This window comes from Martes martes (assembly GCF_963455335.1).
Source record: "Martes martes genome assembly, chromosome: 4".
NCBI classification, from domain to species: Eukaryota; Metazoa; Chordata; class Mammalia; order Carnivora; family Mustelidae; genus Martes; species Martes martes.
This window is the reverse complement of record NC_137891.1, coordinates 20,403,723-20,475,811: the sequence shown is the minus strand read 5'-3', so window position 1 is coordinate 20,475,811 and position 72,089 is coordinate 20,403,723. Positions and strand designations below refer to the sequence as shown.

The 72,089-nt window shown below is 41.6% G+C and overlaps 1 protein-coding gene across 1 annotated transcript; it reads right to left on the bottom strand.

Moving 5' to 3' along the window:
• Positions 1-33,602: 33,602 nt before the first annotated feature.
• On the bottom strand, positions 33,603-62,011 carry TNFRSF11B (TNF receptor superfamily member 11b). Its single transcript, XM_080799947.1, has 5 exons — positions 61,914-62,011; positions 42,305-42,674; positions 38,437-38,628; positions 36,607-36,831; positions 33,603-34,815 (listed from the first exon to the last, which is right to left on the bottom strand). The coding sequence occupies exons 1-5, from the start codon at positions 61,941-61,943 to the stop codon at positions 34,427-34,429; spliced, it is 1,206 nt and encodes a 401-aa protein (XP_080656073.1). The 5' UTR covers positions 61,944-62,011; the 3' UTR covers positions 33,603-34,426.
• Between the last annotated feature and the right edge of the window lie 10,078 nt (positions 62,012-72,089).

The window sequence follows — 72,089 nt, the reverse complement described above, 5'->3', positions numbered from 1 at the left end:
TTTTTTTAAGACTTTATTTATTTATTTGACAGAGAGAGAGAGATCACAAGTAGGAAGGTAGAGAGAGAGGGTGGAAGCAGGTTTCCCGCTGATCAGAGAGCCCGATGTGGGGCTCAGTCCCAGGACCCTGAGATCATGACCTGAGCCAAAAGCAGAGTCTTCACCCACTGAGCCACCCAAGCACGTATATTGAGACTTTAAGAAAGAAATAAGGTTGGATTTTAAGGAAGAAGGCCACTTACAACACAATGGTAAGAGCCTTTCTATCATAGTAAGCACGTGGTGGGTGATAGTGCTCTCTTTGGGAACTAGGAAGGAAGCTACCAGTATAAGTCAAGATTTGTTGAAAGATACGGCTATACTTTTAGTCATGGAGTTGGCTTGTCAAGTTAAATGATTGAGGTATGTTTTCATAAGACACTTTTCCAAAGGTAGTCTACAATATCCAGTGATATTTTCATTTAGTGATACCATTGTTTTATTTGATACATCTTGGAAGTAATGTTGGCTATAGGCTTGTAGAACCTCCAGGGAAAACAGGCCCAACCCAGAACTGGGAACATTTCTAAGTGGTTCCAGGTTTTCATTTCTTAGTGATGTACTTCTCCAGAATTGGTCATATTAAATAAAATGATGTTTCAGTGTAGTTATCTGATGCACTAGCCGTGCAAAAATCCGTGTTTTAAGAACACAAAGGAATGAGGTGAGATTTCTTTGTGTGGCTCAGTGTCAGTCTCTGCAGTCTTTTCATTCACTTCAAATCCTGGAATAGAACGCTTGGCTTGGAGGTTGACAAACTGGCAGGCTGTTTTTCTGTGTTCATTATTTATTACTTGAGCTTTTCATAGTTCATATCCTTTTTTTTTTAATTTTTATTTATTTATTTATTTGACAGACAGAGATCACACGTAGGCAGAGAGGCAGGCAGAGAGAGAGAGATGAGGAAGCAGGCTCCTCGCAGAGCAGAGGGCCCGATGTGGGGCTTGATCCCAGGACCCTGGGATCACGACCTGAGCGAAAGGCAGAGGCTTTAACCCGCTGAGCCACCCAGGCGCCCCCCCCAGTTCATATCCTTTTTTAATAGTCATCCCAATATTTTCCCAGAATTTTCTTTTAATGTGAAAATGTATGTTTCATTTAAAAACAAAAGGAGGAAAGAAACTTCTTGTGACCTCCATAATTACCTTCTACATGGGCTTATTTTTCTTTTCGTGTGAACATATTTTAAAAAATTGCTTGTATTTCCGATGTTCTACTCCAGAAAGACAGTTACATTGTTTAAGTATTGTGTTCCGTCCTCCATGTTTGATGGCTTGAGTGGTAGGTGAGCACCGAGAGGAGAAATTTCTTATGAGGAGAAATGTGAGGGAAGAGAGTAAGGGAAACACAAAAACAGGTACACTGGAACATACACACATTTATCACCACCATTGAAACACACACGCACACACACACACACACACACCCCATGCCACCACCACCCATGGGTAAATGACTCTAGGACAAAATGACCTGATTAAGTGCTATTTGGAACTTAGCATCTATATGACTTCTACTTTTACAAAAGCTTCTGGAAAAAGCTATATTAGGAAATATTGACAATTTGTGTCTGAATTTTCTTACTCTAACTGATTCCTTCCTGAGACAAGGGAATACAAGCGGTTGTATTAAACTATAACAAGGACAGATACACAGAGGAAAATCCATTCTTTTATTTGCACAATTCTGTCCTTTTATTTGCATACCTTCTGTAGGGGTAAGTGACTGGCTTGAATTTGGGAAGTTATGCCTTTCATTAGGAGAAAGCAGGCGTGTGAAGGTGCTTTCATTTCTCTTGGTTAGTAAGGTCATCCTACATCGGTTATCCCTAGTTGGTTTAGTCCTATAGAGATGCAGAGCAAGTCTTTCTGCTCTGATTTTCCTTTAACTATTGCCTCCTCTCCCACTCAGTCCATATCATTTGGGTAAGGTAGCACTCCCCTTCCCACCCCCTCATCCATCCCAGACCCCTGAGGAGGCCCCAGTACTCAGGTCAACAACCAAAGCAGTCACTCTCATTGCCAGGAAGGGCACAAGATCTAAAGCTGGGCCAAACCATTGATATTCCTGTCCTTGCAAGCAGACTTCTCAGTGCTTTTTTAGAAGGATAAAGGGGATTTCTCTTTTCTCCTGGTTTTAATTCGTAAGTACTTGTAAACCGGACAGTCAAATAAAAAGGCACTTTCTTACTTTCGTTCTATTATTAAAATAATAATGTGTTCGGAGCCATACTCACTGCATTTGGTTCATCATCTCATATAATTTCTACAGTAATCCTCTGGGGTAGGGACTTCTATTATCCCCATCTATGCATGAGAAGCTAAACTTTAGACACCCTGGGGGTTTTTGTTTTTGTTTTTGTTTGATATTTTAATAATAGATATTTTTTATTAACATATAATATATTATTTGCCCCAGGGGTACAGGTCTGTGAATCCTCAGGCTTACACATTTCACAGCACTTACCATAGCACATACCCTCCCCAATGTCCATAACCCAGCTATCCTATTCCTACCCCCCAGCAACCCTCAGTTCATTTCCTGAGATTCAGAGTCTCTTATGGTTTGTCTCCCTCCTGATCCCATCTTGTTTCATTTTTTCTTTCCCTACCCCCCACGACCCCTCACCCTGCCTCTAAAATTCCTCATATCAGAGAGCATATGATAATTTTCTTTCTCTGATTGACTTATTTCACTCAGCATAATACCCTCTAGTTCTATCCACATCATTGCAAATACCAAGATTTCCTTTCTTTTGATGGCTGCATAGTATTCCATTGTGTATATATACCACATCTTCTTTATCCATCATCTGTTGATGGACATCTAGGTTCTTTCTGTAGTTTGGCTGTTGTGGACATTGCTACTATAAACATTCCGGTGCACGTGCCCCTTCGGATCACTACATTTGTATCTTTAGGGTAAATACCCAGTAGTGTGATTGCTGGGTCATAGGGTAGCACTATTCTCAACTTTTTGAGGAACCTTCCAGAATGGCTTCACCAGCTTGCATTCCCACCAACAGTGTAGGAGGGTTCCCCTTTCTCCACATCCTTACCAACACCTGTTGTTTCCTGACTTGTTAACTTAAGCCATTCTGACTGGTGTGAGGTGGTATCTCATTGTGGTTTTGATATTGATTTGTATTTCCCTGATGCCAAGTGATGGTGAGCACTTTTTCATGTAGACATCCTGTTTTTCAAGGTCACATGTTAATAAATAAATGATAGTTAGGCTTGAACCTATTTAGTCTGACCTGAAACTTATGCTCTTACCCTCAGCATATAATCTATACACATTCTTCTGAGCAGAAGGAAAGCCTACATTTTACGTGTTTGCAAACATTAAAACAAAATGTATATTTGGAACAGAGGAATGAAGGAGAAGTGGGGAGAGTGTGTCCTAGTCTTTCAGTGACTAGAGATAAAGATTACAGCATCTTGAATGGTGGTGGGACAGAGGTGGGTACCACTCAAGTAAGCTGAGTCCTGGCTAAGTACTTGCCAAACTAAATCTATAACTCAAGGTGGCCTAGAGGCATGACATCGCCTTCAATGTGACCATCATATTCTAGACAATTCCATAGTTTCCTAGAGTTAGGCAATAAGTTTGGCTTCATACCCTGTTGTTCATGTTTGTTTATTAAAGAATTCATTTGTTTATTCAGTCATTCATTCCTTTTATTTTTATTGAGCATCTACTAAGTGCCCGGTATTAGATGCCTGGGATATATCAAGGTATCTGCCCCCAAGGAATGCCTAATCTGGAATAGGGGATGGATAAGTTAAAAAAACAAATTATAATGAAGCAACAAATGTTCAATAGTTTTAGTAGGAAGAAAAAAAGAAGGAAAAGAAATTATAATGGAGTAGATCTGGTGACCGGTGCTGGACCATACAGTTGAGCCAAGAAAGATGCCTCTAATTGTTTACTCTTATTAATATTATTTATTTAATTATGGATGGATTGAATTCTGGAAACGTTCCCAGAAGCCTTTCCCTGCTGGGGAAACAACAGTTTTATGAATGGCATCCTTCCCCTTGTGAGCTGGAAGCCATCTAAATTCTTTAGTGCCTCTGCAAGCAGCTACATTTAAAGAATTTTATCCTGAAGTAATTGGGAAAAATACAGTGAATCAGATCCACTCAGAATCTAGTTCAACTTAAGTGCTTACTAAGTGTATGATACCGTATAAATTATTTAACAACTCTGAGCCCAAGTTTGTTTAAAACTGTAACATGGGGATGCATATGGAAAGTGTACATGAATGTAGAAATATGCAGTGCCTCTCGTGTTAGTATTCACTTGCTCAACAAATTTTAGTTTCCTTCCCTGCCATGATTTCCTAGTTTCTGTTTTCTCATTTATTATACTGGAATAACAGTACTGATTTGTAGGACTGATCAGTCAATGAATGTATGTACATCCAAAATGGTCGGCACATAGTAGATGCTCAATAAATGTCAAATTCCCTTGTCTTTTCTCTTACTTTCTTGAAAAACGTAAATGGCTTCTTGTCTTAATTGGCAAAAGGAACTTCTCCGGTAAATTCTAAGAAGAAAAAAAATCCTACATATCTGAATAATTACATTCTTGACTCAGAGTCCATTACAGTTTCCACTTTGCCTGGAAAGACACAGTAAAAACAAAGACAAAGTAAGAAACACAGTAGGAAGCAGCTCACAAAGACATATAATGTATAAGGGAACTAGTTAAGACTTTCAGTAAGATTCTCTCTCTCTCTCTCTTTCTCTCTCTATGTATATATACATATATATATTCAATGACTTAATAATTAATGTTCCAGTGTTATAAAAATAAAAGCAATGCTTTCAAATCATAGTACATAGAAAAAGCAGTTGCCTTATTTGTACTATGGAAAAGGTGATTTAGAAATTACATTTTTATTCATTTGTCACATATGTTTTTGTAGTATTGGGCCCAAACCTTAAACCTTGTGGTTGGTAGTCTGGTTATATAGAAGCCCTCTCCCTGCTGAAAAGTAGTTTTCTACTCTAAATCCATTCTATTTTCATTTATGCTAGAACGATGAATAATGCAGTGTTAAATTGTTTTTTTTTTCTGATTTAATACTAGCATAGGAACTCTTCTCTAGAATAATATCAATTAAAATTCTCTGTGGCAGATGTGGGTTGTGGACCTGGTCAAAAGGCGTAAACTCCCAAGCCACCTTGTAATTGTTTTAGTAGAGGATTTCTAGGCATTACTTGGAATATTCTCATCCGTGCATTGCAGGTAATGAGGGAGACACAATTTCACACCCAGCTTCTTAACTCCTTGGCTGCTGTTGAAGGTAGTTTTATTTTTCATTTGGTGGACTGGAACATCCCCTCAGATTAGGCAGAAGGAAGCCCTTAGTATTTTATTAGCACAGCTCTGTCAGGAGTAAGTAATAATAGCATGGACTCTGATTTTTATAGTCAATTTTATTTCTACTTTAAGGAGCAAGTTCTTCTTCATCACACTTGTAAGCAGAAGCAGAATGGCTCTGGGTAAAAGTTAAAGCATGAACAGTATCAGCAAAGATAATTGAAATCTATACATTTAAATCTAATTCTATTTGATTTCTTTCCAAATAAGTATTAAATCCCTACTATATACAAAAGAATATGTTCAATGCATATATGTTGATTTAAGTTTGTCAATATCCATTATCCAGATTAGTCCACCCATATTGAATATACTGTTCCCATTTTCTGCAATTCAGCTAGTCATGAATAACTTCAATTTCCTTCCTGTCTTCTTATCGTGACCCATAAAGTTTTAGAGCCATCTTTCATTCTTAGAATATATTTGCTTAAGGAAAAGCTAATTCCATGAGGGAAAACTCCTTGAGATTCCAAGAGTACCTGAAACAAACCAAAAAGGACTTTTTTTCTGAAAGACCTAGGATCTTTCTTTCCTATCAGAATGATCCAAACTTGACTAGTGTAACAGGTATATTGCAATATGTCTTCCAATGGTTCCTGCCTCCTAGAAGTCACACCCTCATTGGATCCCTTCCCACTGAATGTGGGATCACCCTTTGACTTGCTTCTAACCATTAGAATAAGGAAAAGATGATGGGATATCACTTCTGTAAGTGGGTTACATAAAATTATAACTTCCATCTTGCTAGCAGATTCTTTCTTTTGCCTTCTCAATTTGCGTACTGCCATATTAGGAAGGTGCTTGTGGCAAGGAACTAAGAAGCATTTCTAGACAATAGCCCACTGGAAACAGGCCCTCAATCCAATAACTGCTGGAAAACTGAATTTTTCCAACAAGCCTGTGTGTATGGAAGGCCACCCCTTCCTAGTCAAGTCTTCAGATGAGACCACAGCCCTGACCAAGACCTTGATTAAAGTCATGTTCACTGCAGGACTAGTCACAATAGATAAGGCATGGAAACACCCAAATGTCCACGGATAGATGAGTGGATAAAAAATATGTAGTATATATACAATGGAATATTATTCAGCCTTAAAAAATAAGAAAATCTCGCAGTATAGAACAACACAGATAGACCTAGAGGATTTTATGCTAAGTGAAATAAGCCAGTAATAGAAGGACAAGTATTTTTTAATTCTGCTTATATGAGATATCTAAAATAGCCAAGCCAATGGAAGCAATGAGTAGAATGATGACTGCTGAGGATTTAGGGAAAGGGATGAATAAATTCTAGAAATCTGCTGTACAACATCATGCCTATAGTCAACGCTAGTGTGCTGTATCCTCAAAAATTCATTGAAAGAGTAGATCTCATGTTAAATGTTCATACTACAAAAAAAAGACAGATTATATTGTCAAGAGAATTACTCTGCGGATAAACAGAACTTAATACTCCTGGGGAACAATGGGAAATTGACTAGAACAAGCATCTCAGTCATTTTGCCCAGGGGCTGCGCTAGCTGTTGGAGGAAGGTGGGAGGCATTAATTCCTCCAGAACTTCCAGACTTTCCCAGGGGTTTTGTGGTCAAGGAAAACCTCAGGCAACAAGTCAAAGGTGCTGGCAGTTGGAAGTTGACTAAGCTGAGTATGGGTGTGATTAAGTGCAGGAGGAGATAGGCAGGGTATTAAAGGTATCTGGCTCGTTTTATGCACAACTCTTAATGACTCTCACTCCAATTTGCAATCCTTGCCAAGTCCCACTGTTTTTCTGGATCAGAGCTGGGATTAAAAACCAAGTGAGACTATGAAATGAAATTTATCGTATAGGATTGTTGTGAGTTTTAACTACACATAAATATACCTAGTAAGTAGTGAGCACACAGGGGTTAATAAGCATTCCATAATTGTCATACTCTCCTACATCTGGAGTTTTCCAGCAAAAGACAGGACAACATCATATATAAAGGACCTGGGGTTAGGGACCTGTGTCCTAATCTCAGCAATACCAACAAATGACAATGATCTACTCTTTTTGTATGTGTGCAGTGGTAAACAGAAAAAGGCTGAAAAAGTTACTGTTCTTCCTCTGTAAATACAATTTTAATGATAGAAGAAAATAGTAACCTGACTTAGAAATCTCAAAATTAACGAAAAATTAAGTCACCCAAGTTCTTTTATGTGACTAATAATGTTTTCATACCCTCTCTTTTATACTTTTTCACACACACACTCACACACAAACACACACACCTTCTTTTACCTGGTTGTTATCATAGTTTATGTATATTGCTATATGCAGTATTTTAATACAAGTTAGAATGATGTGGGAAAGCATCTGTCTCTATACACCTTTTCTAATCCAGTGTGTTAGCAAATTTTTAAAACCTTTTCTGTCTGACAGATGAAAAGGGTACTTCACTATAATTTCTCTTACTCCTAAGATTGAATATCTTTGCATATGTTTAAGAGTCGTTGCTGTTTTCTTTCTTTAATAATATGCATTTTTCCCCTTGAGGGAGGCAGAATTCTCAGACGGAGAATTCAGTTCACTTGACAATTCAATTTCAGCCTTGTGAAGTCTTGAGCAGAGAACCTAGTTTCACCATGTGAGACTTCTGTTCTACACAACAGTAAGAGAACAAATGATGTTTTATGTCGCTAAGTTTGTGTTAATTTATTGCACAGCGATAGAAAAGTAAGTTATCCATGTTTCTACATAACTTCCATACTTATTTTTCATATCATCACAAAATATGCCATCAGTGACACCTGCCATATTTAACCATTTCCTTACAGATGAACATTTGGATCAGTTTTAATTTTTTGCTGTTAGAAATACTGCAGCGACAAATAGGTTCATGCACATAGCTTTACCCATTTTTTTTAATCATTGAATGTTTATTTTATCTGCTTTTATGTCGAATGGATAATATATTACTGGTTTCAAAATACAGATGTACAAAATGATAAAAACTGAAGAATTTTCTTCTCTTTTCCATGCCTTGGCTATTCACTTTTCTAAGCCCCAAACAATCCAAGTGTTAAATTATTTTCAATACTTCTAGAGATAGTTTGTGCCTAAATGATAGCATTCAATGTCTACTCTTCCGTACCTTGCTTTTTCACTAAACAATATATTTTGAAGATTGGTATATGTCAGCACCTAAAAAATAGTGACTTTGTAGCCAAATAGTGTTCTATTATATAAGTGTACCATCATTTATTTAGTATTTTTGTTATTTAACCATAAATACATAATAGTTTATTCTGTTGTATAAATGACCATAATTCATTGATTGATGAACATGTAGATTTTTTTGGAATTTTGTTCATGGTTATCACACAAGATAATTTGGGATAATTCCCATGAGGACCACCAGAAAAGCTAGCTATATATAAATATATCTACCTGAAGGTAGTAAAGGGTTAAACAGAAGGAATTACTTGGTTAGGAACTGAGGGAAGTAGAAACCCAGGACTGTGAGTCCAACCTCTGAGGAAAGGTGTTTTAGACCTGGCTGAGAATGATGCTGAGGACTTTGTGACAACCTCATGGGACCCTAAGGAGTCATGGACATTCCAAGGTGACCCCTCAACTTTGGGCTGGGACTCCAAAGGGATAAACCCAAAGAATGAATGAATCCCAAGCGGCAAACCCTCCCTGGGATTGATCATCACCTCTTAATTCCCGAAATCGGATTGAGATGATTCAAGATTGCTAATAACCCTTGGTGGAAACAAAGGTACATCTCTGTGGAAAGTAACCACAATCGGCGTCACATTATTTTTAGAAAGAATTTTACAAATAGAACATCTCAGCCACCCAAACCAACCCACCAAACAACAGGCACTTTAAGGAGTCAACCTGAAGAAAAATTAGTAGAAACAAAAGGAAATAAACACAGATCCACAGGGTTCCCAGGAATTCAGAGACTGACTTGAAACTCAACATTGTTACTATGCCCAAGGCAATAAAGGAAGAGAAAACATTTTCAGTGGAAGGCTGGAAACAATAGTTTGCAATCTTTGCTCTTACAAATAAGGTAGCAGCGAATATACCTGTGCAAGTGTATTTGCAGAAGGAATATGTAGATGTGGTATTTCTGTGTCAAAAATATTTGCAATTGTAATTTTGATAGCTACTGATGAATTTTTCTTCCTAGAGGTGCTACCAATTTACATTCTTACCAGCAGTGTAGGAAAATGTCTGTTTCCCTATTTTCTTGACAACCTATGTATTAACAAATGTTTAAAGTATTTCCTAATAATGTTGGGGAAGGCGGGAATGGTATCTCACCATAATTTTTATTTGCATTTATCTTCTAAAAAGTTTGAACATAATTAATTATGTGTAAGTGCTATTATTTTTTCTCTAAATACCCCTTTAATTTTTCTATTGGATTGTTGATCTTTTTTAAAAAGTTTATGGGAGTTTTTTATATATCAGGGATATTGGTCCTTGTTTTCTATAAGTTGAAGATCTTTTCCTCATTTTGCCCTTGAGAATTCTGACTTTGGTTCCTGTAGATTTTGCTATGTCCGAATTTTTATGGTCAAATTTTCACATTTTTTTTGTTTGTTTCATTACTTCAGATTTTTTTTAAAGATTTTATTCATTTATTTATATATTTGACAGAGAGAGAGAGATCACAGAAAAGCAGGTAGAGAGAGGGTGAAGCAGGCTCCCTGCTGAGCAGAGAGCTTGATGCAGGGCTCGATCCCAGGACCCTGAGATCATGATGTGAGCAGAAGGCAGAGGCTTAACCCACTGAGCCACCCAGACACCCTTCATTACTTCTGGTTTTTATGTCATGTTTAGGAAGACCTTTGCCACTTAGAGATTATGTGTTAAAAATCACTATAATGTTTTCTTGCACTTTCATGGTTTCATTTTTAAATTATTGATTCAGCTAGACTTTTCTTTCAGTGCTCATCTAGTTATTTTGAACTATTTATTGAATAATCCTTCTGTTCCTTACTGATTTGAAATGCCACCTTTATCATATACTTAATCCCTGTGTACATCTGGGACCTATTTTTGAATTGTTTTCTGTTTCTATTCATCTTTCTGTTCATCTACCTATGATATACTCTGCAAATTACTTGGCTTTATACAATATGTTAACATCTATTATAGGTTGTCCCGTTTCAATATTTTTCCTTTTTAGAATTGCCCTGAATATCCTTATTTATTCTTTTGCATTGGCTTTGGAATTTGCTCTTTGTTTCCCAAATAAACCTGTTGGTATGTTTAGTAAAATGACACTACACTCCCAGAGTGATTTAGAAAGACTTGACATCAGTTCTTTCCATCCAAGATCATGGTGTGGCTTGTCATTTGCTCAAGCCTTCGTTTTGTCTCTCAGAAGAATCTTACAGTTTTCTGTAGTGCCTAAATGGGGTGTCTCTTGATTGAATGGGGCCCCCAAATGTGGGGTAACAATTGAGTAGAACTTGTGGTAAGGGTGGGGAAAGAATTCACCCAAGGCAGAACCAAGGAGATAAAAGTTTATTGAATACACCCCAAGAGGGCAGTGGGTAGGACAGCAGTGGAAAAGCTGTCTGCCCTGAGGAGGTAGGTGGGGCTGTTTTTAAAGGGGGAAGATGAAGAGGTGTGGTGACATATGGAATCTTGCCTTTACTGGGAGCTGTGCCTAGTTGTAAGTAGCCCATTGATTAGTTGGGGCCTATGGATATTTTGAGGTGGGTCTCCTGGGGGCAGGGGTGGGGGGTGGGGGACATACGTATTCATTCAGGGGGCCCTTTCCATTGCTCAAGGCTATTCACCTAAACGTAGCCTCTATATTTTCTTTCTCTAGATCTTAAACACTAATGGTAAGTTTCTTCTTGTTTCTGTCCCATTGTGGTTGGAGACTTTTTTCTTTATACCTACAAACTAGTTTTGATTCTACCTGAAGAGCTACTAATTGGAAGATTTGAAATGTGTGCCCTGTCTTCTTAGCAAATTTGCTTATTCTTTGTAATAGAAAAAATTACCAAAACAAAAAACACCCAAACCCTAAAAAAAAAATAAAAAAACCTTTTTTGGTTGATTCTCTTTGGTTTTTCAAATATAGAGTAAAAGAATAAATATTACTTTTTTAATTTTCATACCTTTAATTTTTTCTTTTGCTTAACTATATTGGATTATGCATACAGAATTAAAGTTAAATAGCAGTGCTGATCATTATTTATCCTGGGTAAATGACAAAAATGGGGCTACTGGTCTAAGTAAAATACATCTCTTATTAATTTCATAAGTGAGAAAGTTACCCTATAGTTTTAATTTACATTAATTCTATTTCTAACAAGTTTTAGCATTTTTTTCTTCTTTTCATTTAATTTTTTTTCTTTTGGATCTCCTGTGCTGGGCTGGAGTTAATCATATTGCTTAGTTCATGGAACATTTTCATATATGGGCCATGTAGGCTCCCTATTTTTATTTTTATTTTTATTATATATGTGTGTGTATATAAAATATATATAATAATATGTAAATTATTTTAAAATTATCTATTCCTCGTTATCACCATTATCATTATTCGTCCATATCCCAAACCCCTTCCCACTGTAGGTTACCATCATCATGTATTTAAAGTGAATCACTTTGTTTTGGGTTGTATGTGTTATTGCAAAACACCTTTTGCTTTGCGTGCATGTATTAGTCATTGACATAAATGGTCTTGTGTCACGTGTCTCAGTAAGCACTGTTGCTATGTGAAAATATGATTTGTAGCCTGTACTGCCTTACTAAATTCCCTGGGATGTGTGCATCGTATTTTATCTATTCGTGTTCCAATTGATGGATGCTCAGATTGCCTCTGACTCCCTGCCAAATTCTCTTAGTTGCTCTGATGTTATGTGAGAATTCCTTTGGGGTATTCACTGAGGATCTTGGGTTATATGCATATAAAGCCAGTAATACCAGAGCAGCAGCCCCATTCTGTATTCCTATGAGCAGAACACGAGAGCTCTTAGAACCACCCCCCATACTCCCTACCAGTATCTGTATGAAAGATTTGCTATATACTTATCCCTTGTGTTTTATAATTTCTCCTGTGTGTTGATTGTTCACACGTTTTCTCTAAGTATTCATTTTTAATATATCATACATATTCTTTATAAAATAGACATACCAATTTCACCGTATTGCTAGGTAGGTTTCTCAATATATTATTTATGTTTGAAGGATTTGTGATGTTTCTTCCAGCATTATGATTTTGTGATTTAGAAGACATTTAAAAATTGTTTCTATCAGGAGTTTCTACATTTTGTAAGAAAGATTTACTTTCCATTTTCCCACAAGCTGCTTGTCTAAATACAACAGAGAAGTAGCTGAGAATTCTTAAAAAAAAAAAAAAAACAACTAGGAGAGGGACGAGGAGGGGCCAGGAAGTCAATGTAGGCACAGCAATCATTTTAGAAATATATTTACTCACTCATTTAATAAACAACTACTAAACTTATTATGAGCTAAGCACTGTAATAAATGTTGATGATACAGAGATGAGTAAGACAGTCACCTCCCTTAGAAAACACATGTCCAGTGGAGGAGAGAGGCATGTAAAAACAGATGAATTACAAGTATAACTACAGAAACATTAGCAAAGCCCTGGGGACACAGGTTTCTTCCATTATGTGACTCAGGTTTTCCAGTATTAAATTAATGTGTTTATTATATTGATGACACATTTTCAGAGTCATATTAGGGGAGAGAAAAATAAAAGAAATCGAGATGAATTCATTGATTGTTGGATTGAGTCAACAAATATTTACCGAATGACTCGTTTTGTCCCTGTGCCATGTATCAGGGACACAAAAGTGAGCAAATGTTCAATGATAACCTTCAAAGGACAAAAAAAAATCATTGTCTGATTTTGAAGCTCCCAGGACCAATCATTCACTAGGATTCATATAGCACGGTGAGCCAGGATATTTAACATATCCCTTAGTCATCTGGGTTGCGTGTTGGAGACCGTAATACGTGCGGATACTCGGGAGTAAGCACTTCTGTTTTGTTGGTGGTGGCTACGTAATGCTAATTCCAGCTTGCTAATTCACTAAGGGTGAACAAAGGTATATTCAAAAGAAGAGATGTTTCCATCAGACAGGTGATCCTGCTTGCACGGAGAGTGACCTGACCTCTTCAGGATCCCTCAGGCAGAGATGTGACGCATAAAGTCAGTCCTCTTCAGTGATTTTCCACCGCTACCCCAAGCAGAGGGACGTCTTCCCTGTGACGGAGCTGGGTGTGTGCTGATTTAATGGTATGTGATGGCAGAGGTTGGTTGTGAAAAGTGTGTGAAGAATCGTGAAAGCTAGAGGTGATAGAGATTTTTTAGCTAGCAATAGTCACTTTATTTCTAAGGTGATAATGGGGTCCTTTAAAGCCCAGAGATTCTAGGGAAGAGCACTTTTGGACTCTTCTTTCTTTAAATCCCCTTGAGGAAGTGCCTTGGACCCTGAGGTTGCCTCCCATCATCCATTCCCTGATTATGGAGCAGCCCAAGGTTTAGATGTGACTGATGCCATTGATCGATCAATTGCAATAATCCCATCCTCCTTCCCATGTTGCCTGGTTCACTGGCAGCCAGAGAAGACTTCGTGGAAGAGGGGGATCAGCTTAGACTTTGAAGGGAGTAGAGCTTTTATAAGTGGAGAGCAATTACGGGCAAAAGCGAAGAAACAAGAATATGCACGATTTGTTCAGGGACGGTGAGCAAACCTTTTTTAACGGGTGCAAAATGTTATACTGTCTTTATCTCCCAGAGCCTCACAGGTGCTTCAACTCAATTCTTGCATTTAGTAAGCAATTATTGAATGGTGTGATATTAAGTAATAGGCAGGCTTCAAAGGAAGTTGCCTCAAGGTTGAGAAACCCCACAGCCAAGGTAAACCTATTGATTTTAGAACCAAAAAGACCTGCGATGTAATCTAACACAATCCATTCATTTTCAAGTTACAGAAACGGAGGCCCAGATGGCTTAAGTGAATGGAAGCAGCAAAGTATGCAGGGAAAGGAACAAGTTGTCAGAGTCATTTAAACTCTTTTATTTTCATTTCTATCAGGCGAAAGGTGACAGTAATAGCACAAGAAGCTGTCACTGCTGTCCAGCGAGACAGCATATGCAAAGCACCGGGCACAAAATAGATACTAAGTAAATATTCCTTTCATTTTCTTTCTTCCCTCTATTGATAGCAACATAGAAATTCTATGGGAGTTAGGAATAACTCTCCGTGACTCCCAGGACAGATCTCTCCTGCACATTACAGCAGTCCACTGTTAGAATCCCATGGGAAGGAACCACAAAGGCCTCCAACTTTCTCCAAAGAGGTGAAGCTACACTCAGAAACTCTTACCTAGCTGTCTTACGCATATACCAATCTCATTCTCCTCCCTAAGCCCATGAACTCCTTGATTCTGAATCCCCACTCCTGTAGGAATGCTCTTCCTCCTCCTTTCCATCTATCCAAATCCTCTCATTCACTCATTTATTCATTCAGACATTCAGTCTGCATGGAGTCAGGGATCATCAAACCTTTATTGAGCACTTACTATGTGGCAGGCCCTGGGATAGGAGTTGAGATGATAGCACCCGAGAAAATAGCCCTTCCTTCGGGGAGCCTAGCAGGGGCTGTCTAGTTTAAGCATAGATATGCTCACACCAGGTAGGTTGGGGATGATGTTGTAGAGGTATGGGCATGATATCTCGGGAACATCAGACAGGGAAGACGAGATGTGCCTGAAGGGTCTGCCATCATCCTACAGCAATTACACACCCACCATATTCTTCTCTGCCTCTTACTATACATAGAGAACCACACCCAACAACTGAGCACGTATGTACTTATCCTGCTTACTATCATTGCAGTGACGTCAGGAGGTAGAGGTACAAGGTGTGTATCTAGCTGCCAAGGATCAAGGCAGTGCAATCAAGGTACCTTAATTTTATCTAGAAAAACAGTGGGTCAGGCCCAGCAGCAGAGAATGGATAATTCCATCACTAACAAACCTTAGAAAGGGCCTCTTTGGTTGCAGTTTGGGATTATCTGGAGAGCATTTGAAAAGCAGAGATGACTGAACCCTATTTTAGACTTATAGAAGCAGGATGTTTTGGAACGAAGCACAGGCATAGGGATTTTTAAGTGACATGTGGTTGATTCTGATGATTAATTAGCAGGGGTTAAAGCACTTGTCTATTTTGTGCCAGACATTTGCAGAACACTGAGATACACAGCCAGTCTTATTCCTGCCTTAGAAGATAAGTCTGTGTCCCAGAAAGACTGAGTCAGGTGGGAGAGACAGGCAAGCAAAGATACACAATCGACCAGATAAGTTCTCAGATGCAAAGTGATATTGGAACTGAGATGAGAAGGACCAACATACTTCAGGGAAGTGGGGGAAGCTTCCTAAGTAATGGTGCATTTGAGACGAGATATAGAGGATGAGCAGGAGTCTCCTGAATGAAGGAGGTATGGAAGGATATCCCAGGTCTAGGACAGAGTCTCTAGCTCCCACAGGGCTTAGTCAGGTCAGATGATCTGCAAGGAAGTCTGAGGGAGAAGGATTAGGGCACTTCTGTCCTGGGGATGAGGCTCTAGGTGTGTTCGAGGTGGAAACGGTGATGTGATGGATTGCATCACGGATTTATGGCTGTTTCATAGACCATTTTTATTTCTCTCAACCAGACCTTATACCTAGAAGACAGTAAAAAAATCAGAACTTGCAATGGGAATGTGTGAGCAGGGCAGCAAGTCCCTCAAATCTGAAGCCAAAGGAAAGCATTCTGTGGGAAGCCTACAGAATTCAGGGGAGCCATCTTAGGAGGGGGGAAGGGCGGGAAGGGGCAAGGTCATGCTGCAAGGGCAAAAGGTGGAGATGGGAGCAAGGTCTGCACATTCTAGGACCTTCAGGGTCAGTGTGCCTGGGGCAAAGCAGTGAGGGAAAGGCAGTGGCCATGGATGAGATTGGGGAGAAAGCTGTGCTCCAGGTTTCCGAAAGGCTTCTGATGCTCCGCTGCAGTATGGACTTCGGCCTGTTGGCATGGGCAAATCCTGGTTATTTTATGCAGAGCAGTGACAGGGTCATGTTCCCTTTTCTGAAAGGTCATTCTGAGCATATATGTATTTTCTTTCTCCAACAGAATTGTAAGCTTGCTGTCAACAGGGATCATATCTTGACTTTTTTTTTTTTTTAATTCGCTATCACCAACAGTGCTTAGCAGAGCAAGAGAGAGGGACACATGTTGAGATGTCAATAATGAAAGGCTTCGTTAATTATTTGAGCGGCACAAACCCATCCTTGAGTTACATCCCACGTGGTACCTGGTATGTAGAAATCCCAGGCGATCTCATGCCGTGCTTCTTAACGCAGCGTACACGCCGATCGCCTGGGGATCTCATTAAACAAGGATTCTGGTTTCTTAGGTCTTTGGTGGGGCCTGAGGTCCTGCATTTCGAACAAGCTTCCAGATGCTGCTGCTGCTGATGATGATTTGGATTTCTGCATTTTGAGCGGTAGGAATCTTGAGATGCGGCTCCTTTATTTGGAAGAGTTCCAGTGGTAGGGCGGTCTGCGAACGGTGGAACATTCTACAGGGATTATGGAAGTGAAGAGCTAAGACTCCAGACAGCTCCCTGGGGACTGGTTTGGAAGGCAACCACACGTCTCTGAGGCCCCGTGGGTAGAGAGTGGTATTATTTGCCTTTAAAGAAGCTTCTGGTGCTGTGGCCAGTTTCTTCCTTGCACGGCTTGCGTTGAGTTCCAAAGAAAATCCATTAGTAACAGTGGAGTTGATAATAGAACAGCAGATGAAGTCAGAGGGCTCTAAAAACAGCACGCTATCAGCATGTCATTTGTTTAGGTCTATGTAGAATGGCGTTTTTCTCAGGAATTTTCAAGTCTGAAATTTGATTATGGCCCTCTTTGTAATTTCTTGGTATTTTCCTCTTTTCTGCTTGGTGAAAACAATACTCATGGCCACCCTAGGTAGGCTGAAGTCCAGTAGCTTGGTGCCACTCATCACTATGAGCAGGGTTTTAGTCTTCATTTTGAGTTTCCTTGACCTTTCTTCTGGCTCTCAGAGAAGCCCCAGGCCACATCTCCGACCGTCCTGATGTGGTGTGCGTTGCTGCCGGCTCTTGCATCTTTCAGCCATGGACCCACTACAGCTGCTCTGTCTCGGACGGCCCCCCATGACTCTCCCAGCCTCCTTGATTTCCACTCCGCTGCTCACTTGGACCAAAGCTGGGAGATGGTCCAGGGTAGGAGCAAGCAGAATTATCTTTGGAGACAGAATGCTGCATATCAGCTGTGCGATTTGGGCGCATTCTGTAACCACTCTAAACCTTAGATTTGTTACCTGTAAAATGAGGTTAACTGCAGTTCTCTCATCTCAAGATTGTTGAGATAATAAGGTAATCCGCCTAAGCTCCTAACTCTATTCCTGGCTCAATAAACATTGACCGTTCTCTTCACTCTTTTTCTCTATCACGGTGGTTGCAGCCTGGGCAAGCTTCGCTCTTCTTTCGACACAGCTGAGACCAATTAGTTTCATGACATGGCTGATGGCTCTGGGATAAGAGAAGAGTGTTAAATCAGCGGGAAATACAACGGCTATTTGGTATAGAGACACTTAGGCATAAGAGACCCAAGTGCATTCTCCTGGGGTGCCCCTCGGGGGCCTCCTGGCAGGCCTCCAGAGCTATATTTCTATGTCAGAAGACATTTGTGCTGCAAAAGAATGTCTTTGAACTTACCTAGACTCCATTGAGTCCAGGCTCAGAGAGAAGTTTTGTCATCCTGGGCTCCATTTTGTTTTTCAGCATCAACTCCTTCTTGAGGTTACTGACAGTAGGAATCTCCACTCCCTACAAAGAGAGCCTTTTTCCTACTCTGGGGTGTCACCTTACCCTGGAACAAAAGCCAATGCCTCTTCCCCCTTCTCAGTCTTCCTCCATGGTTCATTCTCTTTCCTTCATGCAGAGGATAATTGAACTCTTGACTCAACTCATACTTAATCTCTATTCAGGCTCACATCAGAGCTAATCTCTAACAACAACAACAACAACAATAATAATAGCAACAAAAAAAAAAACAATTTTTCTCTTGTTTTCCTCACCCTACTGCCTCTAAAATGATCTTTCTTAAACATTCTTCTTGTTATTCCACTTTCTACTTAAAGCCATTGAGCCTTCCCTGACACTTAGGTGACAAAATTTATGTTAGCATGAGCAGCTCTTTATATATGCTGGTCTTTTTCCCTGACATGCTCTTTGTTTCTTGGTTTTCTTGGCCATCATGGCTTGCCTCAAATCTGACTTCCTCTGTGAATTCCTCCTGGAACCTGGCTGTGTCCCCTATTCCAGACATCAGCCAGGATCCCTCCTCCAGGCCCTCTTGACACTCTGTACCTTACTCCATCACATGACAACATGTAGGATAATTCACTTCCAGTCCTGCCTCCCCTCTGTCAAACGGAGCTCTGTGACATAGTCTCCAGTCACAGGAGTGGCAGTGAATAAAATTAATGCTTCCCTCACATTTTACTGGGTTCTTTTTTGTCTCCTCTCTCTTCTGATCCTTACTATAGGTCTGTGAGACAAGTAGGACACCTATTACTGTGATCTCTGCTTTATGTATGAGAAAAGGAGTTTCCAACAGGTAGGTGACTAGGCCCTGGTTACGTCGTCAGTTGAGTGAGGGAAGAGGGAAGTAAACCCAGACTGAGTTCTTTGGACTTTCGTTCCAAAGCCTCTTTTCACTATTTTTTTATTGCTTCCATTTTGACAGAAACTCAACCCTGGTAGGAAAAGTGTCTCAAGGAAGACAAAGTACAGGGCCAAGGAAGACTGTGGGAGACAGCGACCTGCTGAGGAGCCAGAGCTGCAGAATCACTGGGACTCACAGGTGAGCCTGTTGGGTGCCATGAGAACTGTGGGGGGTACAGCTGGCTGACTTTAGGACTTGGGAGGAGATTCTCTTTGATGAAGACAAGGTAGATGGGAATGGAGATATAGAGAAACACCAGGAAAATGAGTTTTAGGCAAAACCAGATCAAACTCAAAATCCAGTCTCAGACACCACCTCACAGAGGGTCATTCCTTCCTGGCAGCCCTCTGGATGGCTCTAAGTGATGGCGGATTAATTTTATAAAAGTCTTGAACTGCTGCTAAGAGTTCTTTTTAAACCTGAAAGCAAAACAAACAAACATGAAGGCCTACAGAGCCGAGAATAAGCTCCAAGGGAGAGTGAGAGCATTGGAAATAGTTACTGGGATGAAGAAGGAGATCACGGTGTACCTTGTTTCCAACCCCACCAGCATTGTCAGCTCACCCACCTGCAAGTCCCGTGGGCAGTCTGAGCTTGGCTGGGGGGATTAGGGGGGCGTTGCAGGGAAGACGCCAGGATGGGAGGGCTCAGAGCTATTTCAGACTCAAGGCTAACATTCACGGAGACCTTGAGTTACGTCATGAAAACTGTCTGGACTTGAGGCCCCCTTATGCCAAATGCGGTTTCCAGAAAAAGGATCTGCTGCATATTTGGAAGCCCATCAACCAAAAGTCGTCTCGTCACTTTTGTACATGAGATCTTTTCATTTGTGAAGAGTATATTATTTTGCTTAATTATGGGCTTAAACGAGATGGCATAGAGCAGCGGAAAAAGCATGAGCTGGGAGTCAGAGCGACCTGGGTCTGAATCATGGCCCTGCCATCCGCCAGCTGTGGTGCCCTGGCCTGGTGGGCCTCAGTCTCCTTGTACACGAATGGAGAATAATCTTGTGCTAATGACCTATAATATAGGGCAGTTGTTTGGACTGGATTGTTAATGCATGTCAAGAATCTGGTCTTATTCTGCTATTTAGATATTTAATAATCAGTAGCTAGTATTAAGAAAATATCTGACCTATAACACGGTGACATTTGGTAAACTAGATTTCATGTTCACTCCAGAAAGATCTATGTCGTGGTGCATTTTATATAATCTTTTGCTGGTAAAATATACTGTTTATATTTAATTTCCATTTCCTGGTGGAATGTACTGCTATTTCATATCGAAACACCTCCCCAGGCTCACCTTTCCTTCTTAGATGGAGCCTCACTGGTGCCCCACCAGTGCTGATTTTCAGCACCTTGACAAGTGGTTGTTTTTAAATACTTATAGTTTATTTGTAATCATCTATGTCATGATTAATTATGCTTTTCTTAAGGCAGGGTGCATCCAGGAAGGAGAGAGGGTTATCTCTATCAGTCACTCACTGCCCAAGACTTGAGACTTCATCTCCAGTGTGGGGATAATTTTAACCCATGTATCTCACAAAGGTTTTTTTCTCTCCCCCACCCCCAACCCCGGGGGGGGGTGGGAATCAGGTAAGATCCTAAGTGGGGAAGAATTTTCTACATTATAACAGACATGTACATTCAAGCTATGATATGGTTTTTGCTATAGATCCTTTTGTAGATAGAAACCTTCTTTGTGCTCTGGCCACCTGCCTGGGAGTCACTTTGTGGTTACTAAGAGTCTCTCAGCACCACCGGATGTTAGGGGATTGGGCAACTTTCCTGAGTAATTATCTCCTCTGACTCACGTTCTTTGCAGTCCCCGTAGTGACCTGTGTACTACCGAGGATGAGCAAGGAATTTCTTCTCTGGAGTTGTTTAAGGAATAGCCTCAAACTTTCAGCTTAGTCTTTTTTTACACAACGTTCAGCACTACCTACCTAGTGGCCACAGAACAAATCTGTGCAGCTGTTGGATTCGGGTTTGCGGAAACACATTTTGAGTACGTACCGCGGGAAGGACATAGACTCTCCACTCCAGTGAGATTCTTTTCATGGGTACCCGTCTCTCCTTAAGACCTCGTTGGGGTGGAAGAGCACAGTTAACACATAGCCTGAGTACCAAGAAGTCATCAAGAGATAACTTTTAGGTGAACTTGACCATCTTTCTTTTTCCTTGCTTTCTCTGTTTCTGGTCTCTCTCTCTCCCTCTCTTCCTCACTGCCTCCCTTCCTCTTTCTCTTTTTAAATCACTTCCCTACTTCCCTTTTACTACCCTCTTTCCCAATCAGTAGACCCACCCTGGCATTCCAGGGGTAAGTCATTACCTTTGTTAGATGTATTCAGAGTGCAACAGTTGTAGATCTCCAGTCCAGGTCCAAGATTCGATCCCTTGCTCTGTATTATAATTACCCAAAGGGCTAAAAGATACTGATGCCTGGGCTCCAGTTGAGTTAATATCTTAGGGAGGAGTGGCGCTGAACCCCGGGCCTGATACTTCAAAAAGCTTTGAAAAGGTTCTGATGTGCATTCAGCTTACACTGGTTGAAGATATTTGGAGAGTAAAGATATGACAAAACTATTCTAAAAATAAACTTCAAGAAGATTTATGGCTCAAAGACCTGCAATCATGTGGTTTGGACACACTTGCTTGTTTTCTATCCGTCAAATAACAAGTATTTTTTGAGAACCACAGAAAGAGCAGTTGGTTATGCCCAGGCAGAGCTTCTAGGTGAGTTTCCAAGGTAAGGCATGTGCTACCCTAAACACTTTAATATACATTATGTCATTCAACCTTCTCGACAAAGTTAGGGGGCCTTCGTATTCCTCCCAGTTTACAAATGAAGAAACAGGGCATCAAAGGATGACTTACAGAGCTCAAGGTTTGACCACTCATTAGAAGTGGAGCCAAGAGGTATGAATACAGGCATTTTGCAGTCTTCCTTTTAATTATCATGGGATACCTCCTCTCTACATTGACAGATAAGATGAAAACAGACATTTGCTGGAGCACTGGTTCTCAACCTTGGCTGCATATTAGAAGCACTGGGAGAGCTTTGTGAAAACATCCTTCACTCAGGTCACACCTTGGACCAATTCAACCCACCAGTCTCAAGAATGGGACACAGACATCAGTATTTTTTAGTGTTACAGGTGACAAAATTGAAAACTACTGAATTAGAGAAAAGAAAGAGATACAAATGAGAGATCTCCAGATAAGCTTCCTAGGTAATACTTCACCTGAACTTGGCATGAGATGGAATAATGCCCTCCCCTTCTGAAAGATGCCCATTTCCTAATCTCAAGGACCTCTGAATATGTTACTTTATATGACAAAGGGGAAGTAAGGGTATGGATATGTTAAGGTTGTTAATTAGCTGATGTTAAAATGGGGAGTTGGCCTGCAATATTCAGGTGGACCCAGTATAATCACTTGGGTCCTTAACTGCAGAAGAAACAGGCAGAGGAAGGAGAACCAGAGAGATGGTGGCATGCGAAAGACTTGGCCCAATTTAGCTGGCTTTGAAGATGGAGAACAGACTTAAGGAATGCAGGTGCCCTCCAGCTGGAAAAGATAAGGAAACAAGTGCTACCCCAGAGCATCCAGGATGAAAACAGCCTTGCCAGTATTTTGCATTTAGTCTAGTGAAACTCATTCTGGGCTTCTGACCTCCAAAATTATAAGAAAATTAACTCATATTGTTTAACCCCCTGTTTGTGGTAATTTATTTCAGCAGCAATAAGAAATTAGCATAGTGCCTTAAAAAGGAAGGGTTTGGAGAAACGTGTGGTGAGTGTGAAAAATACCCACTTAGCCGCAGATTCGATTTTCCGTGTCTAGTTCTCTATGTACTGTACACCTCACATCTATAGCCTGCACTTGAGCCAGGATTCAAACCCAAACCTTTTGACTCTAGAATCAGTGCTCATTCCAGTTACCATACTGTGTACTTTTCCTTAAGACAATAGTGGTTTTTCTGATCTCTGCTTTGAGCAAAAGGCAAGGAAGCATAATGTCACAGGGGATCTTACACCACAGAGAAAACAGATTCTCATTCAAGCTACTTAGAGAAACAAATCATCTCTAATTACTTGGATGTCTAAGGAAGATTGATCTGATAGTTGTGTGAAGAAGGATTGAAGTAAATGAAGGTAGGGCAGACAGATGAGTCAAGAAGTTCCACAACAACTTAGGCTCCTGAGAGTTTGAATTCTGAATGGCGGTGGTATTGTGGTAGGAGAAGTTGAGAGGAGAGGAAGAATCCAGGAAACCTGGAGAGGAAAATCAACCCAAGGGAAATCACGCTACTTGAGAAGGGCAAAGGAAAGACAGAGTCAAAGACAGCTCCAGATTTTCAGCTGTGGCAGGCTGAAAGAGTGGTTGGCAGTGCCCCTGACAAAATTGAAGGTGCTCAAAAAACAGAACAAATTTGGGGAGTGGGATGGGATAGAACAATGGTGTATAATAAAGAATTTGATTGGCCTTTGTTCTTGGGAGGGAGACTCTAATCCTTGGACAATCCCAAGTGATAAAAAATATCATTTTTATGCTAATAAAATGGCTCAAGGCAGGCCCCTGGATACTTTTAGTGTCAGGGCTGGTCAAAGAAAGACCAACCAAGTTGATGAGAGAATTGAGACTTTAAGCTATCTTGGCATCTGTAGCATGGAGAATGGGTGGAAATTGAGTTTAATCAGTCATGGTTATGTAATGAAACCCCAATAAAAACTCCAAACAGTGGAGCGTTCTGGTTAGTAAACATCTCATTGCTTTGCTGGGAGAGTGATCTGTCTGATTCACCCAGGGAAGGGCCCAGAAGCTCCATATCTGGAACCCTCCCAGATCTTAACCCTAGGAGTATCCCTTATAAAAAAATGTAATCATAAATATGGTACTTTCCTGAGTTCTGAGAGTCATTCCAGCAAGTCATCAAATCTGGGGACATGGGGAACCCCTTTTTTGGTAGCCAGTCTTCCAGAAGCTTCCGTGGCCTGAATAGTCCTGAGATTTGTGGCTGGTGGCTAACCTCTGAAATGGAGGTAGTCTTGTGGAGGACTTTGCCCTTAACCTAGGAGTCTGTGTCAGAATTGGATTTCTGTTCACCCACCTGTGGTAGAAACAAAATATGTGGTTTCCCCTCAATACTAAGGCCAAAAGTGAATGCTGAGAACATTAAATACAACATTAAAGTACTCACACCGTGATTCTTCATTGACCATTCTGACCTCTCCAATAGCTTTGCGCCCACGGGATAGAATGAAATATCAGAGTCTAAAAGACAAAATGGAGTTTCTGCTACTTACTTGCAATGAAATGGTGGGCATGTAGCTCATTCTCTTTGGGCCATAGCCCTTTATCTTTAAAATGGAAATATTAAGACCTAATTTGTACAGCTGTTAAGAGAATGAACATAAAAATCTAAGATCTTGGCACGTGACAGGTGTTCAGTGACTGTAATTTCCAGCTGTCCTTTAAGATTATTTCCAATTGGAATGGTTCTTTCTGAGCAAGATTTTCTTTTATCCTGTTCATCAAGAAGAAGTCAAAGTGATTGATGTGGCTTCAGTGAACACGCAGTGAACTATGTGACCTTGGGGGGATATGCTGACTCAACCTCTCAACCGTCAGTGGCTGTTAGAGAGTTTCGTCTTAAAGGGGGTCTTTCTATAATTGAAAAATTCACAACGTCTGCTCTGGGGAAGGGAGGACACCCGTTCAATGCCTGCATCTGCTGTCACTACGATGCCAGAACAGCTTGCTGCCACATGTGTTAAAACCCATCTTGGTCGCAGGTGCCCTGTGTCTATGCTCTGACTGGCGCCATTACCAGGGGCACATTTAAGCTTCAGTCACTTGCCCAGGGAGACCCAGCATATCTGGGGCCCAGAATGAAAGCCAGGCCTGTGGATGCCTCCTTGTCCCCTCAACAGACTCCTCCTGACTTGCCTCTCTTCCATTTTGTGGCAAAGTGGTTACATTTCTGCACCAAATAACCAGCAGACTTTCCTAGAGGAACGCTGTTTTTCATTTCCCTCCGGTGATCCCACAAAGTGGTTGGGTGTCATCCCTCATGTGAATTCATGTCTTGCGAAGAATACATTTAAAAAAAAATAATAAACTTGTTTATTATGCCAGGTGCTGGGATAGAAACTTACGTGGGATGACCAGATAAGCTTCTGAGGTTTTATTCTATCAATTGTGCAGACAGGAAGGCTGAGCCCCAAAGCAATCACACTATTTAGGAGAAGAGATGGGATTTAAAATTAGGTGTGTGTCACCCCTAATCCTCTTTTCCTTTTGGGAAGGCTTATTAACCTGCGTGGGAAAGATGGCTCCTTATTTCTGAGGTAGAATCTGCTCTTATTTTTCTTTTATTCCCAGACCCCATCACATTTATTTTTTTCTAGAAACTTTGTTATGACATTCCCTATTCTTTAAATGTGGCTTAGTCAACAGAGCATATTTTCAAATAATTCGGAAAAGAGACCGTGCCAGCTACACCCAAGTGCCGGTCTGTTGGCTTTAAGTTTCTTTTTAATACCCAGTCTCAACTCCATGGTTTGGGTTTAAACAGAAATTTATTCTGGAGGCATTAGCAAAGCTTACTTCTTTTGCCATCCCCTCTTAGTAAGCAAATCCTGGATGTGTTCCTTGCCACGAGTGCTTAATGGCAGAGTACATCTTGTCACCATCCAAGGCAGGTCCTTTTGAGTGGCATGTTCTCGTGGCTGGAGGGAAAAATGTGATCCAGATCCCACAAAAAACAGATGGAGTTTTCCATGCAAAACCATTACTCTTGGATTCCTGGCTAGAGGATTCCTATTTTTCCAAAATTGTGGGTTTATCCCTCCCGCCCCGTCCCCCGCCTTCTTGACTCTTGCTGTCTTTCTTTCCCAGGAGTGATGTTGGGTATCTCCAGCTTAAGTCCAGAGGTCTAACTGGGATAGATCATTGGAAGGAAGTGTAAGACTCGAGACAGCTGTGACTAGATCAGGCAGATATTACATCTAGTCCAAGCACTGTATAATGTTAGAGGTCCAGATAAAAGAATGGTGGATGTCAGGGGAAAGAAGCTGAAGGCTGCTGGCTTTTAGGAAAATGTTGATGATTTGATAACTGGGTTGTTCGGGATTTAATGAGATGATGTCTATAATGGTCTTAAGGGTAGGGCTTTGTTCCATACAAGTTCTCAATAAATGGCCTTTACTGTGAGTACCAAGGTCGATGTCGAAACAATGGCAAATCAGAGGAATCAGTGATTTCCTAGGTTTTGCTTTCATACAACATTGTTTTCTAAGAACCTAAATGGACCCAGATCTAACAGGAAACCACTTAATAAATTATAATGATGATTATTATTGCTGTTGATATTATTAGCATAACATCAGCATCAAGGGAGACAGTTAAACTGTCAGGTGCTAAATGCAATGACTGATACATGCACAGTGGGATTAAACGCACTCCAAGAAAGAAAGCTGGGGGTTTCCCATCTTTGTTAAGAGAAGCACAAAGTTAAACAGGGCTCTTGATAGGACTGAGAAGCTCCGAGTCCTGATAGCAGCTGTGCAATTTAATGCAGCCTCATTTGGTCCTCAAGGATTAGATATAATATTTCCCAAAGTTGCCCAATAAGAATTCTAGCACCCAAGTCCTGACGTAGGGAGGATGCTAGGGAATGTACAGTTTGAACAAACAATCCCAAGTGATACTTGTGATTAGGTAAGTTTGGTAAACACTAGGTTGGTAAACACTAGGTTGGAACAATCTACAAAGGCCACCTGCTCAAAAATTCTAGGAAAGGAGGAGTTTCTATTAAAGAAACCATTTTTGCCCAGTCTCAGTGACAGAGTGAGAGCTATTAAGTCCTGAAATTGGGTTCCGTTGGCTGTGTGTGTGTACACAAGTATGCATGTGTGTCATACATGCGCATGTATGTGTTATGTGTTCATATGTGTGCTTTGCTTGTGTGTACATATATGCATGAATGTTCATGTGTGTTTGTGTGTGTGTGTGTGTGTGTTTGGGGCATCACTATAGCAATGAGACACTTTAAAAATGCTTGAATCCGAGGTCATCACTCTCCAGGTTAGTTTAGGAATGGCTGAACCAAGAAGGCAGGAGAGATGAACAGATGACCTCATGTTGTCTCTCAGGAACCTATGATTCCATGAGAACGACACAGGTTTTATGCATGATCTGTCCTGTTTACCTCCTCTTGCCTGAAGTCAGTGAGTCATGAAAAACCAAAATTGCTATTGAAATGTCAATTTGGAAGTTGTCTTTGTTTTAGTTAGAAGGATTTTTGTGGAAATATGACTTAAGCTTTTGTGTCTCAGAAGATGAGGTGGATTTCCCTGGGAAAAGGCTCAAGAAAACCCAAGGAAATGGGAGACTTATTTTGTATTAAATATTTGGAAAAAGACAGGAATCTCAATCCATTAGTCATAACCAAATGCCCAGTGATGGTGCTCCTTCTCTGATGACTCTCCTGGAAAGATTAACGGTTCTTTACTGTGACCTTTCCTTTCCACTCTGGGCCCACCTGCAGTCTGAGTTGCATATTTACCTCAGCCATTTACCTCATGGCTGAACTATTCTAGTAGTCAACTCTTCTGGTTTAATAATCTCTAACCTATTTCCGCTCCAATCCATTCTATACACTCCTGCCAGAATAATCTTGAAATTCTACTTTGCAGACATCAATACCTTTCTTAAAACTTCAATGGTTCCTGTTGTGTTCATAGATAAATATTATAAAATTAAAGATTCTCAGATGGCTAGAACCTCACAATCATCACCATTAGCTCCTCAAATCCAAACACCTTTGTCTGACATCCAAAGACCTCTTATTTACTCTCTCTTAGTTAGGACTCCAGTTTACAGAAATTGGCTTGGAGGAGAAGGGGAAGTCAATGGTTCGCAAAACCAAATGACAGGAAGAAAAGAACCAGGGTCTTGAACATCATCAGGATTCTTTGCTTGTCTCTTCCTCCTTATTCTCTCTGATACTTCCTTTTCTCTGCGGCCTTTGACAACTTTTTTTTTTAAGATTTTATTTATTTATTTGACAGACATCACAAGTAGTCAGAGAGGCAGGCAGAGATAGGAAGGGAAGCAGGCTCCCTGCTGAGCAGAGAGCCTGATTTAGGGCTCGATCCCAGGACCCTGGGACCATGACCTGAGCCAAAGGCAGAGGCTGAACCCACTGAACCACCCAGGTGCCCCAGGCTCAAACTTTTATAGATATTCATTGGATGTAAAAAAATTTTCTTTAAGTGATTCCAAATGCATACATCCTAAGGAAAATCTCTCACTGAATGCCTTGGGGGTAGCGAAAGGAAGAGCTGGGTGTACAGAAAGAGAGGCTGTTATTGCCAAGCCCCATTGGAACAAGGTGGTTGAGTTGGGGTGGGGTGGCAGAGCAGTTACCTAAAAGAAGGAGGTAATTACCAGACTAAACTGAAGAGTTCTAGGTAGATAAAGCGGTTAGTTTCACAACTCACAGAGTGTTACTAATAAACTTCATCGAGCTTATTTTATAGTACTCTAAATTTTTGTATAAACTACATCAGTCTAGGCAATGCTTCCTCAACATGTTATGTACATTTTTGCCTTCATGGCTTTTCCAATACAATTCCTTGTATCTACATCCCACCTCATTCTCTCGGCCTAGATGTGCCTATAAGACCTAGCCAAAGTTATTGCTTCTTGGCCTGCCCTGGGCTTCAGAGATGACAGTTGACGAATGTACCATGTTTATGCAGTTCAGTTGGTACTAAGTATAGACTGTCCGGTATTAGCGATTACTCTGCCGTGTGTACATCCTGTCTCTCCAAATGGATTCTAGCCATCTTCAGGACAGATGTATTTAAACTCAGTTGCAGAGGTAATTTCTGCTTGTTATTATTAGTGTGTTAAATCCCTGTTTTATAGTTTCCTAGATTTAAGGAGAGAGAAATTTAGAAAATAACAGCAAGAAAGTCAAAGAATTAGAGCATATAGTTATATCCAATATCAACAGTCATAATTACACTAATTGAACAGATAGAAGCCACTGTTTTGAACTTTGATCAAGAGAAGAGAATAATAAAAGTATGTCCCTCAAAGACTGAGTTTGGACAGCAGTTTAGGAAACATTTCCAAAGGTGTTAAGTGTTTTGAAAAGGAGCTACCCTAGAGCTGTCGGTCTCTGCATTGGCAAAGAAGAGCATAGAGTTTTCTGTTCTCAGAGCTCTCCCTTTCTCTCACACCTATTTCTATACCTGAGCATAAACACCTTTGTGTTTGACAGGGGTAGTTTCACAAATAGCAAACTAGAACAACCCAAGACTATGCTCCTGGGAGTAATGATAGTTTGCCACTATATCTCTTGTTTAGAACTGGGTATAAAGTGTACCATATTTAGTACTAAAATTTGGCACTCAAAATTATTATTTTCAATGGAACAAATTAGATTTTCAATATATGCATAAAATACTGAAAGTAGTCTATTGAATAAGATGCCTAACAAAATAGGTAGAATGGAATAATCATGGTTAATAAGTAAAAACTTCTTGGAATATTTCATATAACTGGTCTAGCATAAGGATTTCAAAATTATTTCTTGGTCTGTATTCTTCAGTCCATAAAATGAATCCATCAAAAATACTTCACACCTTGTGTAAGATTCTGGAGGAACAAGAGGACGCAGTGGGTCTGGATCATGAAGATAGTTTAAACTCCCATCCAGTCTTTCACATCAAGTTTTTAAACAACAGAGTTGACAGGTTCTAACTTCCTCCTGGGAATAATGCAGAGAATTGGAATTGGTGATGTTCTCAAACTTATGACAAAAGCAAACTAAATTCACCTTCATGACTTTAAAAAAGAAAAAAAAAAACCAAACCCGATTGGGTGTGTAGTACCAAGATTGAACCCTAATGTGACTGTAGACTTTGGGTGATATTGGTGTGTTCATGTAGGTTCATCAGATGTAACAAATGCACAGCTGTGGTGGGGGATGTTGAGAGTAAAGGAGGCTATGCATGTGCGGGGGCAGGAAGTATGTGGGAAATCTCTGTACCTTCCCCTCAATTCTTCTGTGAACCCAAAACTCTTTTAAAAAGTCTTAATTTAAAACAAACAAACAAGCAAACACTCATTACAGACCTGACACAGAACAAATAACTGGCCCAAAATCTAAAAAGAGATCATGATTCTAGCGAGAGAGGGAGGGCCTACAGGTATGTGCTGACTTGGGTGGATGCAACTGGACACAAATAAGAGCCCAGCCAGGGTAGCTGGCAAGCTGGTGAAGGCTGTGGGTGGGCCAGTAGAACAGTGTGGAACTGGGTGCTGCACACACTGGAGGAGTTTGCACCCTTTCTGATGCTTCACAACCTTGGCAGCTTCTCAGGTAAAATCTGTAATCAGTCCCCATAGACAGAGGGCAAGGGGAGACTGAAGAAAGACACAGACCACTCTAGGTAGTAGGTAGCAATCTTAATAAGCAAGGGAATTACATACAAGGCTTATCTTGGGCAGCTGTAAGATGAGTAGATCTCTGCACCTGCCTGCCAGATTCTTAAAGTTTAGGAGACCGTAGCAGGGTGTTGTCATATATTGAGTTCATAAGTTCCCAATAACACATTGTTGTCTTGGAGCTACATCCTAGGAATGGCTCCCACTGTGGGAATGGTGGGAAGAACTTAAGTTCCAAGGACAGGAGACTAGGTGAGGAGCCTCTGATCGTCTGTGTCAAGCTCTCAGGTCAACCAGTGATCATGTCCACTTGATGATCTCCTCCAATGCTTTTGCAGGTTCTTTCTCCATGAAGTCCATTGAGTACTCACAGAGCAGACCAGAAAGAACCGTAAGATCTTGGAGGGAGGGGCAGTAGTCCTGTAGTGGCAGTAAGACCCCTCACCCAGAAGAATAAAAACATTCATGTAGCAGGGGAAAAGGAAAACCCACTGGCTTTAGGACATTGGTGAGCACTCATTACAGCTGGAGAAAGGGAACAGAAGGTGGGAAAAGTCTGTTCTTGGGGCAAGGGTCAAGATTAAGTGCTGAATCCACAACTGGCAGACTTCAAGTGACAAGTAACAGCAAAATGCTGTTGGGCAAGGGAGGGGAAAGGAACAAGAATGTGTAGACAGAAGCTTTTTGAGGAGTAGCTCAAGGGGAAGATCCAAAACTCAAATAGGGATTGCTCTGATACACATCCACCAATCTAAAACAAGCTTTCTGTAGGAATTTGAAATCTCCAATGCACTGAGTATAACTATTGCAAAAAGAAAAGTAAAGAAGAGAGAAGAGGAGAGGAGAAGGGAGGAGAGGAGGGGAGGGGAGGGAAGGGGAAAGGAAGGGAAAAGGGGAGAGAGAGAAAGAAAGAAAAGGAGGAGCGCCTGGGGGGCTCAGTGGGTGAAGGCAGAGGCCTTCGGCTCAGGTCACGATCTCAGGGTCCTGGGATCAAGCCCCGCATTGGGCTCTCTGCTCAGCAGGGAGACTGCTTCCCCCTCTTTCTCTGCCTGTCTCTCTGCCTACTTGTGATCTCTCTTTGTCAAATAAATAAATAAAATCTTAAAAAAAAAAACAACTTTAGATTTACAGAATCGTTAAAAAGACAGTGGAAAGTATCCCTAGTGAGATATTTTGTAAAATGTGACTCCATTTCAGTCTTTCTGATGTTTTTTCATGAATAGACTGACGTTAAGGATCTGGGGGAAGAGTATCATGTAGGTAATGGCCCTTCTCACATCACATCAGGGGCCAGTCATATCAGCATGACTATTGGTGACATTAACCTTTGTAACTGAGTTAATGTCTACATAAGATGTGAAATATCGAAGCACAACCCCCACCGGCCCTCCTTCCTTAACGGTCCTTCTGTTGTTCCAACATGATTTCTTAAAAAGACTAGCGTTTCTCCTTTTAATTGCTTTTGCATCTTTGCTAAAAATAAGTTGATTATATTTGTGTGGGTCTATTTCTGGATTCTCTCTTCTGTTCCATTTATCTGTAAATCTTCCCTACCACCAATACCACACTGTCTTAATTACTTCCACTTTATAGTAAAGCTGAAAATTATTTCTGATGATTACTCTGCCACAGAGGAGTATATTGGCTTTTTCTTGCCTTTTTGTATGTCTCATAATTTTTTTGTTAAAAGCCAAATGCGGGTGCCTGGGTGGCTCAGTGGGTTAAAGCCCCTGCCTTCGGCTAAGGCCATGATCCCGGGGTCCTGGGATTGAGCCCCACATCGGGCTTTCTGCTCAGCAGGGAGCCTGCTTCCCTTCCTCTCTCTCTGCCTGCCTCTCTGCCTACTTGTGATCTTTGTTGCCTACCCCATGATGGGGGGGGGAGGGGGAATAGACCCTGTTCACAATGAAAACCCCCTTTTGGGAATTGCAGCTGAAAAAGACAGACCCGCACTGGCCATGTCCTTACACCTGTCCCAATCTAGGACAATCTAGGACAACCAGAGTCTCTATCCCAGGAGTGTAAATTTGGAACTGAAAGATACAGGAATGAAAGACCGAGGAGAAACCATAGGAACTTTGGCCCTCAAGGGGCCCACAGTTATTTTAATTCTGTTCTTTCTGAGGCTTGGATACAACCTATATCAGTTTTCTGTAGTTGTTGTGGCAAATTACCACACACTGAGTGGCTGAAAACACTAATTCTTCCAAGAATAAACATTAACAAAAATACTAATTCTGTCATAGCTCTGGAGACCAGAAGTCCAAGATCAAGTTGTCAGCAGTGCTGTACTCCCTGCAGAGGCTCTGGGGGAGAATTTGTTGTCTTCCTTGGATTCCTTGGTTTATGGCTTCATCACTCCCATCTCTGCCTCTGTCTGCACATCTTCTCTGTCTTTCCCCTTTGTGTGTCTCTTATAAAGACATGTGCCGTTGGATTTAGGGCCCACCAGGATGATTAATTATATCTACAAAGACCCTTTTTCTAAATAAGGTAACATTCAGAGGCTATGTTGTGAAGATATTTTGGGGAGCATCACCATTAAACCCAATACCCCACCCTTCCAATTATTTTATTAAACTAAGTAGTGTCAGTTTCCATTACTTGCAACCAAAACCGCCCCAAAAAACAACAACAAAAAAACCCCTCTAGTTTGGTCTCTCGATGTTAGCCATGTAGTTGTAACTGCTTTGTACGAGCTATATACTAAGGTTGACTTCAGAAATTCTCCAATTTCGATGTAGTAAGAGTTACTTTGGAATTTATTAAGAATGCAAGTTTCTGCCTTCCTCTTCAGTTTCTCAATAAATTGGTCCAGGAATCTGCATCTTTAACACTTCTCAGGTGGCCCCAATGATAAGAGAACAGGGAAAATTGTGGAAGCTCAGACCCATTAACATCCCTTTCAAATAAAAGCAAGAGGAAAAGCAGTGAAAAATAACTTGAAAACTTTAATGATGTTGTTTAGATAGTAAAAACATAAAATCTTTTAAATAAAGTACATTCAATTTCTCAGAGCATCTAATATTCAGATAATTTATATTTCATACACTTTCCAACATTAAACAATTGACTAAATAATGCATTTTCTATAAAATGATATTACAGCTTATACAGGTAAAAGTATATCACAAAAACACTCCACACAGGAAGAATGGCAGTACCTATTAAGAAATGCTATAAACGTTCCGTTAAAAAATATATTTATCTCTCATTTGTCATAATAATAAACAGAATATATATTTTTCTTTCTAAAATTGTCTTACACGATTTCCCTTTAGGATGATAATATGTACAAACCTTATATCTGAATGAATATAAATAGAAATACTGTAATAGTGTTACAGATATATTAGTAACTCTTACAGAAAAAAAAATATGGCTTTCTAATAAAAGCCTCTAGCACAGCTGAAATCTCAAAGCTATTTAAGTTAGACATTCCCATATTTAGTAAGGCACAATGGATCTCGTTTCTTATTTCCAGTTGAATTACTGTGAGCAGTAATAAGAGAAAATATAGTCAGTAGATACGAGACCAGATCTATCAGTTGGATAAACTATTTGGGGTTTATTGAACTTTTAGGGGAGATGTTCGTTCTTTCTCCACACCATTGTTTCTTTTTGTGCCTTGTGGCCAAATCTAGTCCTTGGTGATGAGAAAGAAATCACTGCATCTCCCTCAAGTGCCTGAGAAACAGTTTACTCATTCATTGGATCTGGTCCATTGTGAGGAAATAGCCCAGTGGCCATTTCCGGTTATAAGCAGCTTATTTTGACTGATTGGACCTGGTTCCCTATCATTTCTAAAAACAGCTTCTGATATAATCTGTACATGGTGAAGCTATGAAGGAACCTGATGGTCTTCTTCAGGCTCTGAGTGACAGCTTTGGGGAAGTGGTATGTTTTCAAGTGCTTCAGGGCGTGCATTAAGGCCTTCAGGGTGTCTTGGTCGCCATTTTTAATTCTCCACAGGCTGAGCAGCTTCAGAATCTGCTCGCTTGATTTGCATGCCTTCAACGTCTTCTCGATGTCTTCTGCTGTGACTTTCTTCCCCGGCAAGCTTTCCGTCAAACTGCGGAGCTGCTCGAAGGTGAGGTTTGCGTGTCCAATGTGCCGCTGCACGCTGTTTTCACACAGGTCGATATCTGCGTCAAGCAAAAGCCCGAAGAGACAGTCACATAATGTATATTCTAAAGCTACTACCCCAAAATGACCGTGAGGCAGAAGGAGGTTCTTCCAGAATTTCATAAATTTATTTTAAGGATAATCTTCTCCTTCCTTTTTATGGGGAGGAGGGAGGGCTGAGGGATGCTGGGTATTTGTGAGAACTGAGTTGAATATTATTTCATGTTAGAAAGGGTAAAGTGCTTTGTGTATTCTAGGCATCCAGCAGAGCTTTGTGAAAAGCCGTAATTTTGGAAATGAACGGTAGAAAACTATAGACACATCACTCTCAGTTTTCTAGGAAAAATTGGAAAAATTAAAACCATAACATTTCAGAAAAATAGAAATAAAGTATTCGACTTCGCCATTTTGGAATATGAACTTTCATTAGTGGATATCTGATATACAACCCATTTGAAGAGTTAGGTGTGACAAATGGTCTTTAATAAATAGCGCCAGAGAATTGCTGTGGAGGAGGAGGAGGAGATCTGAAAAACCCAACAGAATGAGGACAAACAATGGTAGGATTCATATGGCCTAGAGAATATTTCAATAACGAGCTGGGACATAAACGTAAGAGGGGGTCTCTAACATTTCCATTAATGACACGAGTCATTTACTATCTGTGAGCCCTAAGGCAAGTCAGTTCATCTTTTTGGGCAGAAATGTCCTTATTTATAAAAGAGAGAGTTTGGCCCCTTCCAATTCTAACGGTCTCTGATTCTCTATCCTTCCCTTCCCCCTCCCCCCCTTTTTTTTCCTGCTTCAGGGCTAATTATACTTTCAAAGAATACATTTTGTTTACCAAGGACATAAGAAAACTTTACTCTGCACAAGTGAAAGTCGAAAATCTTAGTCTCCTAAAATAATAGGCTTCAGTTTCAGATGTTTGAGGCTTTTGGGGAAGTGTAGGATTCTTCAGTTATCTAACTACAGGTAAAGAGCAGACGGGTTTCTCACGGATACTGTCCGCGTTATGGAAATCTTCCTCCCCTTTCTGGCAGGTGCTCCCAGTGCTAACTGGAGTCAGAACTCTTTGCACTGTATATCCTAAAGTTTATCGTCCAGTCCACACTCGAAGAAACTTCCTTTTCCCCTTGGATTCCTTCCTATCATAACACACACACACACACACACACACACACACACACAGTTTCTAAAGGAGACTTTTTAAAATAAAACTCTAAAACATGAGAATCCTTGGTTTCAACTAGCCCTTTTCTCTAAGAAACACTTTACAGACCTCATCTCATTAATCCTCACACTATAGGCTATTAAAATGGTAATTTTAAAATAGGCTATGTTGTGAGGATTAATGAGAGGACATCTGTAAGACACTTGAAGGCCTCTGGAGAGAATTACCAAATAAATACAAATAAATCCAACAGAGCTTCTTGGTGGAAATGCAAGATAAGATCCAAAGCGTGTAAGGAACATCTACGTAGGCCAGAGGGGATGTTAATGAAACCACTACGGGATCTAGAGGTGGAATTCCCGAGGTCTAGTCCCGTAATTGAAATGGACTGTCTCTTGTTTCAGAGTGTTCACTGTACTTTAAAGAGCAGTCGGGGTGTGGAGGAGATGAGAAGAAAAACCTTGAGGCTGCTCTAGGGATAGCTTCTACACCATCACTTGGTGGAAACATTTCAGTCCAATAATAATTCCCAAAGGGAAACATTGTTCACACAACTAAACAGGTGCACAGTCTTCTTGTTTATGATAAATGGGTGTCTTTGATTTCTGCTTGATTTGTTTATTTCAGGTTACCCTACCTTGGAAGATCTTCTTGACCATATCTTGATCTTTGTTTTGATGCTTCCATAACTTCAGGAGCTGGAAAGTCTGTTCTTGTGAGCTGTGTCGCCGTTTTATCCTCTCCACGCTCTCTGCATTTACTCTGGTGCCTGGCAAATTGTCAACCAGGACGCTGAGCCAATTAGGGGTGAACTTTGTAGGAACGGCAAACCTGAAGAATGCCTCCTCACACAGGGTAACATCTAAAGGTGGGAAAACGAAGATTTACTTAGCAACTGGATTCCGGGAGGTCTAGTGGTCAATAAATAAATAATACCAACACAATAGGGAGTTTTCCCAAGTTGAATGTGTTAGAACGTGAAGTTCAGATAAAATCAACTCTCTGTTGGCTGGTCTTAGTGGCAGATTGTCAGCCCAACAGGGCTTATGTCCTCTCTAAAGCTCTTTTAGGGCATTGAGGGGAGAAAATTTAACAAATGTCTAATGGAAATATTGCTATAAACAAATTGCAGCAAAAATTCTAGGACTCGATGTACATGTTCACATATTTTAATGTAAATATTAAACATCCTATTAAAGGGTTGCCTAGCATCCATTACTTACTTCAAGACCAATGTCAAAACAAATATAATTACTGTCTTTTGAGGAGCGTTTTCTGCACACACGTAAACACAGAGTTTACCTTTGAGAACAAGGGTGGATATAGATGTAGAAGCATACATTAAGTGGGGAAATAATCAACACAAAAAATAGACCGTTAAGAAAAGAGGTACAATGGCCTGAGTGTCTGGGTAGAGTCTGTTTATCTCAGGGATTAAGAGTTTGTCTTCAGATTCATCAGACCTGGGTTTGGAATTCTGACCGTCACTTCACCACCTACACTGAAGCTGAGCAAACTTCACAGTGTTTTTGTAAAGATTAAAGCTCCTGTAGCAGAGGTTCCTGGCTCATAGTGAGTGGTTAATGAATGTCAAGAATAAAACTAAGAATGAATTAAATAAGGAGAATGTTTAAAGTTAGAACTTGCTCCTCTTACCACTCCTTCCCTCATTCCATTGTTTGAATAGGAAAGCAGAAAGGCTAAATGGCTTGATGAAGATTCTGATTACAGAATGAAAGCATGTTGGAACTGGGTGTGAAACTTAAAAAACTCAGCCCACATTCCTACGTTTCAGATTCTTCTATGTCACACGCAAAGATGGTTGGGGGGAGTCAAGCTAGTTAAATGATAAAAGGCAGGTCATCTTCCGTGAGATGCATCCTTGATGGAAGGTCTGCGATTAGTCTAGTGGTACGAACGACACCACTGTGGGAAGCATCCACATAATGAGCGTGGAGCTGGTGATGCTTCCTGAACACAGAGTTTAGGACAACCAGAGAAATAAATCGCTTCCGTGCAGTCGAGGCAGTGACACCATAGGTAACAAAGCCAGCTTTGCCTTGTCTGGTTTGTTACCAGTTTAGGTCATGATGCTTCTTAGTTGCCAGTTTTTATCCCCCCCCTTTTTGGGGGGGGCAGTTTTTAATCTTAAAAAGTAATAAAAATGCATAATTTACCAAAAACTCTATAATTCAGACTGATAATGTGGCCTTAGACGTCATCTTTACACCACCTCTTTCCCACATCTGACTCAGGTGTAAAGGGAGAAAGTCAAGTTTGGGAGCAAGATCACGACAAGGTGAGACCCCGGAGAGGTGTTGACTTGTGGCGTTAGCGATGCTGAGAACAATCTTAGCCAACAGACATTCAAGAATGGAAAAATAAGAGTTTCACTAAGAAGGTAGCCAGAGGGTCTTGCATTCAATTCAGAGGGGGTACAAAGGCTGACATCTTAAAATATAATTACCTATTCCACATTTTTGAGTCGGTTCACTGTTTCCAGAACATACATTGTCATGAGTTGCATTTCCTTTCTGAATTAGAAGGAGACCAAATGCACCACAGTCTGTGTGTTTTCTACAGGGTGCTTTAGATGACGTCTCATTCGAGAAGAACCCATCTGGACATCTTTTGCAAACTGTATTTCGCTCCGGGGTTCCTACAGAAAATACCAAGCAATTTAGCACCTTCTTCTCAAACACTTTCACAGCAGACAGTTCCTCTTAGACAGATTTGGAAAGACTTTTCACTTGGTTTTTACTACTATTATGTTGCCCAAAACTTCAGGCATTTTTCACTTCATTAGAGACCAAAACCTCTACAGTGAGGAGCCCCCCAGAGTCTCCCTTCCCTGTAACACACACACAAGTGTGCTTTGCCGTTACCTACAGAACATGAAATGAGAGGGAAGGAAAGAGTAAGGGTGTTCATTTGTTCAGCCTCTGCTGTAGCATGGGTGAGGCCTCGTTGTCAGCCAGATTCTTCATGCATTTTTTTCTGGAGAATCGTGAAGATAAGGGCTGCCTGTCTGCTGTCATATCATTCTTTGCAATCAGTACCCACTGAACGCTGGGTTGTTAAATTCCATTCGGTGCCTCCCGAAGTCCTGTCTTTCCTGAATCCTAATTGTGAAGCAACTCATAAGTATGCTAACCTTGAGAAGTAAAAATTTACAACATTATAATAAACTTTTGAAGGTGGCAATAAAGTTGGTCACCGATTCAAAAGCGTAAGCCTGCCGTTAAGCTACCCAGTAAATGGGAGATGATATACTGTTTGCTTAAACTACTGAGTTTTAAAAGAGCAGGGTCATTAAAATTTCAGGGAAGGGTGATTGCAAGGGCATTTTATTTCATGATGGAAAGAGACCTGGTAAGTTTGGAGAACTCGCTGGTAAGAAAAACTTGAACCAGTCAACAACTGGAGATAAATCCCCTCAAACCCTTGACTCTATTATGCGTGGCTAGATTATACAGTACAGTGTATTTGCATATGAAAATACCTCCATCTAGTGTAAGCTACTTGAACAGATGCAGACTTCAATATTCAAATGTAGCTTTTCCAGCCAATTCTGGCTCAGGCGAGATAACAAATACAAAAGGGACAAATGAAAGCTACAGAAAGTTAATAAACTTCATTTATTAAAAATTCAAGCCTCCCATCTCATTGTATCAAGACCAGAAGAAAGAAAGAAAGAAAGAGCAAAAATGGTTTGGTTCTAGTTTCAGCTCCCGCTTCTTCTAAAGGGATGGATGATGCGTTGATCAGTAAAAATGACAAAGGATTGGCAGGAAAAAAAAAAAGAGGGAGGGGCAAAACATGATCTGAATCTTGCCCACGCTATTTCTGGCATGGCAGTGACATCATGTTAAGGAAGACTTTACACAGAAGTCTAATTTTTTTGTCTTGTTTTGTCTTGTTTTGTTTAATACTTTAATACTTTCTTACTACACCTCCCTCCTTCAATGGGATCCAGCTGCACACCAGGTCCTACAAAAGTGGAGGTATTTGGCGAGGACTCCATAGTCTTCTCCCACTGCAAACACGTTGGGAATCAGTGGACTTGTCCATCTGGATCCAAGTCTCCCTCTGCCAACTACCACATGTTCTGGAAAGCCAACGGCACAATGAAGAATCTTATCATTCTTCATATACATGCTGAAGGCTTGGGTCTCGCCATACATCCCATGAGAAGGTCAACGATATAAGACATTCTTCCAGGTAATGGAACTTGCAAAGTTCTTTAACAAACAGAATCCAAGAGTAATGGAAGGTAAAGTTTCTGAAAATAGGTGGGAGGCTTTCCACAATGACCCTTCTGAACGGGACTTCCCTCCTTCAGCATTGTTAGAACTTTCCGTGGGAAAAAAAAAAAAAAAAAAAAGATTTATCCATCTAAGTAAATGAGTTTGCCCTTATTAATATCTGTGGAAACATAAATGGTATAACCTGTCAGGCAAAATGGGAGATAGCATAATGAGAAGAGGTGCTCTGCTCTCCTGTTGAGAATGCCACCATGCCAGCCGTACAAAAAGGCATCGGAATGACAGGACACACGGAATGGAACAGGTAAAACATAGAAAGGAGACAACCTTACTTCAAAACAGCAGCAGCAAGAGATGGCTAATACTTTTTGGAATAACACTACTTAGTCCTTCTTTCTCTTTGGACTGGAAACTTCTTATTTTCCATGAGAAACTCTGTTCTGTGGGTTTTTAGGGAAAGAGAGGTGTCTCTTTGTCTGTCTTCTGGCTGCCTGCTGGCTTCATTCCCCAAACAAATTCTCATGCTGATGTGAGAAGATTCCTTCCCATTTCCATTATTTTCCAAACTTTTCTAGTTTCCAAACTGTAGAGTCCCTGCTTAGTTAATTTTTCTGCATATACAATGAACTGAATTGAATTAAATGGATTTGGTTTTGTTGGGTGAGTTTGACTCCCTACAATTTGGTTTAGATTTTGAAACCCAAAGCATCATCCAATAAACACTAGGAAGTATCACCCATTTCTCTCTGAAATACTCATGCCAGAGACATTTTAAGGGACACTCATGCAATTTGTACCTCCTGTAATTATTCTTACATGATTCACAACTTAGGAAACAGAATAGACTTCAACTTTTTAGTGTTTCCTTGGTATGCCTTTAAACCTAAAGTATCTGTCGCCGAATAATTTAGGCTCTGTGTATCACAACTTCTGAACGCTAAAATCATTACAAATAATTAGCGTCCTCTAAACCAGTGCTTCTCTGTTAGGGGCGATTTTGGCATCCAGGGGACAACTGGCAATGTCTGGAGGTATTTTTGGTCGTCATGACCAGGGGAGGAGTGCTCTTGGCATCTCGTGGCTAGAGACCAGGGATGTTGGCAAACATTCTACAATGCACAAGACAGCTGCCCACAGCAAGAATTACCCAGCCCCAAATGTCAGTAGCACTGGGGGTGAGAAACACTGTTTCATACTGAGTAATCAGAATCTATACCGGTTACTACTTCCTCCAGAAATGTGGAAAAAAGAAAAAAAAAAGGAAAGGAAGTGAATATTATTAATTTTGCCGGGCCACGAGAGGATACAGACTACACTGAAGCTTCATGAATGTGGTAGGAAAAAATGTGGGTTGCAGCTTTAAAAGATTCAATGCACACTGGCCTTAACCTCTGCTGTTCAAAATGCGAAAAGAGAAAGTACTTTGTAGACAAGTACTGACTGTTGGCTTGATAATCTGTTTTGTCTAAGATAAAGAATGAGCTCCTTTTAGAGATGCTGCCGGTCTTTATCCTCGCAGACATTCGATGCCCATGCCAAGGGAAGAACCTGCTTCATTTTTAATAATGAAATGCATTTCCCCTAACCATTCTCATTTTTTACATAATTAATTATAACTCCTCATTGTTAGCACTCCAGAGCCTCATTAATATCAGCCTAATTACTCTCTTGGTATCAATTATCATTTCTGATGTTTGTCAAAAAGCACTGCAGATTGAAGCTGTCCGTGCTGAAGGGAAGCCCAGAAGTATGTATCAACTATAAACAGTGCGACTCAGAGCGTGTCCCTTTTAAAAAAAAAGGGGGGCACTCCATCACGCAGCTCATTAGAGAGCCATTCCCTGCATTGGAGATTTGCTACTAAATTGCCCCCAGTGGCAAAGTATTCCTCTAAGAAATGGTCCCTGGGTAGCAAGCCAGCCACACAGGACGCACCTAGCAGGTTCTATTACCTCTGCAATTTGCTATCCTATAATACCATCAGGACAAAAGCGTTCCCTTAAGCTCTCAGTACTACCTGACTCTGTACGATCGCATTAATTTTGCCGCGTGTCGAAAGCCGATGCGTACCAGCGTGCAGCACTCCAAACCCGGGGGGACAGCTTCTGTGCTTTAGGCAGAACTCAACCTCCAGGTAGCGCCCTTCCTCACACTCGCACACCCGGTTGTGGGTGCGATTGCACTCCTGCTTGATGTACTGGAGCTCCTTGCACACCGGGGTGCAGTACAGACACTCGTCGCTGGTGTGCCAGCGGTCTGTGTAGTAGTGGTTGGGACAAGGGACGCACACGGTCTTCCGCCTTGCTGTGCAGTGCTGTTTTAGGGAGGTGCCGGGAGGACATTTGTCACACATCAGCTGACGAGAGGTCTCTGGGTCGTAATGAAGGTACTTTGGAGGAAAGGTTTCCTGGGTGGTCCATTTGATGGAGATGTCCAGGAACTAGAGAGACAGAAATGGGGAACATGTTAGCATGGAGCTAAGGTGGCTCTTCTGTGCAAAAGCATCGTTCAACTCAATAAGTCCTTTACTACCTGAAGCCCCGTTACCTTCCTGCCTACGGGGCTGCATCACAGAAAGGAAGTCCAGAAGCCCTAATTCTTGCATCTAGCAGCTTCATCTCAAAGACCAAGATGGGGGTGGCAATACACATCATATTAAGTAAACCCAGCTCATGGATGACAGGACACTTTATCTCCCTGGGTTTCAGGATTATGTCTAGATTAATGAGTTGGATGAATTAGTGGTTCTCAGAAGCTATACCAGAATCTCCTAGACTCCCTGATTGAAATGCAGACCTCTATCCATTCTGATTCCACAGGTGTGGAGCTGGGATTTGGGATTTAAAAAAACAAAAACAAAACCAAAAAAACTCCTGCAGTGACTCCAATGCATGAATCCATACTCAATAACTATTCTTTCGTTTATCTGCCTCACAAATAGCTACTGAGCCCTAATTATGTGCCAAGATCTGTGCTGGGCAATTAGAATGCAGCAGTAAGTAAAATAGTCAAGAAACCCTGTTCTGGTGTAGTGGTGGGTAAGAGAATAAATAACAAATTACAGAGAAATTATGTGTTAGAAGGTAAGTGTTGTACAAAAAAAAAAAAAAGCAAGTCAAGGAGATTGGAAATATGGGAGGAGACTAACAACATTTAAATGGGGACATCGTGGTAGCTCTATTTAGGACTAGATGATATCTCTTTCACTTTTTCCATTCTAAGAGTTGGTGTAGAGTGAAAGAGTTGGTGATGTGTGAAGACTGCATCAAGATTACATCAACCGTCATCCTGGTCATTCATTCATTCATTCAGCCATGCAACAGCTAGGCACTGAATGCCTACCAGGAGTGCACCAGGAATATGCTGGTGAGTGAGACGTGTGCCCTGTCCTCATGGAGCCTGCAATTCACGGAAAGACTCCTAGAATTTTAAGATGGAATTTCTTCCAGAACATCATATGGCCCAGTCTTGACTCTTACAGGTAAATGATGTAAGAGTCTTGACTCTTATAGATTCAAGAAAATTAAAGGACCACCTCTTTTCACATTGATGGAGAAAAACCTCAGGGAACAGGCAGGGTTTCTGAAGATTCTATACTTCTAGGATAGAACTTTCTAGAATAGAATTTTTTTTTTAAGATTTTTTATTTATTTATTAGTCAGAGAGAGAGAGAGCGCACAGGCAGACAGAGTGGCAAGCAGAGGCAGAGGGTAAAGCAGGCTCCCTGCCGAGCAAGGAGCCCGACGCGGGACTCGATCCCAGGACGCCGGGATCATGACCCGAGCTCAACCGGCTGAGCCACCCAGGCATCCCTAGAATAGGATTTTCTATTACGTGGGTGAGGGTGCTTCTTGGGAGAGCAGCTCCAACTGGGTGCTCCATCTCGTATTCTAGATCTTCAAGGGAACATGGAATTCATTCTTCACACTAATTACAGAAATCACACGCTCAGAAGAAACAGTGTTGTTTGTGTGTAGGGTGTGGTTTATTTGGTTTTTATTGTTTGTTTATGGTACCGGGATCAACATTGACTATTTTCAGGCTGTGGGGAGTGGCAGACCAAACACAATAATTTTTTCCAAACTTCTCTTCTTTATAGAACACAGGAAATCTCACAGAAGCCCCTTGACCTGCAAAAACCATGCGGAGCTAGGGAAACGGCACTCCCTTTTGAATTCAGAGTGACATTGGTAAAGAATGGCCCTTTTCATAAACATTTTCATCTAATTAATAATGCATTCACTTCTTACTGGAACACAGCAGGTGTCAAGGCTGACCAGACCTCATATGAGCTGATAAACCAGAAGAAAAGAACAAAATATCTCACTTCAGACAGACCATGGACCTTGGAACCAAGAGTCCTGTGAGGTAAAGGACTCCTAACCAACAAAAAGAATACAACACAAAATCAGGGCTGCCCCAGGGGGTCTTCTCAAGACACCCTCATGACCTGAGGGTTTCCAGGGAAAATATGTTCTTGAATTTCCCTGGGGCTTTCTATTGACTCAAAGTTCATCGACATTTGGAGAAAGAAGAAATAAACCAGTAGTGGCTGGAAGCTGGTTTGCTCTGAATCTTTCAGAAGTATGAAATCTATCCATTCAACACACATTTGCTGAGCACCCACTGTGTACCAGGCATCGTAGAAGGAACTTGGCATATAGTGGGACACAGAACAAAGATGGTTGTTGCCTTCACAGTCTGGCAAGGGGTAGATGGTAAAGAAGTGAAGAAATAAATAATCACATGGGAGCCTGGGTGGCTCAGTTGGTTAAGTGACTGCCTTTGGCTCAGGTCATGATCCTGGAGTCCTAGGATCAAGTCCTGCCTCAAGCTCCCTGCTTGGTGGGGAGTCTGTTTCTCCCTCTGACCCTCCCCCCTCCTACTCTATCTCTCTCATTCTCTCTCAAATAAACAAAATCTTTGGGGGAAAAAAAAAAGAAGTAATTACAAGGAGCAATCAATGTTTCGAAGGAAACTGAGCAAGATGGAAAAGTCTATGCTACCTTCCTCAAAGCCCCTTGTGTGGATTTGGCTTAAAAATTTCTAAAATCTTCAATGCTAGGGAATGAAGTTTTCCCGATGCAACTTGCAGACACATGGAAGCAAGGAGGAATGCTTTCTTCTCTTGCTGTTTACCTTTATTTCCTGAAAGACCATTTTCAAAGGTTATGTCACTTTCAAGAGCCTTGACTCTGAGGTGCAAAGGGACGCCTTTGTCCTCTGTGCTACTGTTGAGTGAGCCCCATCTTGGTAGGACTGGAAATCCTAAGACTTCCTCCAGCCTGACTCCCCATCTGTCCCCCTTTCCCGTTTCAACATGGCTCAGTTGTGCCCATTTACTCCTCAACTGACTCTTTCCTCCCTTACCAAGAAGTGGTGAGGACGGGATGGGAACCACCCACCCCCACCCCCAGATGGTGCTTGTGTTCCTCACTGGAAGGAGCCACACAAATTGAAGATCTGACCAAGAAAGCTGATGCAATTTATATTTTTCTAGGCAATTGGACATGATACTGTTGGTTTCCAGAAACCATGCTTTGGAAATTCGTTGCCATTTCTTCAAAATACAGGGAAGTTGAGGTGAAAGGTGTCCACAGAGAAATAAAAAAGGTTGACTTAAGGATTAGAGAGCAATTATATTAGTGAAGGTAATTTCTCCAAGGCCACCGCATGGGATTTTCATATATATTTTTAAAAAATCAGAAAGCCTTGAGGAACTGCAAAATAACTTGTTTTTTAGCAACTTCTATTGGGCCTCTGTGTTTTATTTGAAAATTTTCCACTTTGGTAAAAAGGCAGGACTGTGTGGCCAAAACTGGACGGTTAGGTCTCAGTCTCTGGTTAACCCCAATTCCCGCACAGAATTTCTGGAACCAGTTACTGGACAGAGGATGGGTAAGATCAATAGAGCTGTTCACCTCAGTCCTGTCTCTCACTTTCTTCAGCATTTCCTGGAAAAGCAATGGAAAAGATGCCACAGAAGGATGCATCATCTTAACATTGGCTCCATCTCCCTTGTCAGCTGATAGTGTTTAAAATCCACGGGAGTCCAAAAATTTCTGTGTAAAAGGCATAACGACTGATGAACATCGTCAAAAGCTGGGACACATGTGCAGGTGTGTCTGCGGAAGCTTGAAGTGCTTTCTGTAGAAGGGGCCCCTCTGTTTGGGGTGTTTTATGTTTGGCTTTTAGAGAGTAATTAAATGGGATTTTTCCTCTTTATTTTTTTTAAAGATTTTATTTATTTATTTGACAGACAGAGATCACAAGTAGGCAGAGAGGCAGGCAGAGAGAGAGGGGGAAGCAGGCTCCCCGCTGAGCAGAGAGCCCGATGCGGGCCTCGATCCCAGGACCCTGGGATCATGACCTGAGCCGAAGGCAGAGGCTTTAACCCACTGAGCCACCCAGGCGCCCCATTCCTCTTTATTTTTCCTCTCTTCCTCCTCCCATTCCCTATGTGTCCATCCTTTGGTGTAGACCACTTGTGCTTGAGGGCATCTGGGAGTCCTCCCATCTAGTGCTCCCCGCCCCTCGTTTTCCTGAAGCCCCAGTGCACCTTTCCTTGAAAGGACACTTAAAGCATCGTCTATGATGGCTTTGTCTTTCTCCTTCCATTTTTAATGGTGGACAGTGGTTAAAGAATTTTCTATTTCAACCCAACCATCTTTCCTCATCTATCAAATGTTAGTAGAGGATGGTGGTGAGTGGGTTGAATCAGTTGTTCTCTAAAGCTTTTTCTAGCTACCATCTGTGGTTTGGAGTGCCTGGGTGCATTTAGCTCAGGTCATGATCCCAGGGTCCTGGAATGGAGACCCACATTGGGCTCCCTGCTCAGCGGAGTATCTGCTTCTCCCTCTGTTCCTCTCCCCACTCTTGCTCTCTCTCTCTCTCTATCTGACAAATACATAAGTAAATAAACAAAATCTTAAAAAATATATCCTGTGGTTTGACAGCATCTGATTAGCTAATAGGCTTGGAAACAAATGTCTTGCTTTAACTCCCTTTCTACTTCTTGTTCCACTGTTTTATTTGTGAAACCACTTTGGAGTGGAGAGCAGAACCCTCTTTTCCAATCTCCACTTCTCACACTCACCCATGCCTTCTACTCCCTCTGTAGAACCAGCGGATGCCCCAGTGACCTGAATTCCCAGCTATCCCTCCTCCTCTGACATGCCATCTTTTATCTGCAATTACCATAGAGATGGTCCTTCATGAAAAGTTGTATGTTTGTTGCTGCCTCTGTTTATGCTACTTGTATATATGTATCTGTATATGCTGCAGTTGTAACAATCCTTCAGTAATTCAGCTAGATATTATGTAAATTAATCAACATGGGTGTGAAAAATTATTATTCTTTTAGGAAAATGCATCGAGAATGGCTTGATAAAGATGAGCCACAAAGAAGCAAAAAATTAAAAAATGTGCCATAGAATTTGGAGTCGCTGAGACAACTGTAAAAACAAAATGGGGTAAACATCTAGAATAATTAGTTTGTTTCATAAATGTCTTTAAGTGCCAAAATTGAAATGGATGGGCCATACATTACAGAATAGGGTTTTGGAAGAAAGACAGCATAGGACTTCAGGTAACAAACACAGATTCCAGGAAAAGCCTTGGCGAACTCTCAAAATACAGGTGAATGAGTTTAGTTAAATGTTTTAGTTTACAATACATGTGTATAGTTTTTTTTTTAAATAAATTTACTTATTTATTTGACAGAGAGAGATAGATCACAAGTACGCAGAGAGGCAGGCAGAGAGAGAGAGAGGGAAGCAGGCTCCCCGCTGAGCAGAGAGCCCGATGTGGGGCTCGATCCCAGGACCCTGTGATCATGACCTGAGCTGAAGGCAGAGGCTTAATCCGCTGAGCCACCCAGGTGCCCCACATGTGTATAGTTTTTATTGTTAAATGTTTTAACTGATTTTCTTGTTAATCGTTTAACTCTTAGTCCCAAACATAAAATTTCAAATTAGAATTCTCAATATTTAAGAGGTAGAGTGGTACGGTCATGGTATGTGCAGGTAACAAAAAAGGACAATATGAAGATGGAATTCTGTTTTGTGTATTCCATCCCAACATATGTGCATCAAATCTCTACTCGGTGATAGGCAGTAGAATTAAAAATAACCTTTATAATATTTTGGTTTGTACCTACATTAGAATGTTTTATTATTATTGGGCGCCTGGGTGGCTCAGTTGGTTGAGTGACTGCCTTCGACTCAGGTCATGAACCCGGGCTTCCAGGATCGAGTCCCGCATCAGGCTCCCAGCTCCTTGGGGAGTCTGCTTCTCCCTCTTACCTTCTCCTCTCTCATGCTCTCTCTCTCTCTCACTCATTCTCTCTCAAATAAATAAATAAAATCTTTAAAAAAAAAAAGAATGTTTTATTATTATTAAGTTTCTACCAGCTATAAAAGCGAGTCTTAGAATGAGTAAATAACTGTCCCAGGTCCCAGTCATGAGTGGAAATAGACTTCAAACCCAGAGCATGTGCCATATAATACTGTTTTTAGTCACATTCTTTAACATTTACCAAATGCTCTCACTTTATGCCGTAACCTTCATGCATATTCTAGAAGTAAGACCTGATGTGCTTATTTTTCATTTAGACTGAAGAGCATAGAGTTAGGAGACCACGAAAGGTCAACCAAAGCCTTCCTGAACCAACGGCTTCCTGAAATCCAAATGAACTGACATTGACTTTCGTTCTTTCTATGAGGACTAACACTTGCTGGTCCAAAGCTACCGAGACAGAAATTTCTCAGATGATGATTTGACTAGAGCACGCTACTGGTGTATGCTTCGTCCTAAAGGGCACAAGAGTACACTTTTCTCTAACAAGTTTATTTTTGCATTACGCAATGCAGCCAATTCCATACTACTGGGCTCATTCTCTGGTATACACAACCATGAGTGACCCAGTGGGTTTCCGTTTATGGAAAATTCATTAAAAGGAGCCCATGCACAGCTTGAAATAACTACTTGGTCTGGGAGTTCCTTTTGTGATCTCTCGTCATGATCTTTGCCACAGAGAACTATTTGAGGACTATCCAGAGTTAGGTAAACTTCTGGTCAGTTTGGAAACCATGGCATTTTACAGTTCATCTTGGCCAAGAAGGGAGACATTGAGGATACATATCATGGTGAATTTCCTAAAGATCTCTTACAGTATAAACTATAAATCTTATTTTTTTAAAAACTGTTTTCCTCTGAAGTTTAGTGTATTTGATTTTCTATAGTCTTATAGTGTAGTAGCCCATTCCTTTTCTCCTCCATTCCTTAAATAATTCATTGATTCATTCCACAAACACTTCCTGACACCATTACTATGCTCTAGAAATAGTGCTAAATGATGGAGCTGAACATTCATCTAAAACCCCAGCCTGATGTAAAAACCTCATAAATCACTGCAAAGCAATTGGAAGCAGAAGAGAGGAGAGAGAGGATCAAGACAAGACTCAGCAGAGAAACAGGTCAGAAATTATGAGGGACTGAAGATAGGTACTGTTGACGGAGCAGAGGAAGGGATAGATAGATGCTGGCTGATTGCATGGGGAGGGTGTCCTAGAAAAAGCAATGGAAGAACATGCCCATGAATTTGAACTATTAGATATGTAGTATTGCCATTAATTACTGACACCAGGAGGAGAAGACAGTTATGGAGAAAGAAAATGAATTTAGCTTGGAACATCTTCCATCTATGAGACTCAAGTGGTGTGCACTAGATGACCAGATATATGTATTGAGAATTTAGGACAGAAAGGCAGCGAGACACACAGGTTTCAGGGGTAGCAGCACGTAAATGGCTCTAGAAGCAGAGAGCTCAGATGGCATTACCCAGGGAGACTGCATAGAAGCATAAAAAGACAAAACTTAACCCTAGAACTTATAAACGTACACAAGATAGGATGAAAAAAGAGGAAGTAAAAAAAGGTAGGAATATCACAGTGTTTTGGAAAGAATGCTAAATGGATAATTTAATAAAGTCTAGAGTATATAGCTTCGCCATTAGTTCAATGTTAATTAAGAAGAGCGCTTTTAGCTCGAACTTGCATTTAGACTATGAGTACCAGAGTTCCAAACTCAGTTTGACCACAAGGTTTCATAACCTTGAGCCACTGTCTTACCTCTAAAATGAGAATAATCGTTATTTTAACTATCCCTGTACGGTTGTTGTATTTCAAATGAATAAAAGGAGAGGGGCGCCTGGGTGGCTCAGTGGGTTAAAGCCTCTGCCTTCGGCTCAGGTTGTGATCCCAGGGTTCTGGGATCGAGCCCTGCATCCGGCTTCTGCTCAGCAGGGAGCCTGCTTCCCCCTCTCTGCCTGCTGCTCTGCCTGCTTGTGATCTCTCTCTCTCTGTCAAATAAATAAATAAAATCTTCAAATGAATAAAAGGAGGGACACAGATAAATTCGGTAAAGAATAAACTTCCAGACAAGTAGGAGGCATTATTACATGTACTAATCACATAGGAGGTGGGAAATGGGAAGTATTTTGAACCAGACTTATTTCTGAAGACATTTTGACATTTCTTGTTCAGTAGGAAGTAACACACTTATGATCGCCAGAAGTTGACTTTTTTACCTATTCTGATTTCTTTTGTAATTAGTTTCAGTATCATCCCAACTGGTATCATCTTCTTGGTCTATATCAAATGTTTGCAAGGCAGTTTCACGGAGCTGCTTAGAGGGGTCAAAGAGAAAAGTATTTGTCTCCGTCCTTATATGCTTAACGTGGTACCTTACACATATCAAGTATTCAATATACCGCGTTTGATTTTATTCAACTCAACAGATACACTGAATGCCTGCTATGGGCAATTAGGAATACTGGGGATGATATATGCCCACAGACAAATACTCAACATGTAAATTTGCAAGAAGCACAAAATCTGAAATTTTCTCATCAGTAAAATGATACTGATGACAAGTTGCCTCAAGGAAAGAAATTTCCAAAGCATCTTTCATCTCACGTGGCATGCTGAGGTACTGTCCGTGTGCGTGCAGCTTCCATTTTTAAGGCAAATGTAGAAACAAAACGGGTCGTTCATCTGAGAGGTTTATCTGCCCCTGCAAGTTCCCCACCTCCGGCTCTCCCCCTGCTTAATAATTTTCACAAGAGCCAGTTGTTTGCTGGAGGATTAGGTCTCTATGTCAGAAGCAGGAGCAAATGAAGTAAACCTGTTCACCTACACAGAACGGATTTGCTGTCAACAGCTAATGCGGGGAAAACGGGAATGAGACCCAAGGAATTACGATTTATTAGATGAATCGCTGAGCCACGTTCTACACTATTTGGCTTCCCTAGGGGCTGAAGAACTGTCTCAGGTAAATTTCAACTTGAAATGCAATTTTTTTGTTCCCGTCAGAAGTTTCCTTTGGCTGTTTGAAGCCTTTTAAGTTAGTGAGCAATACCTTGTTTATATGTTGGAATCATCCAGAATTATCCGGACAGATTCGCTGATGATGTCTTTGGTGTTTCGGAGTTGTTTTACAGACAGCTGACTTTGACAGATTAACAAATGGAAAGAAAAAAAAAAAAAATCTCTGAGGAAAACGAACTAGCAATACACGTAAACTTAAAAACTTTCCAAGACAGTTACGTAGAAAGCTCACATGCTTGGGCCCCCGGCTTACTATCTTAATATTTCTTCTCTTGCATGTCTGCTAATCACCAGATTTGAGATTGACCATTAGTTCTGAAAAGTTCAACTCAACAGCAGCGCTGGTGGCAATTTTCTCTATAATTATGGCCGTTCAGGTCCACCAAATAAGCATTATTTCCAGGTGTTCCCGCTATGGTCCTTGGCGTTCGGGGCTCAGAATTGGCAATACATTTTAGCACGTTGATAATTTTGAACATCAGTATTTTAAATTCCTTTTTATTTCTACAGTGCTTTTCTTCGAAGGTACTACATTGCTCACATCATTTCATTCATCTCTTTGGGTTGTTAATGATCTGGATTGAGGTCCGATCAACATATGGTTAAGGACAGCTGGTGAGGAAAAGTTAGGACTGAGAAGCTGCAGTGATTGGAACGGAAACTACAAATAGAAATGCAACAAAACAGAACGTGAGTTAAACATGGAGGGATTCACCGTGTGCCTCCAACATGGGAAATTCCAGAAGCCCCAGGTGATACGGGAATAATAATAGCTTAGCGCCTTATGGTATGATATACCAGGCTCTATTCTAAGCCCTATCTTCACGTGCTATTATCATCCATCCCCTGTGCCGACGTCTGACGGGATAGGCTGATCCCTATTTTATAGATGAAGAAATAGTCTCAGAGAAGGTCAGTGATATGTCAAAGGTCACTGAGCTAGCACACATGTGAGCTGGGATTCCATCTCCTGTCCAAATCTAAGCCTTTAACAAGATATGCTTGTGTCTGGAAACTTGCAGCCTTATGAAGGAGCTAGGCATATAAATAACCAACTGAACACAATATAAAGTTCAATAAGATCTATCTCTTACCTATCCATCTTATGTCTTCTACCCTCCGTTCCTTCCTTCCTTATCTATCTATCATCCATCCCACCATCTATCTATCCAGCTGAGTAAATTCTTCTCCCTCCCTTGTCCTGAAATGCAGTGGTTCACACAGGCCCTCCCGACGATGATTCCGTGAAACCGAGTGGTACTTCACACTGAGCAGGAGCTTCCGGTAACGCACCCTCTTGAACGCGCTCTCCTTCCTTTTCTGCGTTACTCCTCTTTCACTCACTCCTCCTTCCCTAGAACCGCACTTTCTACGAAGGTACTAAAACGTGTGTTTGCCTCATGTTGTGTTTCCTAAAGCATCTGGGGCTTTGAACCCATGCCCAGTAAGGAGGCCAAGGCACTTAATTTCAAAAGAAAAAGACATGATGCCCCCACTGAAGCCAAAGGAGGAACTGAAAAAGGATGAAAAATACATTAGATTCACTTTGCCCAAAGATTTGACCCTCGCGAGCCCCATCTGGGGTTCTCTTAACCTCGGCTGAGACGAGATCCCTCAGTTTGAAGGCACCCACGGAAGCAGGGCTCCAGCGGAAGGATATTTTGCTTCCCACTGGCCTCAGCTACTAGATGGAAGTTCCTTTAGGACAAAAAAAACTCAGCTGGGTTACCCTAGGGAAAATTTCTTCACCTCTCGGAACCTCAGTTTCTTCATCTATAAAATAGACTGATCTTCACGTCTTAGCATTTTTTATGGAAATAAAGTGAGATATTGTGTGTGTCTTCCACATACTACACATATCCTAAGAATCCTTAGTTTCTTCCTATTTCGTGATTTCCTTCTTTGGCTCAGCTTCAATGCGTACATGTTGTCCTGATGAAAGATGGCAGTGGCCCTCTGTGAAGGAGGGTCAGTTGGAAGCAATGGCGAGAAAAAACACGATCCCTGTTTCTTACTCTCACATAATAGGGTGTCTGGTAAGTTGAGTACTTTTGACCTTTCCATTTTGCAGCCCGGCTAAGCTTTTACATAATTTTAGTTCCCTGAATTTCAAATTTTCAGCAACAGAAGAAAGAAGAGGTCCTTCCTCATGAACGCTTCTAACAGCATCTTTGATGAGGGAGTTTCAACTAATAGTTCAACTGATAATCTAATAGTTTCAACTAATAATCTAAACTCATAGATCAAGCATTGTGATTAAATGCTCCTGCTTCTCAATGATCTAATATTCCTGGGGTCTGGGTACTGAGTGAGTCGGGACTGGCTGGCTTTTATGCTGTGCTAATAAACAACTTCAAAATTTCAGTGGTTTAAAAATAACAAAGGTTTATTTCTCACTCATGCTCTATTCCTAGCGGGGCCTAATTAACATTGTCCTTTGTCCAGGACCTAGGATGATAACACAGCTAATATCTAGAACATGGCTGGTTTGCTGTGGAGGAGGAAAAGAGGGAAAAAAAAAAGTTGGGGGAGGGGGTCATATGCCCACAGTTAAGGACTCTAATGTGGAGTGACATACCATTTTAACTCACAAGTCAATGGCCAGAGCTATTCGTGTCCTCTCCCCAGCCACCCCCCACACCCCTCTTACCAAGAGACTGGAAAGCACAGCCTTGCCATGTTTCTGGAAGGGAGGATGGAGAATGAGCTACAAGGAGCACTCACAACTACATCCTTGCTCAATAAACATCACTCATACTTTCTTATGGACCTTTATTTTAGCATAATCCAGTCAATTTTCTTTTCTTTTCACTCAATATTAAAAGAAGGGACAGAGGGTACCCAACTGGCTCAGTAGGTAAGCACATGAAACTCTTGATCTCGGGGTTGTGGGTTTGAGCCCCATGTTGGGTGTAGAGATAACTGAAAAACGAAATCTTAAAAAAAAAAAAAAGAAAGAAAGAAAAGCAAGAAAGAAGGAAAGAAGAAAAAAAAAGAAAAGAAGTGATAGAAAACAAAGTGTGGGAGCAGAGATTACTGTCCACAAGCCTGGTGTGGTAGGGAACTATTTAACCCATTACCAAGCTTATTCTGCCCTAAGGTTTGACATCTATTCCAAAAAGCCATGCGCAGCTGTCAAGTACTTCCTTGTGAAGATAAATGCAAAGAAAATTCTGCAATGAGTTCAGGGAGATTGCTAGCAACCAAAATTATACCTCTTTCCTAAGTCCTGAGGGAATGTCTTGGACCTGACTTCTAACTAAGTGGAATATGGACAAATGCACACCTTAATGACTTCTATGCATACGAGCTAAGGACAAGAAGGACTTATTTCCAAGTGAGAAAACGTTTTATGGTTTAAAAGAATCATCTGTGATCTTAAAACAAATAAGTCTTACTACTTATTTAAAAGTAGAAGACATTTCAAAAGCGGCCTCCCCTGGGAGCTCACTGACTGAAACGGAATTTCTTATACCTGAAACCAGGGGAGCAGAAGAAACTGACAAGTACAACAGAGTAGATTGTTAAGAAACAGTCCTTTAAGATAATTTTTTTTCACAGATAAGTAAGTCCTTTCGGTTTTTGCATGTTTGGAGTATTAAATCGTATATCATCGATGTGTTACTATTATTTTTTAATGACAAAAGCTCGAAACTAAAGCAGACCTCCCACCTATCACCTGGTCCAATACCCCTAGTTAATGATTTATTTTTATGATTACGATTTTTATTCAAGCATAATTCTCATCCAGTGTATTAATTAGTTTCAGGTGTACAATATAAGGATTCAACAATTTTTCTAGATGGGTAAAGTTAAGACCCACAGTGCTGGTGTCACCAACCGGACCTCAGACTAAGAGAGACTCTTGCCGCCAGCCACCGTAGCGACCTCACCGTCACTGTGTCCAACTGAATTTCTAAATTACATTTTTGTTGTTGGTGGTGGTGGTGGTGTTAGTTCAAATTGATGGTGGGGGCATCTTTTTAAAGAGTAGGTTCCTGATATCCGTATTTTCAAAGAAATAAAAAAATCACTTCTTTGAACATGAAAGCAACATTACATGGGAAGGGAATTGAGGTTTTTGAGTCATAGGCCAGGGAAGAAAATTGAATTTACCAAAGGCAGTCAGGAGGTTTAGATGAATTACTGCCTTGTTTTAAATCTAAATCCATCTTGACACCCATTCTCCTATTTTATAGTTGATTATTTAATAAGTTCTTACAGAAAATGCTTCCAAGGGACAGACTAAATTGAAGTGAATATCCTAAGGCTATTCTTTTTATTTTTAGAGAAGTTGTCCCAATGAAATTAAACAATGTCTTCACAGTATTAAGACATAATTTTAGAGAGGCAAATTTTTTAAAAATCCAAATAAGAAAGTCATAAATCAAGGCCATTAGGAGCACATTACTTTTTTTTTTTTTTTTAGCAAGGCTTTAGGAAAGATATTTCATTTCCTCCTGCATTGCCTACCCATTATGGCCTGGCTAATTCAGGTGTTTCCCAGAAATTGGGGTGAAAATGACCTACCCAGGCCATACCTGGGAAGTTATGTCACCTTGAGTTCGGAGGAACCATTGTGGTGTGTCTGCAGATGGTTCTGGCCTTCAGGACCTTAATTTAGAGAAGCCCAGGTAACTGTGAGGGGGTGTGGGGGCACACAGCTTCATACCTAATGTCTTGTAACACTATTCTTATCCCTCACAACTGTCTAAAAGAATCCTTTTTTTAGACTTTCTATGCTAGTCACCCCAAAATATTCTGTGGCAGTGAGTTCCAAAAACTAATTACATGTCACATAAAAATGCTGTCCTTGTATCTATTTCAAGTTGGCCATACCTCCGTCTTTCTTCTTGCACAGATAGTTTACAGATGTTGCTAGGAGTTCCGATTCACTAGTTCCTGCTCTTGTGGGTGGCTCAGTTTTATTTTGATTTTTGTTTTCTTTTCTAAACACGCCTGCTATTACTGTTCATATTTGCATTTTGTTTACTGGACTTTCGCTATCACAAATGCGCGCTGAGGCTGCTTACCTCTCTCCTCTCTTGCCCTGTGCAATCCATCACCCTTCCCTAGGGCTTTAAAAACCCGCTGTACGCTGATAACCTGGCTTTTTTTTTATCTTCAGCCCAGGCTTTTCCTACACTCCGCCATTTTGAATCCAAATGTCTACTTGACTTCTCCATTGGCGCATTTTACAAACACATAAGATTGATCAAACCAAACATGAATATCGGATGCCCAGAGCAACCTGATGGGGAGGTCAGGAAGTGGGTTCAACTGAGCTTAGGCTGCCCCTCCACGGGTCACTCTATGAATCTAGTTCATTTCTGTTGCTCACTTAAGAATGGGTCTTCGTGAAGGTATGGATATGAGCCTCCACAGTAGAAATGTGCAAAGGAATATCTAAAATACTGGTCAGGTGGATAGGGTATCACATCTATATTTTGAAAGAGATCAAAGGCAACATTAGAATGTTAACTCTCCGGCAGTAAGGAAACCGTTGGTAGATGATGGAACACACGACCAGATCTCACTATGGCTCCTTTGACTTTGCAAACACACCTTTAGTGTCAGGCACCAACCGTGGAGACCTGGGGGCCACAGATGTGAAGAAAATGGAAATCTGCGTTTGCAAAGAGCTTATACTTTGTTTCCTACAAAGTGGTGGTGCTATCCCCTACAGGTTCTGGAAAAATCTGTGGAGGATTTCTGTTATCACCGTGACTGCTAGACATCCGGGGCCATCAAGAAGAATCTCATGTCCCACACACGGCAAGATGTTCTATTCACACACGCACATGCGCACATACACACACACACCCTTATTTATCATTATCTTAGCCTAGATTCAGATTCCGTTTTATATATACACAAAGTGGTTTTTGCATGATTTTTAGATATACTGAACTTTCTAGGAATTTTACAACATAAACTTGGATAGGAGGTTGTACTTTGCTTTGTTTAAAACCCTGGCGGGGTTTGTTCACCATTTCAGGAAAGCGCCGCACGAAAGCCAACATTGTTCGTGGTTTTGAACCCCAGCAGACCACGTGGGCTCCGACCTTTGTTCCCGGCGCTGTGTTCACGGCAATTTCCCATAAAGATGCTAACATATCACGGCTTCATGATGTCTCCAGCGAAGTTTTATTTTATTATTAGCTACTTTCCTTTTATTTGTCCTTTATAGTGTAGTTATGCTGCTATATTGACTTTAAAAATTATGTACATAAGTAAAATAGAGGTACTCTAAATTTCGTTTCAGAGGAGCAAGAGAGTTGTTACAAAGGATTTATTTTCAGAGTGCATGGAAGAAGGGATATGATTGAGAATTACTGCCCTACAGGGCAAGACCTACAAATACACTGGTAACTTTGACATTTTTGCTCTGTTGCAGCAACACAAGGGGCATCCAGGCATCCTTAGTCAAAGCCTTGAATAATGCAAATATAAATTTTTATAAAATTACTCTTTCTCTGCACGCTATTTCCCAGTCCTCTTTTTTTGGCTGGCTACAAAGAAGGAAACTCCAGCTAAAGAAAATGCTACTGGTTAATGAGATGCTGAAGGGAATGATGCTTTTCACCGAAAGCTTTCAGAATAGGGAACATGCAGGCAGGAGGGCTGAGGGTTCCTCAGGGCAAAACCCAGCAGGCAAGTTAGTGGAAAGCAGGGCAAGAAGACTCGAGTGTGTGTTTAGTGCACCTCTGATAGACGCTGCCATAGCTCTCCTTCTAGAACTAAGTGGGTAAAACATCTGGCACAGATGCTTTCTTTCCCCCAGCCAGGGGGAATCTGACAACTGTGGTTTAAGCCTAGAGGTAAAATTAAAGATCAGATTCAAATTAGGGCACTGTGCTGAAGGTTGCTAGGGGCAGGGATCAGGACCGTTTGGGACTGAATATATGTCAGATTCTCCTACAAACTCCAGAGTGATCGTTCTCTTAAAATAAGAAAAGAAGCCAACAAGTAAAAACGAGACAAAAACTCTCAGTCACTGGGCTAGGGGAAGGAAACTGAAATAAACAACAAAACAACAGAACAAACCAGAAAAGGCATTATCCTAATGGACAGGGGGACCAAGCAGTAGTCCTGGAAAAAAAAAAAATCGCCTTCTTGCCCCCAACCCCTTTATTCCCACACTCCATCCCAAGTCTTGTCACCATGACACAGATCAGCTTCGAGAAGGCCAGCAGATGGTTCGGGCACAACACGATGGGAAGTTTCACCCACCAATAGACCCAGGCAGGATGTTCCCAGAGTATCGGGTGGCCCCGAGCACCCATGAATGGAGGGGTCTGGAGACACAGTGACCTCACCTTGCACTGCAGGCCTCTCCTGGACATTTTAGTGAGCATTCCAAAGAGCCAGTGACTATGGCCTTAGTCTTGGTGGCCACACCTCTGCAAGGCTTGCCTCCTGGCATATCCTGTGTTCTCCCAGAAAAATCTAGAATTCTGCTTTGCCACACCATTATACTTTCTCCCGTGCCTTAGGTTCGGGACACCTGGATTTTATCCCCAACAATGAGAACATTCTAGTCCTCCTTCAAGGGAATAGGTAGTGTGGCCTTCTCTCCCTCCTCTGAGGGTCATCAGCATTTCCTTTACAAAATTCTCTTGGGTCTAGATTTACCTACAGTGATCTGATCGCTTAATGCTAGAAGCTGCTGTTAATATGGAGCAGGAGATGTATGTGGTGATCTGGCAGGTGTGCATAATGTTATCTCTGTTTTATAGAAGAGAAAATGAAAACTCAAGAAAGATGTAACTTGCCCACGGTCATGTGTCAAGTAGATGGTGCTGGTGGATTTGAATTTTGGTCCGACTGAAAACCACTCCTCTGTGGCTTCCTTTGTAAGGACCTCAAGGGCAGAATCTTTCATATGCCCAAGTCACCCAGCTCCTGCCCTTTTGTCACTCTCATTAGACAGAGTTAATTGTCCATTATTTGCCTTCTCCATTAGACTGTGAGGCTCATGGGGGGGGGGGGGCAGAAATGGTGTCCATCTTGTTTTCCACTCGGTCGCTCATGCCTCGGGGCATGCCTGCTACCGAGGACAATTTTCCGTGATGCTTCTACTCCTTACAACTGCACCGAGGGGGCTTACGAAAGGGCATCTGGACTCCTTGTGTCTAAGTACAAAGTATCCATCACCAATCATTTCTTAAATAAAGTCAATCTGAGAAGCTACAGAAAGGAAAAGGAAAATCTTTCCTGTTGAAAGTATTTCCTAGGGGCGCCTGGGTGGCTCAGTGGGTTAAAGCCTCTGCCTTCGGCTCAGGTCGTGATCCCAGGGTTCTGGGATCGAGCCCCGCGTCGGGCTCTCTGCTCAGCAGGGAGCCTGCTTCCTCCCTTCTCTCTCTGCCTGCCTCTCTGCCTACTTGTGATCTGTCAAATAAATAAATAAAATCTTTTAAAAAAAAAAGTATTTCCTAGGTTCAAAACACATAGAAAGTCTTCTCTTTTGATACTGGTGCATCATCTACAATTAGTTTTATCTCTACACATATCAAGCTCCCTAGATAGACTACATATCAAAACATCCATTTACTTATTGCTTAGGAGCACTTATTATTAGGTACATACATTATTTAGTGGAAATTCTGATGCTTAAAAGTCATTGGTAATATGTTTACTATCAATTAAATCTGTAACAGAATACAAAGGCAAGGAAGAATATAATGTCCCCATATTCATAGCAGAATGATGTAAACTAGCTAACCACTAGAATGATTAAATGAATCGTGGTACATCCATACAATGGAATACCATACAATGAAAATGAATGAACTATTGTGCATCCAACGGTTAAAAAAAAAAAATGGTCTCATAAATGGAGCTTAAGTGAAAGCAGCCAGACATAGAAAAGTGATAAAGTCCATTTATATAAAGTCCAAATACAAACAAAGCTCATCTTTGATGTTAGAAGTCAGAATATTGATTAGTCTGGTTATAGACATAGTAGTGACAAGGATGAGCCCAGGGAGATTCGAGCTGCTGGTAATGTTGGATTTCTTGATCTGGCTGCTAGCTCACAAGTGTTCACTTTGAGAAACTTAAATTAGGTACTTATGAGTTGGGCAACTCTGTGTGTGTGTGTGTGTGTTATGTTTTAATAAAGGTTTACTTTTCCAAAAGTTCTCCATAGTAACCATATTGGTGGAGCTATTTTATGTATTTTATCTTACATTAGGTAGAGGTAGATAAGAGTATCATACCTACTTGTGCACTCCTGTCCAATACATTTTCTTTAGTGACTTTGCTATTTATTTACTTATTTATGCTTGTGTATCCTGGGAACTACCTGGAAGATTTCCTAGCCTACTACTCACTATTTGTGGGTTGGATGTTGAAACTCAAGCATTTACTCCAACGTGTTCGAAACACATATGGGGCTTAATGTCTCACGAATGTCTGATTCATGTCTTAGTGTATTGTACACTCTGGTGACATAAACGAAATAAGTCATTAGCCATAGAATAATCTACAAACAAATCTTATTAACTTGATTGGTCAAAATCTAAACCAAAAAAAGAGGTAAGCTAAGTCACAAAGACTCCTTTCTTTCCAAACAGCACATTAAAAATAACTTGTAGCCCTCTTTAGTGCCAAAATTCAATTACTGAAATCTATTTTAGAACATAACTAACATTAGTCCATCAATATCTTCCATATTATATTGAAGTTGAGAACTGGAAATAAACCATTTTAATAATAAAATTGCATTAGGATGCTAAATTGTGCAGTTATGAAACCCGTGTACCTGTGTGTGCGTGCGCATGTGTGTGTATGATCTCTTCTCAGGTGCCAGTTGCGCAAAATTTCCCATAACATTTGCTTAAGTGGGGAATGAGCCTAAAGATGTATCCTCTCATGTTCACCGCATCCAAATTTTATTCTAGTTATAATAGTTCTAAGAGGACTGACAACTCCCAACTTAACTCTGCTTCTAAGAGGCCACTCTAAATAATCATAGTAATATCCAACTAAGCAAAGATGGTATGAACTCCTGGAGCGCGTCAGATCATCTGCAAAGAGGAAAGTAAATAAAATGGATACAAATCATTCAAACGAAAAGGGTTTAGAGCTCCTGTCTCCTTTCCATAAACCCAGCAGGAACTTTCCAGCGCAAAGAGACACGCCAGGAGCGGCTCGACGGGCTCCGGAAGGAGGTCTCCGGTTCCAAGCTGCCCCCAGTTCTGTCCCGGGCCAGGGAGCGCGCGGAGCTCGGGCCCCGCGGGGCCGCGGCGGGCAGGCTCCCAGGCGCCCGCGATCCGCCGGGCACTTACCACGAGCGCGCAGCACAGCAGCTGGTTCATTGCGGTCCCCGGGAAACCTCAGGCGCTGGGCGGCGGCGGCGGCTGGGCGAACGCTCCGCGGCGTCTCCGCAGCCCGTGCACTCATCTCGTTATATATAGCGTCCGGGCGACAGGAAGTGTCGGCTTGGCTTTGATCATTCATTCTCTATCTGGACCAAACTTTACACCTTTCTTTTTTAGGAACTTGGGCGGGAGCGGGTGGGGGAGTGGGGGAGGGGTGCGCCGAGCCCGGGGGGTTAACGCTTTCAGAGCCGGGGTGGAAAGAACGGGAGAGGTGGGGACTGGGGGTGGGGCGGGGATGTCTGGCCCTCCCAGGGGAAAAAAAAAAAGAAGAAGAAGCCGCCACCGGGCTGCGGAACAAGGAGGCTACTGTCTCTGCGCGGCCCTGAGGTTTCCTGGCCGCTTCCCGCCAGCGGGCGGCCTCCTGGCAGCCGCCACCGGCGGTGGGGGGGCCGGGCGCACGCTGGGGAGCTGCGGTGCCGGCCTCCTCCGCCCTGCGCGGCCGCTGCAGCCAAGATCGGGGCGCAGCCGGGCGTGCGTCCCACACCCTTAATACCCCCTCTCGGCTGACCCCTTGGCGGCGGCTTCTGAGAGCTCCAGCACCAAGGCCGCGCCTTTCTGCACCGCATTGTCGCTGCGCCCCGCTGGGCGCGATCCCGAATCTCCAAGGTTACAGAACCCGTGCCCAAGGAACTCCTCTCACTTCTGTCTGGTTCTAGAGCCAGGGCTTTCCCCCGCTCACTTCTCCTTGTCTGGGTGGTGAGAGCCAGAGAGCAGCAGCCCAGGGAAAACTTCCTGCCTAGGGCAGGAAAAAAGCGTGTAGGCTGCGTGCAGGGCTGTCTTGGCCCCTATTTTCTCATCCACACCCTCATCATCAAAAGGCCCTGGGGACTAGAGGGCCTTCCATCCTCAACTTCCGGAATTACCTCTTCAAGGTCGTCCCCCTGCCTCAGAGCGGTTGACAGGAGTTTGGGGCTTGCTTGAAGGGCTCTTCACTCCCACGAGCTGCTCCTCTGAAAGCTGGACCCGGTCACTTCTGAAGGGTTCGTCCTGTCCCGGGAGGTTCTGCCATCACCCATTAGTTCTTGGGTTTTCACCAGATGCTGAAAACCTCACTCACTTCCCCATCAGGGCCCAGCGTTCAGTGGTGGCCAGAGTTCAAGGATGGAATCAGAAGAGATCGCCCCCCACCCCCACGGGTATTGCCCACAGGGACCAGAGATCCGCCCCTTCAAACGGACGTGCTTCCACCAGGAGTTCATAGGGGATCCAGAGAGGGAGTAGAACATATTCGGAGAAGAATGTCAGCTTCTCCGCTCCGTGAATCACAAAACACAGAGCGTCTTGTTCAGCGTTGCCTCCCCCAGGGGCTGGAGCTTAACAGCATGATGGTTTCTTAAGTGACCTGCGAATGAATGAAGGCCAGCGAGTGGGGACCCAGTGGTGGGACTCCAGACCTGCCCCCCCACTTCCGAATTTCAGTTTTACCATCTACAGCCCGAGCTACTAACACGGACTTACCATGGGATGCAAGTCAATTCAAATGTTAATAGTAAGGCCCTCTATGAATGACAGTAGTATGGTTTTTATTAGGGGGATGTGTGTCTAGGATATTATTTGAAGGCAGTTTTCTTGAAACGTCATAGATTGCCAATATGCAGGAGCCAGAGCTCGGAGAAAACAAGCGCTGAGTCCTGCAGTGTTCACCCCGGGGAAATTCCATGTCTCTCTATGCCTCGGTTCCCTCATGGGGAAGAGAAAAATGATACCGATATTACAGAAATGCGAGAGGGAACAAATGAAAGTGTTTCACAAGGAGGACATAAATGAAGTTCATCACTAGTGGTGAGCATTACATAAAGTAGCACATGGACGATCACTTAGCAAAATGCCTGGCTTCTAGGAAATATTGACTAAATTGACTAGGAAATATTGACTATGATTGTTCTAGAACTACCTAGATACTGGTCTTTGCAGCCAGACACCTAGCTTTGAAGCCCGCATCTTCTACATCCCAGTTCTGTGACCTCAGGCAAGTTTCCTCTGACTCATTTGCGTTTCTCTTTTGTTTCTTTATCTGTATAATGAGGATAAAAGTCACACCTCCCTCAGCGGATTATAAAGGCTGTTAAGGAGGGTTAAATTGAATAAAACATCTAAAACACTCAAAATAGTGTCTAGCACAGAGAAAGTGCTCCTTACCTGTTAGTTATTATTATTATTCTTTTAAAAAAATTTTTTTTAAAGATTTTATTTATTTATTTATTTGACAGACAGAGGTTGCAAGTAGGCAGAGAGGCAGGCAGACAGAGAGAGGGGGAAGCAGGCTCCCTGCTGAGCAGAGAGCCCAATGTGGGGCTCAATCCCAGGACCCTGAGATCATGACCTGAGCCAAAGGCAGAGGCTCAACCCACTGAGCCACCCAGGCGCCCCTATTATTATTATTCTTATCTCGGGTTCTCATAGGGATGTTTATATAAACACAAGGTGAGTCAAGATTATAAACTCCCAAGGGCAGAAATCCTGTCTCTTTCTCTAGTATTCCTTGAAGCTTTTAGCTCAGTGTCTGGCTCTCTATAGCTATCGGGAGTTACTATAAATAATAATAGTAGTGGTAGTGGTGGTTGGTGTGTGTATGTGTTGGGGGGGTGTAATTACCTGTAATCTTGACAAAAGCTGGGGCACCATTTATCTAGAATCACAAAAATCGACTGTCTATTGACTGTATTTCAGGGCCTGAGTATGAGTCATTTATTAACCACTGACAGACAGGAAACGGATAGACACTGTGAGTTACTGGTCACTTCATTTGTTATTTTCCTGGGGCAAACTGGCTGATGCCCCTGGGTCCCCCCACATGACCCACCATGATGGGCAGCGGCCCCAGCACCCTCCGAGGCTTGAATTGGAATGGACCCAGGGACCTGGGACTGAACCCAAAGGGAGACTTTCAAACACCAACTTGACAGACTACATTCATCTTCCTGTTACAAGTCTCATTGGCGGAGCCCACTGGTGACATTAAATGGAGTGTCCCGTAAATTTAACCTTCTGTTCCTGGTCACCAGATATGTGTGATGCTGACTTTCTCAGCGACACCCCATCAGAGGAGTCTCATCTTCTCTTGCTGGAACCCTTTCAACTTGGGCCCCGCGTTGAACATGTTTTCACTCCCTGAGTTTCTGATCGTCCCTCCCTCCAGGTCTGCCCCTCCTAGGCTGAGACAAACAGGACCTGAATGGTGGGAGCTCCCACCAGGAAAGCACTTCACCTCCTCAGCACAGCAGCAAAGCCCCTGGTACAGAAGGCCGCTTTCATCATCATGGTTATGGAAATGCCTGAAACTCAGGACAGGAATTGATTTAGGTCATTTGGGAGACAAGGCAAGCCCGGAGACTCTGAAATGACCGATCAAGTGTCTAGATTATCTTGCCCTGAAGTCCCCTCACCTGACAACTGGAAATACTAGCTCTGAGATTATGTAAATGAAAGGTTATTAACTTGAAGAACACAAACGTATTCCTTGTTATTTCGTTGTTATCAAAAGGAAACCTTTTCTGATTTCGTAGGAGGAAGAACGGAAGGAGAAGTACTCTGCAGCTAGCTTATTGATTTTCTTTTCTTTTATTCATGGTTGCCAATTTCTTTGCTAACAAACACGATTTTGACAATATTAATATTCCAGACAAAAAATATTTGACTTTTAAGGTGTTATAGACTAAGGGCAGGAGTAGGGGTGTCCTTGCTTTACAACAAGAACGTACAGAAAGGCAAGGTGGGAGAGCCGAAGCCCTTTCTGAGTAGGTGATCGGTGACATACGGGTCTGTTTGACAGTGTCAGGACAGAAGGAATTCCTTGAACTTCGCTCTGCCAACTTCTTAGGGTTATAGGTCCAAACACAGATGTGCTCGGAAAAGCCCTCTGAAACTAAAAATCGCAGCGTAAATGCAAAAGTATTTGTATTGGTTTAACTAGGTTTCAACTTTTTAAACCCTTGCATATGGCAAAAATTCAAATAGTATGGACACATATAAAACGGAGGGTCAATCTCCATCTCACTTCAGACGTCCCCGCCGCTCGACAAAAGCTGCTCTTGAGAGGGGCTGCCAAATTGTCCCCCAAAGACGTCACTGTACCACTTCTTAATCATACCACTTTCGGCAGGGGCGGGAGGATTAGTAAAACCAGTTAATATTATTCCCTATAACCCCTGTCCGTGGCATTGGAAGGAGCCCTGCACATTTAACGGGGAAGCCTGGTCTTTCAAAACGAGATGTAGAAGGAGAACTGTGTCATTTACAATTCAGCGCTCAGCAGCTGCAATGAGCATATCAGGAGGTGGAGGGGAGAAACATGTCTTAGTCGCTCAGTCTGCTGCATCAGGACACCATAGCCCGGGGGGCGTAAACAACAGACATTGTTTTCTTACAGTTCTGGAGGCTGAAAGTCTAAGACCAGGGTGCCAGCTTCCGGTGAGTCGTGGCTTCCTAGCTCCTACGTGGCCACCCTCTCCCTGTGTGCTCATATAACCTTTTCTTTGAGCCTCTTCGGAGAAAGAGATCTATCTTTCTCTTCTTAAAAGGCCAGGCATCGGATTGCACTAGGGTTCGGCCCTCATGACCTCTTTTATTCTTAATTGCCTCCTAGAAGCCCTTTCTCCAAATTTGGGCACGTTGGTGATTAGGGCTTCAATCTATGAATTGTGGGGGAGGAGCTGAAGGGGGGATGCTGTTCGATCCGATCTCTCACAACTTAGATCTACCCTCGTCTTTCTAGACTCCTGACCCTAGGCTTAAATTCCCAGGGAAGTTGGGCTTTTGCCACAAACTCCATAAACGATACTGACATAAAACTCTAAGGTCACTCCTTTTCTCTCCCTTCAGTTTCTTTTTTCTTCCTTTTTTGACTTCCTTTCCCTCTCTCTTCCATCTAATGAGATCGCCTCCATGGTTCTGGTATTCTGATTTATGCCTGCATCACTTTCTAGAACGCAGCGCCCACTTACGGATTCTGGTTTCTCTGACCGTATGAGGTTGGGAAGCTCCTCGCTGGGAGGAAACCTTGCGCATTCTTTGATAAAGGCTGTTAGTAGAAGAGCAGCATATGTCAAGCCTTTCTACACATGCGACCCACGTTACAATTTCCTCTTTGTCAAAGTTCGTGACAAATTCCTGATTCCTCTGGGTGGGGAAGTTGGGAAAAAAGGAACAAAATTCTCAACAGACCATAACAGTGCGTGTCTGTTGTTCTCAGCAGCCTGAGAGGGGACATAACAACCCCCCCACCCCCCCCACCCCCTTATACACACTTTGACCTTGTCTGCCAATCGCTCTAGTCACTTCAAGAGGGTTTCCTGAAACTCAGATATCCATCTAGTGCCTACTCGTTCCCGAGAAATCTGGTTCCTGAATTCAAAAGGGATGCACAAACCACCACTCACCCAGAGGCTTCTGAACAAATAAATGTTTATATCCGAAGAGTGTTAGGAAAAACTGCATACACACCCAGAAATCCTCTTCAGACATCCATCAGGAAATTCGGTCACCTCTAGTATCAATGCAAGGATTCTCCCCCTGCCCCAACGCCCCCTACCTTCCCACTCCCCCTCCCCATTACTTCTCTGCCCCTCAGAACTATTCTCTTGATAGTCAATTAGGTGCTTCTATCTGGGAAACTCCCCTCCTCTAACTAAAACAAACCTTTAGAAACAAAGCTTTTGATGAGATAGTCTTCAGAGAAACTAGTCCGCAAGAGAGAATTGCTTCCTGAAACAGGAGTTTGCCTCTGAAAGGCTCAGCCCAATGGAGCCTCTCGAGGTGAAGACAAACTACAGAGGGGAATATGGTTATTTAACATTCAGCTGAAGGAACACCATTAACAAAACCGGGAAAGAAACTTACTTCAGTACAAATAAAGTAACGTATCATTCATTTATTCAACAAATATTTACTTAGTACCCAGTGGCTGTGAGACATGGTACCCCTGATACAGACCGAGATAGTTCCTACACATTTGAAGCTTCTGGTCAGGTTAGGGCAAGAGAATAATGAAATAAACCTGGAAATAAACTCTTCAGACATCAGATAAGTCAACTGGAGAGACTTGTTAAGAGAGTTGAAGTCCCTACTAGTTAGTATAGTGATATGTAGCTAAGAAGGGTCCCCCTTTAGCTGAGCTTAGGAAAGAGCTCTCTGAAGGAGCAACTTCTGATCAGACAATGGAATGATGAGGCCTGTTCCAGGTGGTGGGGTCAAAGTCTTCCAGATGAAAGTAAGTGATGAGAGATGTCAGTGGGCCAGAGTTAAGGGAATCAGAGGGAGATTTACACCATTGACAGCCAGAGGGGTGGACAGGACCAAACCACACAGCGTCAAGAGGGTCAGAGTAAAGACGAGCCTTTAGTTGAAGGGCAGGAAAGTCACTGACCTACTGTAAGATGTGGGTGAAGTGAGGGGCACCTGAGTGTCTCAGTTGGTTAAGCATCTGCCTTCTGCTCAGGTCATGATTCCAGAGTCCCTGGATTGAGCCCTGTATAAGGTCCCCTGCTCATCGAGGAGTCTGCTTCTCCTTTTGCCCCTCATCCCACTCATGCTCTTTCTCTCTTGTGCTCTCTCTCTCTCAAATAAATAAATATCTTTCAAAAAAAAAAAAAAAAAAGATGTGGGTGAAGTGATTTCATATACATGCAAAAGGACTGTTGGTTGGTGGTCATGCAGCTAGAACAGAAGGGGGACCACAGAAAGTAGGAAGGTAGTTGTCGCCAGGATAATCACCATCAAACCCTTAGGTCCTGAGATGTACATTTTTTGATAAAGGCTTTTAATAAAAGAGCTCAATTACATTAAATAGTGTCCCCTGCTCACTTGAGCAGCGGAAAACCTATGTCAAGCCCTTTCTGCCATGCAACACACATCACAATTCCCTCGTTGAAATGTCTGCCCAAGGTTGTGCCAAGTTCCTGATATTTCTGGGTGGGGAAGTTGGGAAAAAGGAATACAATCTCAACAGACCATAACAGAGTGCGTATGGCTCTCAGCAGCTCGAGGAGAAAACATAAGTCGTTGGCTCCTTATTTATATCCAAGAGGTTTTGGTCAAGTCCTTTAGTTTCTCTGAGCCTCTGGTTTCATCGTCTGTAAAATGAATATTCTAGTTACCTAATGAAGTTGTACCTACTTCCTAAGGGTACCAGGAGAATCAGATAATGTATGTGAAAGAGCTCATTAGTCTGAAAGTGCTACGTAAATTTCCAGTATTACTAATAAAGGATCTTTCCTTGAATCCCGTGATTGGAGTAAGTGACCAACATGTCAGAAGGATACAAGAGAGCTAAATGGCAAAATGAGCAAATAGGTAAAAAAGAAGTATTTGTGCTAAGAGCACATAAACTTTCACTTTTTTTTAAGTTTCTACATATTTTTGTAGATACTGGAGGCTTAATTGTTCCCCAAAGTAATGGTAATATAATTAATGAATAATAATAATGACAACATTTTTGAATGCCTACAATTTCGAAGACGCGGTGCTAAGTGTATTATATTTGTTAACTTCCATGATATAGAACCATTGTTCCCATTGAGGACTGAGGCTCTGAGAAGTTAAGTAACTTTCACAAGATCAGTAACTAATGAATGGATTTGAGTCCAGAGAGTCTAATTCCAGAGCTTAACTACCAGTTCTGTTGCTTATAATAAATTTGAGGATTTTCTAAAGCTGGAAGCAAATTCGGTTCTACAGAATAATTAGGTATTTGGTAAATGTTGGTAATAGCCAACAGTTAAAAGTAGATGAAGGTTAGCTTCTCTTCTTAGATCAAAATCTGCTATATGTACAGACATGTTTATTAGTAAGAAGAATCCCAATGGTCACACAATATGAATTTACACTTTGAGGAAGTCTCAGATCTCATCAAATTTTTAGTCTTCTAACCACAGTTTGTGTTATAGGTTGACCTGAAGCAACTGTAACAATATTCAGTGGGAGGAGGCAGCCCCAAGAATATAGTACATTTCAAGGACCAAACCTAGGGCACAGATCCTGAAAGTATTTTACTCCAAAATATCTTCTCATTTTGGATACTATTGAAAAGGAGATTGCTATCATAATTTCTCTTTCAGATGGTTTCTTGGGATAGAAATACAATTGATTTTTGCATGTTTATTTTGCTCCCTGCACTTTTACTGAATTTGTTGGTTCTAACAGATGTTTGGTGGATTCTGTAGGGTTTTCTGTGTATAAGATCATATCAACTGTAAACAGGTCGTTTTACTTCTTCCTTCCCATTTTTTCCTTTTTCTTAATTGTTGCAGTTAGAACTTCCGGTTGAACAGACGTGGTGAGACGGAGCATCTCTGCCTTGTCCCTGCCCCTAAACAAAAGTTGAACCATCGAGTATGATAACTGGCATGAAAGAAAAACAAAGGATCTTAAGAGTCTACAGGCCAACAAACTGGACGACCTAGAAGAAATGGAAAAATTCTTAGAAACATACAATCAGCTGAGACTGAATCAGGAAGAAATTGAAAGTCTAAATAGATCAATTGCTGATAAGGAGATCAAATTAGTGATTAAAAAAAAAAAATCTCCCAACAAATACAAGCCCAGGACCAGGTGGCTTTGCGGGTGAATTATACCAAACATGAAAAGAAGAATCAATACCAATCTTTGTCAAGTACTTCCAAAAAATTGAAGAGGAAGGAATACTTCCAAACTCATTAGGGAGGCCAGCATTACCTTGATACCAAAGCCAAAAAGGATGGTACAAGAAAAGAAAAGTATAGGCCAATATTCCTAATAAAACTTGATGTGAAAATCCTCAACAAAATATTAGCAAATTGAATTCAACAGCATATTAAAATGATCCTACACCATGATCAAGTGGGATTCATCCCTGTAACGCCAGAATGTCTCAACTTATGCAAATCAATAAGCCACATTAACAGAGAGGAGAATAAAAACCATATGATCCTTTAATAGGTGCAGAAACAGCATTTGACAAAATTCAGCATCTTTTCATGATTAAAAAAAAAACCTCTCAACACATTAGATATAGAAGGAAAGGATCTCAACATAAGCTATCATTGTACTCACTAATTCTAAAAAGAAAGGACAAAGAACTGGCTATATTCTGTATTCCTACAAAGGTAGAGAGGGCATTAAAATACTTTAGCCCAGGATTTCCCCACTTATTTTTTCATTATTGCCCCCTAAGGAGAAAACTTTAAGTTAATTTAATTCAATTTAGAGACAGAAATTAGATACTGAAGCATAATTTTTTCAGGGAGTGTTGTGCTTTTGAAAAACGTAAAAACCTTGTAATACCCCAGACTTTTTTCACCCCACCCCCCATAACAAATTGTACCCCCCATGGAATATATTGCTCCCGCTAAGAATGTATGCTTTAGCCAACCAGTGCCTTGAATACCCATAATTTCACCAAATAAGAGCACATTATACCACCATCATGCTAAGTAACAAATTCTGACGGTACCAGGAGATGGATAGGGCCGAATTCCGGCAATATGGACCTTCTTGTGAAATGCTAACATACCTCCTGGAAAATGGAAATCCTGGTTAAGTCAACTGTCTACCTGTAGAGACTAGGTTAACCTGACTAACGTGGATAACATCATACGGGGCAGCTATAGTTTAAAATAAATTACAGACGTAATAACAAGAACCCAGAACAAGAGAGTAGACAGAGGGAAGAGTCATGTGCGGGGAGTAGCTCAGAACACAGGGGAGAAAGGATAGGGTTTGGCTCTGGAGGAATATAAACAACGTGTGAACAAAAAGCAGCCCAAATCCTGTCACTACCACTTGTCCTCAGGTACGTGAAATGGCCTTTGAAGGTTCCTATTTCCGTAGGCGCCACATGGCAGTCAGTGGGAATTAGGCAGATGGGAGTAGTGGAACAGAGAACAGTTAAGGTCACCTTCTGGGTCCCAGTAGGAAGGCCATTTTCTGTGCTCTGATCTCTTCTCTCAAGAGGCATATTGTTCCCATTGGGAAAAATTCCAGTACAGCCCAAGGCGCCCTTGCACTTTGAAACCAGACCAGCTGGGAGGACTTTGCACAGTGAGACCAAAAGCCAGACCTAGGAATGATGTCTTAGTGGTTCTGACCCTGGTCAGTGCCCCGCAGGGA

What these genes read in the sequence shown, in the direction of transcription:
- TNFRSF11B (XM_080799947.1), bottom strand. Translation starts at nt 61,943, where the DNA reads ATGAACCAGCTGCTGTGCTGCGCGCTCGTG. An exon ending in TGCTGTGCTGCGCGCTCGTG is followed by an intron (nt 42,675 to 61,913) that starts GTAAGTGCCCGG and finishes CTGTCTCTCTAG; the next exon opens with TTCCTGGACATCTCCATCAA. An exon ending in GACTCAAAAATGTGGAATAG is followed by an intron (nt 36,832 to 38,436) that starts GTAATTATATTT and finishes TCCCACCTTTAG; the next exon opens with ATGTTACCCTGTGTGAGGAG.